Source organism: Cnephaeus nilssonii, assembly GCF_951640355.1.
Source record: "Cnephaeus nilssonii genome assembly, chromosome: 18".
NCBI classification, from domain to species: Eukaryota; Metazoa; Chordata; class Mammalia; order Chiroptera; family Vespertilionidae; genus Cnephaeus; species Cnephaeus nilssonii.
Window position 1 is genome coordinate 24,091,162 of NC_137089.1, and position 72,089 is coordinate 24,163,250.

Genomic DNA, 72,089 nt, shown 5'->3' on the forward strand with positions numbered 1-72,089 from the left:
TGAAACTTATTGTAGAACCCTGCCCTTGCTTTTTGTTCTCTCAAACCTCTGGATTGTCCAAGCAGCCCATGTTTAATGGAGCTCAGAGTTGGGGATGTGCCAAGATCTCTGTCACAAAGGGGAGGATCTCACTCAGCACCTAGATTCAGGCTGATTGGAAGCCACTCTCAAGAAGCACTGTTGAAAGGATGCAAACATATACAGTCCTGAGGGACCAGGTGAAGCAAGTTTTCAGTCATTTCTTTAAATAAACTTTGACTTCTCTCCTCTCTCTTCCTTTTCCTGGAAGCCCTGTAATGGGTATATTGGTCCTCTTTACGGTGTCCCATAGGCCTTTAAATCATTTTTACTCCTTTCATTCAATGAATTCTACTGCCTTGTCCTTGAGTGTGCTCTTTCCCTAGGCCTAGTTTGTGAGCCCCTTTATTGGATTTTTCAGTACTGTATTGTATTCTCCTGTTCTGTGATTTAACTTTTTTTCCCTAATTCTTTATTGGAAACTAGAGGCCTGATGCACAAAATTCGTGCAAGGGGCTCAGCCCCTGCAACTGCAGCAGCTGCCTTGGCCCTCGCAGCCCTGGCTTCGTCTGGAAGGTCATCCTGAAGGATGTCCGGTCTAATTAGCATATTATGCTTTTATTATTATAGATTCTCACTTCGTTCATGCATTGTTTTCCTGACATCAGTGAGCACTTTATATTATTTTGAATTCTATTAGGTAAATCACTCTTTCATTAAGATCTGTTTCTGGATGTTTACCTTGTTCTTTAGTGTATAACTTATTCCTGTTTATTTTGACTTTCTGTGTTAGTTTCTTGCATTAGATGAAACAGCCATTGTCTCCCAGTCTTGACAGAGGGGTCTCATGTAGCTGAATCATTCGCATCAATAAGCTTGGCCCAAGGTCCTGGTGTCTCTAAAACCTGTGTGACTGTCCAAGCTGCCTTGTTTTCAGTGCCGCCAGTAGTTGAAGGTGTGCCCAGGTCTGTGAGTGAGTGTCCTAAAAGGAGGATCACAGGGCCTGATTCAGGCTTGCTGAATTCATCCTCAGGGAGCAGCTGGAAAAGGATGAATTTAGGCCTTTCAAGACAGGAGGGAGGTAGGGATTTTGTCTGCTTCCTCTGATATGGGCCTGGGTCTATAGCAGTGGTGTGTGTGTGTGTGTGTACTCGCATGCGCACTCCTGAGCCTGTTAACCTGTTATTTGCTACAGTTCTGTGGGACTTCTGAATGCAAGCCCTCTTGCCTGTCAGTCATGTGACCTGGGAGCCCTTCCCTTAAGCAACAGATATAAGAGCTGGATCTCAGATTTGTAGCCAAGCTCTTCAGGGGGATATTGGATACTTGGCACAAGCTAGAGGGGGAGGGCTGGAGTTCCCTCCCCAAGGGGCTGGGTGTGGGCTTTATGGCGGGAGTGACAGCCTTTTGTGTTTTGATGTATTTTCTTATTCTCCCAATGTGTAGGAGCCACGCAGCTAGTCTCTGGATTTCTTTCAAAGGAAATTGCTCCATGTATAGCTCCATTTGGGGTGTCCGTGGGAAGTGGGAGTCCAGGAGCCTTCTGTCATCATCTTTGCAGCCCAGGTGGAAGGAAGATTAGGTACTGACAGGGAGGGAATGTTCAGATTCATGTTCACAACTACTTTTAGTCTCTATGCTATTTTGCACCCCACTGTCAAATTCATATTCTGAAAACTCCCATTTTCTAATATGAATCCCTTGCTTTACACATTTTACACTAGCCACCACTTAACAAGTGCCACTGTTTTAGGCACTATTTCATGTAATCTTTACAAGACTGCAAGTTCTGTACCAATAGCTCCAATTTATGGTTGAGTAAATGGAGTTGCAAGGCAACTCTGGTCCATTTAACTGCAAATATATTTACTTCTCACTTGACCTGTCTTTCTCACATCAGATACTGGTGGTAGACTGTTAGGAATCACTTCAAAACACACAGTAAATAAGATACCACAGTGGTTGGGAGATCCATTACTTCCTAAACCCTCCCACCCATGCATCCACTCACCTATTTTGTTCTGGAGAAACATCCGCACATATTTCTTAAACCTTCCTGGGTGATTTTAAAGGGCAGCAAGGTTGAGAACCTCTGCTGTACGTGACCTAGCCTGTCATCTCCCATTTTATTCTATTCAGTGTCTGGTCTTGCCTTATCTTGAATATGTCAGGCCTACACATATGTCCCCGTTTTTGCCATACCCATTTCTTCTGAAACACTCTCCCTTTGTACATCCTTGTTCAACATTCAAGTCTGCACAGAACTTCACCTTCTAAGTGAGGCTTACTCTGACCACCCTATTAGTACTGGAAGCTATCATTCAATTTTGACTTATGCTTATTGTTCAGAGAGTTTACATTCTATAGCTTGGAGACTAATGAAGGCAGAGAACCTGGCTTGTTTTTGTGCATCCTGAGACTCTAAGCACCTTGCACAGGTTTAGGAGTATTCTCTTAAGATTGTGTGACCTTTAGTGCAACACTAGTCACCTATGGCGAATGAACATTTGAAATGTGGCTAGCCTAAATTGGAGTTGTAAGACACTGGAGATGTGGCAAGTGACGGAGCTACTCACCAAGATGAGGCATTAGGGGGTCTGAAGGAATAACCAGAATTATTTTAGATGGACTGAGGTGCCATGTCATCTCTCCATGTGGAGACATACCCTGGGATTAGAAAGGTTAAGAACTTGACCTGAAAAAAAGTAATCACTGTCATACAAAGGTTAGCTGCTTTTAAAATTCTTTTCATTAGCTCATAGGATTTCACAACTCTTGGAAACAGGTGTGACCTGATTTTCATTTTATCTTAGAAGTAGGCCCAGATAGAGAATAAAGTTTGAATTTGAGGCTTCAAAATCAAATTAAGATGAGAAGCCATTTCCAGACCTCTGGCCCATTGCTCCTTCTACTGCACCCTTTGGTAGTTGTTTGTTTAAGGACGTCCAGACAGGCTTCTGCTCTCCAAGTATCTGTCTAGGCTTTTAAGTCCTAAATCAAACACTTACGGTTCTGCTGTATCTAAAATGAAACCCATTTCACTTTACTTACTATGCTGAGCCATCCTCCAAATCTTAGCAAAAGCCTTTTATCTGAGAATCCTTTCTGGACTACTCTCAGGAACTTTGGCATACTGTGTTCTAGGCTTCTAACCTTTCCAGATTAGATTTTAATTCTTCAGGGCTCACCACCTATGGCAAAAGAATAGCAGTAAACTAAAATCTTTGGATTTGAAGATAATTGGTACTTAGTAAACACTTTTTCCTGTTACAAACAGCATCCAAGTCTTAGTTGTCTCAAAGCTCACAGTGGGGAATGAGGCAAGTCCTAAGCTTGAATGTAAATTTGGGTTTATTCCAGGTTACTGAGTGCCCTGGCTTTCAGTAAGTAGGCTTTAAGATGAACTCAGGAAATCCCCAGAACATGTTTCTCAGCTAAGTTTGTTTAGGACCCCAAGTATATACACCTATAGACATGTCATAATTTCTACGTAATTAGGGGTTAACAGGAATATATCTGTGCCCCAAAGATTCTTCAGCAGCAGCCATTGGTGTCAGGTCTTCTGTTAAACTACTCTACTCTTTCATATTTAGTCTAAGACATGTTGAAAAATCCATTTACTAATTGCATGGATAATTATGCCTTACCTTCTGTTGGCCTTGTCTAGAATAAGTAATTTCTTTCAGCAGTGTTTTCCATGGGAACACCACCAACTGTATAACCAATACCTCAAAAATTTACAGCTTATAACACAACTTTTATTAGAAAAGTTATACATAACATAGCATCAACTATTTTCAAGAACAATATTAAACCCAATAAAGCAACAAAAACCAGACTAACAAAATGTGTAACAAGAAACTAATGACCTTTCTATAATCAAACATTCAATTATCTACAATGTCTTTTTACAAAGGGAGAAAAACCAATGGTTTACAGGCACATTATATTGAAAATAAAGCTGCAATAGCAATTTTATACAATTACCATTCTCAAGAAAATGAATCATCAAAACAGTGATTACACGTTCACAAATTTAAAACCTTTCACTTAGTTTTTAAATTACTGGGTATACACTGAAGTCTGAGTTTCAAAAGTGATTTTTTTTCCCACAAAAGTGCCACCACTTAAGCTAGAACTCTCAGTGTAATTTTCCCCTAAAAGTTAAGACATTTTGATAATGATAAGTCACATAATTTCTGGTGCTATCTGGTCTGTTAATTATAAAACCTTTATTGGATGTTTTCACTTAAATTATAGGAAACTGGATACAGGATTTCTGTTGCAAAGCTATTAAAGTTCCAAACACAGAGTGTACAGCGTTGGAAAAAGAGGTCAGTAATAAAACTTATAATAAATATCAGAGAAGCCATTAGTTTTTACAGCATTGTCTGCTGAAAGGTTAAGTCAACCAGTATATGATTTCCCATCAGTCTTGTCCTTTCAGTTGGTATAGCAATTTCTATTTTCATGATCTGAATACTTCAATATACCTAAACATCTTTTTAAAACTTTGATTTTTAGCTCCTGGAAAATTATAAATGTTTAAATTCATTCTACTCTAAAAGTCTATTTCTGCTCATTTTAGAGCCTCACTAAAACAACCGATTTCAGGATAGTAAGGTTCATTAAAATGATTCATGGAATGCTTTTAAAATAGTTCTATCCTTTTGTAACTGAAGGGGATGAGTTACAACACAATTTCACACACCCCCTTGGTCATAATGGAATTACACTTTACATATCTTGAGGACAATCTGTTTTGGGCACCATCCCAAAGAACAGTGGTTACCAAGAAGATTGCCAGTGTTACTGATGGGAAAAGACAATTTCTAAGATTCACACCCTAGTTCAGACATTTTTCCTGACAAGTTGTCCTTTCCAATGCAGTAATGGAGAACAAAGATAAAAATCCTGACTTTTGACCGCTATTCAACATTATTGCATGCGCCAATATTGCACACATATATTCTGAACTGTTTAATCTTGGGTGCTTGTTTTCTACATCAGAACACAATCCATACAAGCAGTTTCCCTTAAAGATGAAACTGATAAATTTAAAATACTGGAAAAAATGAAAAAAAATGCAGAGACTTTGTACAGACAAAAATCTGAATTAAAGGGTTTTGTGTGCCCTACACATGGGGGCAATTTTTACACACTAGTGAAATGAACACTAGCTACAATGCTTCTAAGCTGCTCAAATAATGTGAAACCTTGGTCCAGGTGTTGCGATGATGTCACTGTATGGTTCTTCCTGTGTCAGCTCAATAGCTTGCTGCTTTTTAAGAACCAAGAAACTGTAGAATTTTGCTGCAGCTTGCTTTCTGTTTGTGTTTCGACATAACTCAAGCAAACTGATAGATTCAGCTCCAGTTTTAGCAAGAGCTCGCTGAAAAAAAAAAAAGGAATTAAAAAGAAAGTAATTTGTATAATAACATGCTATTTGGGGATACTGAAAAAAGTATACTGTAATACTGTATATTCTGTTGGAGGCTGGGAGAAGACTAAATAGTAAGAGTGATTCTCACATCAATCAAGAAGGTAAAAAGAAAGTTGATCATGGTATATCTAAAATCATAAATCCAAGAAATATTAAAATTACTCATTTTCTTTGGACATCTAATGTGATACAATAATAAAATCTAACACTTCTATTTCAACTGATTCCAACTATCCTTTGAATTGAATTTATTTTGGGAAACCATGAGCAACTTCCCTGGTATGTCATAGATGCTTAAGATATTTGGTATTTTAAGGCCCAAGGGAAGTGACATCTGACATTACAACAATTTGACAAACTGAATTATTCAGAGATTAAATTTGCTCAACCAGAAATAAGATGACACACAAAGGCGTACCATAAATCACCATCACAATTCTGCTTTGTAAGAAAGATTAATCATAGAAAAGTAACAGTTTAAAATATGTAACAGGTATTCTGGTTATAGCATGTAACTTTTTTTTTTAGGGAGTAATGGCACAAGTCTTTCCTGAGGATTCTATGACTGCCCCGGCATACCTGAAGACCATGAAGCATCTGCTGAGTTCTTTTGTTCCATCTTCTTTCTTCTTGATCCTGATCACCCCCCGAAGCATCTTCATCCTGAATGAAGATGACCCCACAAGTAAGCTGATAAAAATCTGCTGCAAAATGAAATTTCTATATTTCCTAAATTAAACTATTCTGACTAAAAGAAAAATTATATTTGATCCTGCTGAAAAATCAAATCTAGTGTGAAGTTTGTCTTTCTTAAATTACAAAAGAAAGTCTTCTCTGTACCTGCAAGCAAACATTTGGCTGAATATGAGATTTTGTACTGGTCTAGAAAGATGTGCTCTATACAGCATGGTCCATGGACTATTGCTGGTTAGGTTATTTGGCCCCTGTTAAGATAAGGAAGGAACTTATGCTGAGATATAGATCAACTATGCCACTCACGTATTCACTTGAGATCAACAGCGTATTATGTTATATTTTTTGGAGCGTGATATTCTAGGTGATTTATAATCTGGCAGACTCCTAATCTCATTGTGGACCAGTACCAGAGAAGAGGCCACAAACTAGCAAAGATGAATAAGTAGTACTTAGTGGGCTATGACACATCATATATATTTTACTTGAGCCACTTAGCTCCCAGGATAGACTAGAACTATCACCACGTCCCAAAGAGTCAGAAGTGAACAGCTTTACACGTAACAGGAAGCACAATGACTTTATCTCAGACTTAGCATTGACAATGTAGTGCTCATATTAAATCTTAAGCACTAAGTGCTAATGAAATGTATCCAATCCATTAACTTTTAGCCTTGGAAGAAATTTAAAAGCTTCAATGCCACCTGGAAGGCATTTAAAATAAAGGTCTAAATAAAGTTCTTGAGGTTCTTGATGGTCAAATATTTTAACAGCCAAAGCAGAGCCCAGGAAAAAGAAATCCATTCCTAAAGCATCTCTATACTTAAGAGTCATTCTAGCCTTCACTCAATCTAAAGTCACATCCTACTCCAGTCTAATAAAAACAAAACACACATGAAAAATGTTTATCTGATTTCCAGGCCATAGGTAACAATAATAGAAAGAACTGACTATTGACCGTAAGACAATAAAAGCAGCTATAAGCAATTTAGTTGTGAAGCAAAAACAAACAAACAACCCAGTGAAGGGCAGTCCCATGTCCTTCAAAAGCCAATGAGTTATAGCAGAGCATACAATTTGATGTTTTTAATGATGAGCTAGATCACTAAACATTTGGTTTAAAATTTGCTTATGTTTAAACATGTTTTCATCACTCTGATGCTCAACATCAATGAACTTAATCTCTAATATGAAAATTAAAAAAGCTGGTAGGAAGATTTTTGCTAAAGGTGGAATGGGATTTTTTCAAAATATTACCTCCTCCTCTTCCTCTTCTTCTTTCTCCTTCTCTTTCTCCTTTTCTTTTTCCGGGAGAAGCTCTAACTCTGGAATTAATTGACAGATATTTGGAGGCTCTTCTGGGGGCAGTTCTACAGGAGGTATTTCCATCTGCTCTACTTGCTGAGGCTTAAAACAATAAAAATAAGGCAATTTAAGATGCACATTTTAAGGGTGGCTTCTTTTAAATTTGGTCAAGTCTTCAAAATGTAAAGACTAGGGCAATATTGCATACTTCCTCACAACCAAAAATTGATTATACAGGGTGGGAGCAAAAGCAAGCTTGCAGTTATTAATATAAGAATACAAAAATAAACTTTTCACACACAAGTAAAGCTTCAACATTAAAGTATTGTAGTTTACAAAAGAAATAGATCCTTTATCTTATTATACTAAAATAATATACTAGAATAAAAGTGTTTTTACACTTTTTAGGAGTAAAAAACTTCCACAAGTCTATGGTTTTTCTTATTTGCAAATTTCTCACATAAATGGTAAACATCCTCAAAAATTTCTATAGTAACATTTTAGGGAAAAAACACACAAAACAGAACTTAATTCAGGGCAGTACAGAAACCCTTCAATTAGCCTGCTACTATCATCATTACTGCTCACAATTGCTTTAAGGCTATCCAACTAACTTGGGCACTAAAAAAAGCCTTGAAGCTCTTAGAGCAGCAAATAGAAGAGAGATAATTTTGGAGGTCCATCTCTTTTAAATTTCCTTCCTCTCAGGCTTTAATATAGAAAACAACAAAAAAGTCTGTAACCAAAGGAATGTCAAGGAACAATTACCAGGAGAGGTACTAGAATAATCGACTCACTTAGCTGTTCCTATTCCTGAGCTCAGAGAAAAATGCTCTTTTTAGACAACTTCTTACCACCAGAGGGCAGAGAACTAGTTCTTAAAACTGGCAGAGTATCTTGCCAATGTCTCTTGATGGAGGCTGAACCAGATTTATTTATTCTATGGACTTAAGGTTGAAAAGTCTTAAACCTGACCTTACTTCCTTTAGTTTTCTTATCCTTAGTGACCCTAATGGTAGCTAGTCTGAATGAAGTAGCCAGATGTTACTTTGCTTTTTTTCAGCAATTTGAAAGTATACTCTGATTATTTAATATTTAATGGGTCATTTAATGATAGTCTAAAATTACCTACTATTGGAGATATGTAAGAATATTTGTTAAAGATTAAACCAGAATCTGAAACAGAATAGTGTCCAGGAATGAACCCATACATACCCAGTCAATTAATTTACAACAAAAGAGCCAAGAATATACAATGGGCAAAGGACAGGCCTTACTGTAATCATTTAATAACATTTACATGTATCAATTCATTGTTTTTCACCTTAAACTAATACAATGTTAATTATTTCTCAGTAAAACTGGAGAAAGTTTGATCTTGCTCAAAGCAAAATAGAGAGGTCAGACACCTGAGACTGGATAAATGACAGTCTGTTCACACTTGGCCTGGAATGTACAAGAATCTACTAGCTTATTTTCAAGTACAAAAATCCTATCTAGCAGAAAGTTTGTTTTATTTTACTCACAAAATATTTAATACATGTAGAATTTAACAGGTTCAATATACTGCTTTTCTTGTTTTATCTAGAATTATCAGGTTCACCCTGGACTAATATTTGAGAAAGAAAAATAAAACCAGAACCAAGGTCAGGGTCAAGGGTGGTCACTTTAGGCCACGCTGAAGCAAGACTATCCAAGAAGAGTCAGAAAGACTGAAAATCCCTAGAGCATCTTCTCTCACTTAAGGCACATTGTGCTCATACCCTTGGCTGCCATTCTTCCTCTTTGGACCCAGGCGCCTTTGCATTTTCTGCCTAAACCAAGACACTTTAAAAGGGCTGCCTCAATAACACTCGCTAGTACTAGGGATTTAAAATGAGAATACCCCCATACATACAAACATTGTGATGGAGAGATGTGCTTACTTACAGGGATCACAGGCTCTGGGTCAATTTGTCCTGCTTTTCGCTTAACTCCCTGAGGTGGTGGTGGGGGCATGGCTGACTCGTCCAAATTTGTTCTGCTGGTCTCCATCACTGACTCCTGGAGGCGGCTTGGCTCTTCCAAAATGGGCTCATCTGCAATTGGCCATATGGAAAGACTAAGGTCATACAGTCTTGATCCATTTACTTTTAATACTAAGATGTAGGTACTTGCTCTAATGGAGATGCCATATAAAATTTCCTTCACAAAGATTACTCAATTTGTAATACACTTAAAGGTGGAAAAGCACCTTAAGTCCCACCTCCAGTCCAATGCAAGATAATCCTTTAGCAGACTATCACACAGCCAATCATGAAAACAGAAAGCTTCATATCTAACAAAGCAATCACAATATAGCAAGGCCTGTCTTTCCCTGTCCAAAAACGTTAAGTATATTATCTTGTTCATATAAATGTCATTAGGGAACTATCACAAAAGAACAGACCGATAACATCACGTTGCTGCTGTTGCTGTTGCTGTTCCTCTCTGGGAACCTCGGGATTTTCAAATTCTTTGAGGAATTCATCCAAATTATCAGCCTCTCCTCCTTTCCTCCTTTTTCTAAGATCTTCTGGAACTAGAGGTGTAAGACAGCGTGTAAAGAGCTATAAAAAAATTAAGGGAAAAAAGCCACTCAATTATAAAATAAGTCACATTATTAACGAAAAAGCCACCGACATTTCTATTTTCCCTAAGTTTTAATATAGTTGTAATTAGTGTATATATAGTTAGCATAATTTCTACTTAATGTTATAACTAGTCATAGTTCATTCCATCTTAAAATGACTTTAAATACAGGCTTTAAAATTATAACAAATTTTTAAAAACTTCAAAGTGAGTGAAAATTTTAAATCCACTTGTCTTGTAACTGAGATAAAATGTAAGTTTCCATTTATTTGCCTAAAGTTTATTTTCATATTGATACTTAATACTCAATCCAACTGGAATGATATCAAACAGCTTTAAATAGTGCTTTATCACCTATCATTTTAACAAAATATTCCATTGAGGAGATATATGTATCTCACACTTCAAACATTTTTCAATATATTTTCTTTTAAAAATATTAACTGTAAGCAACAATGTAATTAACATCTTCAAAGAAATGGCTTTTCCATATTTTGAATTACTTCCTTAGAAAAAACTCCTGTAAGAAGACCAAGTTAAAAAATATAAATTTTCCAGATGAATATTTTATAGGACCATGCTTTCAATAAAAAGCAGTTTTACCATTGTCTTGCTGCTTTGAAACACTTTAAGTTTAGAATACAAAGAATAAAGTAAAATCAGTTGGTTCTATGCATATTTCAACCTTACGAAGAATAACAACCTATCAACATTGCTCTGTCACTCTTTAGATGCCCCAGAATCTTCTTTTGGAGTACTTTGGAACCTAAAGTGAGCAGAGAGGGCCTCTTTTCATAAAGCCAGTAGAAAAAGTATAACTATTACATGGTTTTAGCCTGAAAGCAACATCTAAAGATTGCAGATTTGAAGCACAGTGCACAATAAAGCAACAGAACTAATAGTTTATCAGAGGAGATTGAAGAACTATTAAAAAGGCCAGTAGCTTTTCTGTATCGGGAATATTCATTCTACATCTTTTAGAAATGCAAGTGTCACTCATCACCATCTTTCAGATCAAGGTAAGTTCAGTATATTGTGATTTAAAAAAGAAGCAACTGTATAATTGAAAAATACTTGATCAAAAATTATTCAAACAAAGGTTTTGAAAGTATTTTAAAAATAGTCAAAATGTATATGAAATAATAAATTCTGCAAACTGTATTACCTTCAGTAGTCTGTTATTCCATAAAGGCTGGGCAGGTAAAGAGAAGAGTTTTTCCACTCCCCCTGTCTCTTTCCACATCATCAGTTTCTTGGTGGGTGGTGCCAGATCCAAAGTTGTAACAATGTCAGAATAATCACTAAGTTGGGCCCTAATGGTCTTACTATCCAACTCTTTGACACTGTCAACAATTAACTTCCTCTTTCTCTTGGCTTTTGTTTCTTTGACTGAAATGAAAAAGAAAAGAAAATCATTTTCCCACGAGGGCAGCAAAAAAACACATAGTGCCCAGACTGGGTCTCATTGTATCCCTTGCTTTTCTACAAACCCACTAGGAAAGTTAAACCTCATGAGGGCAGAATCTCTCTCTTTTAAAGGTTTTTAAATTTGTTTTTAGAAAGGAATGGGAGGGTGGGTAAAATGTTGAGGTGAGAAGGAAATAGCAATCTGCTGCTTCCTACACTGCATACCAGGGACCAAGCCAGCAACCTGGGTAACACCAGCCAGGGCCAGAATCTCTCTTAAATTAGGTTTCCCAAGCACCATGCAGAAAAGAGGCTGGCATGCAATAGGCGCTTAATTTTCTGAATAAATAAATATGGATTTAGTACAAAATGAGTAAATTCAAGAGCCAATACATTTATCCATGTAACTTTATACAGTAAACATAGAACATATCACACTTAGGCTCAAGTTCTAAGCTGCCTTATTAGTTGAGTGAAAGTTGAATTCAAGTTAAGAGAAGCTGACTTCGTCTTGCTTACCTCTTCATTTTCTTATTTGCAATATGGCCAACCACTTATAAAGGTTGTGAAATACTTAAGACTGTTGGACATAGATTGAGTCCTTCATAAATGGTTGCAATTACTAGGATTTTTATTGGAAAAGTTACAATTCATATATGGCAGTTGCACAAGCAGCCTGATGAAGTGAAACAAGCCCAAACCCAGTCAGATGCACCTGCAACTCCATCACAGGCATGTATATTCATTTCTAAACCTTACTAGAACTGTAGATATAGCATTACCTCAATTTTTGAATAACAACAAAAAACAGCTCATGGGATTAAGTAAATTCCTTAAGATTTTATCCTGTCATACATGTTATATCCCATAGGTTTTGTTTTTTTAAAATCCTCACTTGAGGACATATTTTTATTGATTAGGGAGAGGAAGAGAGAGAAACACGATGAGAAACAGATTGGTTGCCTCCTGTATACAGCCTGACCAGCAATCAAATTCATGACCCTTCAGTGCATAGGATGATGCTTTAATCAACTGAGCCACACCAGCCAGAGCCCCCACAGATTTTTATATACAATTATTTATGTGGTTTAAAATTCAGAAGATGTTATAGAGGGACAAGCCTTTGTCTAAACTGTCCTCCAGCTACTCAGCGTTCCTTTCCCTAAAAGTCAAAATTCAAGTTCTTAAAACAGCTGGCAAAGCCTATTTTAAACACTGCAGTTTACCTCCTTTACTTCACTTAATTTTCTCTGTAATATCTGTCACTAATATAGTACATTTTAATTTATTCATGTTCTCCTAATTAGTGTTCCATGAAGATAAAGATTTGTTTCATTGTTACATTTTTAGTTCCCACACAGTCAGGTACTTAAAAAGTGCTCATCATAAACCAGCCGCCCAAGTAGAAAAACCAAAAGGTTAAACTTGTTCTATTTAAAAGTAACAACTTGCCGAAACCGGTTTGGCTCAGTGGATAGAGCGTCAGCCTGCGGACTGAAAGGTCCCAGGTTCGATTCCGGTCAAGGGCATGTACCTTGGTTGCGGGCACATCCCCAGTAGGGGGTGTGCAAGAGGCAGCTGATCGATGTTTCTCTATCATCGATGTTTCTAACTCTCTATCCCTCTCTCTTCCTCTCTGTAATAAAATCAATAAAAAATATATTTAAAAAAAAAAAAAAAAGTAACAACTTATCTTGAATATACTGTAACTGATTTCAAGTATTCTATCCCATTGTACCCATAAACTACCTACAAATTTTAAAGTTTCACACCCAAATTATGTATCTCAAACTGCTTCTTTCATTCAGAAACAGCAGGCACCCCCCCAATTAATGTTTTGTTATGCTTCTTATATAATAACTAGAGGCCCGATGCACTAAAATCGTGCAAAGGGCTCGGCCCCCCACCCGCAGTGGCGGCTGCCTCTGCCTTGGCCCTCGCAGCCCCAGCTTCATCCGGAAGGACAACTGGTCTAATTAGCATATTATGCTTTTATTATATAGGATTATATAGGATATTCTTATATAATAAGAACACTGCTTTTAGAACCTCTGTTGGTTCACATTTAACCCTTTGCACTCGCTTGCTTTTTTCTCGATTCCTGCTACCAATGCTAACCGTGTCAAGTGACTCGACATCCAAGTGCAAAAGGTTAAATAAGAAAAAAAAAAGTATTTTTAGGTTTTCCTAGATTGTAGCCCAACTGTATAGAACTTTGGAAAATAACTGATTAGCCAGTCCTGTATTTTACTGTAAAACACCTTCTAATGTTTCCTGTTACACATGTGACCTGTTAGCATTTTGAGAATCCAGAAAGACTACATATTAGCAGAAAACTTGTTCTGTACTTTATGTTTCACAGCAACTTGCAAAAATATTCTTTCAGATACTCAAATTATATTTGAATTAAATAAAGGTTCTGATAGATGACTGTGACAAAGAAGAAAGAAGACTAGTTACCTAAAATGAGAGCAGGAATTTAGTGGACAACAGCCAGAACTAGGATCTTATGTTCTAATAAATTTTATAAGGCAAATGTGTGCTCACCAGTGATATCGATAGGTTCCAAAGCAAAGGCTTCTTCCTCATTCGGAACAAGTGTTGTTTGATCAGTCATAGTTGGCATTGGTTCGACAGGATCCACTGAATCAGGACTATCAGGCCCACCACCCACTATAAAAACAGAAATTTGGTCACAAAAGGTTTGGTTATTTAACATATACCCTACAGATGGGGAAAGAATGCCTCTGAAAAACTGGAAAAAAGGAAAACAACAAAAAGCAACCCATTGTTACCAAGAAAAAAGTTTTCTAGATCTGAGGAAGTCCCTCCAAACCAAACCCTGTGATTTATTATAATTATGATGATGATGATGATGTCACATTTGCTTATTGAAGTCTTGCTTATCTTTGGCCAAAAAAAAGGGTCGGGGGAACAGGGTTAGACATCTAAGAGACCCAGATCAATCAAAAGCACTGTTTTTAAGATTTACAAGTTTGTTCATTAAAAGCTTGAACATTTCAGTGTGTGGTCTTTATGTTAAGTATCTCTCTGGATATCATACAATCATGCCCAGGTCACTAAACATGAAATGCTTACTTGACACATTATCATCCTCATCCATATCATCATGTGCAGGCTGTTCTGGCAACATAACCCCCGTCTCCGAAAGGGCAGGAGGATCATCAAAGATACCGCCATCATTATTACTAATGAGTTTGTCATCTGAAATAGGGAATATAATTTAAATTTTATTCAAAAAAATGCTAAAAGAATATTCAATCACTGGGAAAATACAATTATGTTAAAATGGATTAAATTTAAAAACTTAAATCTGTATTCAATTTGCATCTCTTTCTCTTCAGGGTAGTGTATGAAAGTATAAAACACTTAGTATATAAAAATATTTCTCACTCCTTATATTCTCTAGTTCTTATCTCTATTTAAAATATATTTACTTAACACAGGTATCAAACACAAATAGAGCAGTTTTAAGAACTAGTAAAATTTAAACTGAACATTTACTGAGCCAATGGTCAGAATTCACACATGTATACCTAGAGTTACTCAAGACACAGAATTAGCAATAGCTCTAACATAAAGAAATTATATTAGAATAAACACTCTGACCTACCCAATATGCCACCATCATTTCCTTCTCCGAAGTTGTCATCCTTGTATTGGTCTTCATACTCTAAATGGTTAATTTTCTCATTCAGATTGCTGGTGCTCTGCTCAGGCTCTAACAGGAGGTTAGAAGCACTAGTGCTTACTAACATGTCATCGTCCTCAAAAGCACTGCCTTCTCGCATTATCTCTCGGTCATCCATTCCAAAGTCACCTGAATAAATTTTAGTTAGTCATTAACTGAAAAAAGTGAGAAACATGACTGATACAAAATAAAAAAGGTTAGTGATTTATGATAATGATGATGTCACATTTGCTTATTGAAGTCTTGCTTATCTTTGAATGTTAAAGTTTAAATCTTTAACATCTGTATTTCATAAGCTGAATCTGGGGCAAGATTGGCAAATTCAAAGTTAAAATACAAATTTAGGTTATCCTAAATATGTTAAGTAAATCTAAACAGGTATGCCTGTTAAGTGGCATTAACATTCATAGACAAACTTTGTTGTAATAGGTTTTCATCAAGAAAAGAATTTAGGCCTGACTGGTTTGGCTCAATGGATAAGAGTGTCAGCCTGCGGACTGATGGGTCCCGGGTTTGATTCCGGTCAAGGGCATGTACCTTGGTTGCGGGCACATCCACAACGGGGGATGCGCAGGAGGCAGCTAATCGATGTTTCTCTCTCATCGATGTTTCTAGCTCTCTATCCCTCTCCCTTCCTCTCTGTAAAAAAATCAATAAAATATATTTTAAAAAAATAAATAAAAGAATTTGGCTTGCTACAAGTTTTGAATAGTGAACTTCAATAGAATGCACAATGCAACTGGTTCCAACATAAATAGTTTAAAAGTGCGCATTACTTCAACATTGAGACTTTTCATACAAATCAATATACAGGTTTTATCATTGTGTATGAGAAATAGGAGTAGGCAAAGAATGAATTCTAAGTTTGGTGCATAAATGGAAATAATGCTTAATATACTGGAACGAAGGCAAATTTTTTTCCTAATAAAAACACGTGAGATGAAATTTTAAGTCATTCTGTCGCTGTGAATGTAATAAATGCCTGGTTTTCTTTTTTAAATTGCTAGCAGTACCAAACATAATTGTAATATTATAGCTAGTGACTAGTGATTTCTCTATTACCAAAATCATTTTCTTGTAGGATACTGATGTTCCCAACTTCTTCTCTCATGGTTATCTCTTCCACTCTACTCTGGTTCAGGCTGAACTGCTGGGCCACATCAATGTCACTGTAAAAAAATTTCAAATACACTTTAGTCAAGTCTTATCATAACATACAGTAATACATGGAGGCCAAGAATCTGAATGATTTACAAATTAAAGTTTCCTGGCTTTTCCGAGACCTGTTTCTTCTTCTAACAAGTAACCTTTCATATTGTTTTAAGGTATTAAACAAATAATTTAAAAAAAACACCACAAAACTCACATAATGTTAAACACCAGTCAGCAGTATAATTGGCCATATTCAGAATGTAAATAGTTCAAAACACATAATTGGGTTAGTTTAGTAATTAAATGGCAAGGAAAAATGAGAGAGAGATGCAGAGCTGGTGTAAATTCTTGAGAGACTATGAGACACATCAACCAAGTAAAGTATGCAGACTGTGTACAGACCTAACTCAAACAAGCTAGAAGAAAAAAGGCCCTGTGTGTCAACTGGGACATCTGAACGCTGATTGGACATACAGTAAGGAATTACTTTAAGTTTTCTAACATATGATGTTGATATGGATAGGTTTTAACCCTTTGCACTCACTTGCTTTTTTCTTGATTCCTTTATTCTACTCAGGATTTAATTTTTTAAATACCCCAGATTTTACAAAGCGCAGCAGAATAAAAAACTGGAGTTTCATACAAACTTATTTATTTGGATTTTTTTATATTTCAAATTATTGATACATTCAAAGAGTAATTTTAATCTCGACATCCAAGTGCAAAAGGTTAAAAATTCCTTATTTCCAAAGAGAAACATACTGAGTTATTTACAGTATTTAATAAGATATGTGTTATTTGCTTTAAGATAATTCAGTGGGGACTGGAGGGTGAGTTGGAGAAATACATATGAAATAAAAGTGGCAATATCAATAATTAAAACTGGATAATCAGTACATGTAGTTCACAATACTAGCCTGCCTACTTTTAGTTATGCTAAGAAATTTCCATGATAAAACATAAAAAACAATCTATATATATGAAAGCCAAGTGACTGGAATGCCAGAATGAACGGCTGCTTTGATGCACACTGCGGCCCTGATCATCCCTCTCATCCCCAATCGGGGGTGGGGCCGACTGGCCAACCGCCCACAGCATCCCCCCCTACCCCATCAGCCCAGCCCAATCGGCCCTAATGGGAGTGGGTTGGCTGGACCCCACCCATGTATGAATTTGTGCACTGGGCCTCTAGTACAAGAGGAAACAAACAGTAAAGCAGGTAGATAATGATAGTGCCTTCCTAGCACTAATTAACTAAGAAATAAAAATAGCTCCAATTTAATTAGAAGTCATAGATCATTTTAAAAAGCAGAGAAATTTGTCAAAAGATAAATGGGACTTGGTATAGAGGGTTTCTTGGTTGTCAACTGTAGTAATCAATCACTTGGAAACTTCCAGTCACACTCTGTGTCATGGTTGTGATAGCTGGATTTTGAGGACTTAAGGAGGGGAGCAGTATACTACAGTATTCTGCTATAATGGTCATCTCTGTACAACTTTCTCCTCTTAAATGTGCTGTGACAATGACCATTTCATGCTCTTCATAGAAAGTTATCCCCTATGTTTATTAAACTAATACAAAAATTATGGCTGAGTATAGCTCGGCAAAACAAACCAAAACTTACTAGATGATTTTAATATATTCCCCTGAAGAAAAATCATGAAGCAATAGTTCAAGTTTGCTGGTATCATGATGTCAAGCACATACCTAGACAACTGTTCTGTTTATATAAGCTCTGGCCTAAGCACATGAGAATTCTCTTATCTTACCTGTGTTAAAGTTGGTATCTTCTACACTATTTTCTTATAGAAGCACTTTTAGGTTATATTTAGAAATACATAAACATACTTCCATTTAGGCTACCCTATCCTTAATGAAAGAGTATATATTTTAGCTAAATGTTAATTCAATGTCAAAACATTCCCAAGGAAAACTGTTCATTTAGAAGCCAATAACATTTTTCTTGTAGACCAAGTCAACAATTAAAAAAAAAAAAAAAGACATACTCTAAGTCAGGCAATGGCTGATCAAAGTCATGAAATTCTTCAGGTAAAGTAATGGCATTGTAGGCGGCTTCTCGATTTTCCTCAGGCAGGTCAACAACACCTGGAAAAGAAATGGGAAGCTTCAAAGTCTGGCTACACAAGATTATCCAGGGATCCAAGAAAGGTACAGTGGGTATAACTTCCCAAGGTTGTACTCTAGAAGGTAGATAACATGCAAAGTACCTTGAAGCACAGTACTTTTGTTTTTCTATAATCATTCGCCATACTACTCCCTTTACAAAAAAAGTCAAAGCACTATTATGCATGAAGCTAATAAGTCTTTAAAAGAACATATCAACAAATAGTTTTTAAGATAAGCATAAAATGTATGAGGAAGACAAGGAATTACTGCAAACCAGTCAGTCCCCCAAATGTTAAGAGGAGTTGGTGTTTTAAGGAAAATGAGATAAAAGATTTAAGTTTTTAAAATATTTTCCAAGCTGTCTGTAATAAATATACATTGCTTTCAAGACAAAAATAACAAAAAATCATGTTATTTAAACAAAATGCCCTTAGTAGCTATGTGTTAGAAATCATCCAAGTATCACAGCCTCTGCCCTAAATATTTACTTTTCAAATAAAATCTCAGATCTTAAACATTTCACTATTCACACAGTAAAATAAATTCAAGTACCAGAACATAACCTTAGTAGAAAATACCGTATAAGGCATCTCTTTCATACATTCAGATTACTTTAATTAGAATAAAATTTCACCAATGCTTTAAAAATTATTTGGGAAAAATTAAAATCCTCAATTTTCTTTTCTGAGCTCTATATGTTAAAAAAATATATAAATAAATAACTGGTAGCCCTGCCCGGGTAGCTCAGCTGGCTGAAGCATCGTCCTGTACTCCAAAATAAATAACTGGTTTTCAACAGTTTAACCTCTGATGACTGAGTTCTACACAAGTTGCTGCAAAGGGGCTAAAAGAAAAAGGCAGCTCCAAAGGAAGAACAAAGAAGGGGTGACTGTCATAATCACATCGGTAGAACAAAAGTGAAGTGGGTTTCCTCTCTCAAACCACTGTCTCTCCCAGCCTTGCTATACTGTGAAGGGCCCTTTGTGTTGAAATTAAAATAAAACAGGACATGCTGAGATAGACAATTTTTTAGCATTTTTTCACACCAAACATGAGAAAGCCCAATATTTAAAAAGAAAAAAAGTCAACAATACCTGGCCGAAAAGCCATCTTTATCTTAATGAATGCTTCATTACAGTCTGCAAGGAGATATTTGGCTTTTCTGTGATAGATTCGAACTACTCCCAGTAAGAGATGTCCTGATGTTCGGAGTGCCATCTTCACCTGTGAATAAAACATTAATACTAATCTAATTTATAAAGTTAATTTTCTGGTTTTATAGGTAATCATACCTTAAAGCTTGTATTTTGTTCAATTTGTAGGCAGTTTTTACTTTATCTCTTTATATTTTTTATCATCATTTATTTGAAGTTACCTCAATCACCTCTATTTTATTTTTCACTGCTTTTACCTGTAAATTCCCCAAGTACCCCAAAGGATAGACTGGCAGTAATTCATGAATTTAACACAGACATGAAGGTACCTATGAAGCAGGCATTAAATTACGGTGTTCCATGGATTGTTGCCATGAGCACTTTAAGGAGCATGTGGTACTTTTGACTGCCAATCCAGACCCATTGCTCCTTGCTGGCTCACTGAACTCATTTTGTTTGGGAAGTAAATGTCCCCAGCCTCGAAGGATGATTGCTCCATTCTTCTCTGCTAATGCCTGCTCTTGCATTAGCAACCCAGTTCAGCCAGATTAATAAGTATAAAGTATATCAGAGAGATTCTAAGAAAGATTTTCCCATTATGTTAGAACACCCCCCTCTTCTTTCTTCCTTTCCTGCACTAATGTAAATAGGTAGGATTTGGAGCTGCATGCAGTCACCCTGTACTAGCGAGGCCAAAAGTATGAGGATACGAAGCCAACAAACTCAGAATGATAAGTCCTTGGATGACATCATTGAATTGCTGAACCAATCCTGTACCTTCCTATTTCTAAACTTCTAATTAAGTAAGACTGTTCACTTCCTTATTGTTTAAGCCACTTTTCACTGAGGTTTTTTTTAGTACCTGACTGGCAAGCATACTGATAAAGGATAATGGTACCTATCTTTTATTTCACACAGCCTATTTTTTTTCAAGGTAGATCTTGATCAATGCTTACGTGGGATGAGGTGCAGTGGTTGGGGAAGAATGAGAGAAGTAAACACCCAATGAAAATGGAAGGATTCAAAATTCCTCTAGCTATACTAAAAAAAATTTTTTGAGGGAATAAGACAACATGAACTTAAACTTCCCCATATCATTTTCATAATCATATCATAAATCCTTAGCAAATTCTAAGGTTGCAAAGAATGCAATTAAACATTTGCTTAAATTATAATAAGGAAATTATGTTACTTATAAAACATGTTATTTTTAAATATATTTTTATTGATTTCAGAGAGGAAGGGAGAGGGATAGATGGACACATCAATGATGAGAAAGCATAATCAATTGGCTGCCTCCTGCACACCCCCACTGGGGATCGAGCCCACAACCCGAGCATGTGCCCCTGACCGGAGTCGAACCCGGGACCCTTCAGTCCGCAGGCCAACGCTCTTTCCACTGAGCCACACCAGCCAGGGCTAAAACATGTTATTATTTTTAAGTTATATATACCCTCTCTATAGGATCTAGAATTCTATTTATAATGACTTGCAGGCTATTTACGGCCACTTGACATGAGTTACAGCAAAAATTATGAAGTTTACTGCTATAAATTCTTAGGTGTCTAAAATTATAATTCTACCTAATAAAATAGTAATATGTAAATTACCATCACTCCGCTACACCCACGATTGGGCCAGCGGGAGGTGCAGGGGGCGGGACTCGGGGTGGCCGGGGTAGCCGATTGGGCCAGCGTCTGTGCCATGGCTGTGCCGCGGCACAGAAGGGGCCTCTGGGGCAGCGAGCTCACGTCCCGCCATGGACCATCAAAAGCGGGGGAGCTGGGTGCCTGTCTGCTCCGGCACCAGAAGCCTCCGCCGAGCTGCTTCCGAAAGGCCTGTGCACCAGCATGGGAGCTGGGTGCCTGTCTGCTCCGGTACCAGGCCTTTCAGAAGCCTCCGAAGCCTCCGCCGAGCCGGAGGCTTCCGAAAGGCCTGGTGCACCAGCGGACAGGCACCCAGCTCCCCCGCGATCAAAAGTGAAAGCGTGTAGGGGACCCTACACGTGCATGATTCAATCATGCACTGGGCCTCTAGTAAATGTGATAAAAATCCAGGACTTATTGCTCCTAATGGAAAGCAAAAATATTTTATAATGTGGTCTTAGAAAATTTAAAATTAATATTGACTGCCACCTTCACCTAAAGGAAGACAGAAAAACCCCAAAACCTTTGCTTGCCATTATCTTGTCCAGAATTAAGAACCTTTACAAGTGGTGTTTGGATAAAGGCTTTCTTTTTGGATAGTTTGGTTCAGAGTTTAGCTGCTAGCTCATGCTGAGTGCAGGTATAATAAAGAACATGGGCTCTATCTATATCCAGGGAAAGCTCTGCAGAAGTTGCCAGTGGCTGTTCCAACCACAGGGAAGGGAAGAGACATCACGGAGGTGCAACTGAGCCATATGTCTGACACTTGCTCTAAGTAACCAGCATTTACAACTACACACCAAGAGCAAACATTATAAATTGAGACCACCACTTTACCCTGGGAAATATCTTTATATTCTATCACAATAAAGCAAAACCAATCAAATAAAAATCCACTTAGAAGTGGTTCTTAAAAGTGGGTTCATTCTTTCACATATACTCTGAAATCTTTTACATTATTCTTGAACCTTATGTATGTATGCCTTTCTTTTTCGGCTGTTGGTGCATACTATTTGTAGTGTCCCTTAACGTGGTAAAAAGCACTCTGCACATACTATGAAGAAATTTGTAGTCCTTTTAAGCCAAATCACCCTCAATATTTGCTTATGCATGTTAATTACCCACAAATATCAATTTAAAGAAAAGAGCTAAATTTCTCCTTTTCCATAAATTTACCTCAGTAAAGCATACCTATAAAAAAGTAAAAATCATGCTCCCATACAATTTGACTGGCAGTGTGAACTGGTACAATCTCCACGAAGAACCAATTGTTAATGCCTATCAGAAATCTAAAATGTAAGTTTATCACCTGGCCTTTCAATTACATTCCTAAACATTAATCTTAAGGAAAGACTTATAGATGTGAACAAAGATTTAGGAAGCAATGTTTAATAAATGGTTTTTTAAAAAGAGAAAAACAAAGATAACCTGTAATTCTACCACCTAGAGAAATCTTTACTAGGATTTTGGTATGCCTTCTAGGCTTTTATGTATGCATATACTCATCATTTTTCTGCTTTAAAAAATTTTTTAAAAAATATACTTTTATTGATTTCAGAGAGGAAATGAGTGGGAGAAAGAAACAGCAATGATGAGAATCATTGATCATCTGCCTTCTGCATGCCCCCACTGGGGATTGAACCCACAACCCAGGCATGTGCCCCGACTGGGAATAAAACCATGACCTCCTGGTTCATAGGTCGATGCTCAACCACTAAGCCTCGCCAACTGGGCAACATGATAATTTTTAATGGCTGCATTGCATTAAGACCAGAGGAATTAAAATTCAAAAATTCAGAAAGAAACATGGATAATTTTAAAAGACTGTTAAAATAAGTTATATACAATCAAAACAATGAATTATAAGCCCATAATTCTTTATCTGGAATCTTAGGGGCCAGATGTGTTTTGGAATTCAGAGCTTTTGAATATTATAAAGGTAAGGCAGTGCATATGGTGCACACTAAAACATCCCAGGAGCATAGAGCAGCCTCCCACAATCATACACGTTGGTATTTCTATAGTGAATTTATGAATATTAAAATTACCTTGCTTCAATTTTGGTCAAGTCTGTTTCTGTTTTTCTGTATTTAAGTTCTGTGGATGGAGACTATGACACTGCAATACAACCATTAAAAATGACAGTAGAGCTAGGAACACAGCTTTCCTGAATGCAGTCTTATTACAAAACATATTAATATATGCAGTATTTGTTTACATGCATAAAAAGGGAGAAAAATTATGTGTAAAATACATGCACAAGCGAAAGTCTAGACGTCAAAATACTAACAGTTTCTCTAGGTGGTAGGACTATTAGGTTACTTATTCTCTGTCAAGTTTTCATTCTAATAAAGTTCTGAAATTAGTATTGTCTTGGACATAACATGACAGAAATGCATTTAAAGCCAATAAATTCTACTAGCTATAACTCTAAAACTAGCAAAAAATTCCACATGCGGACACTTTATATAATTTACTCTCATTGCAAATACAAACGCTCATTTGCTCATCTAAAACATACACTTTCCCACACAACTTTTCTGAACAAGTCCCTGCAACAGCCACACTTTAATCCTCTGAGAACACCTCACTCTTATTTAACACATTATGCCAGCATGTCCAAACTGCCAATTCTAAGAAGAGAAGCTCCCAATGCTGGTCCAGACAGCTGTGATTTGGAATGTTTTCACAACAGGATCATTAGTGCATGTATGTATAAATACAAGAAATAAGAAAGGACCTTTAGAACACAGATGTTATTATAGAAAATATTTACATAAAATATTTAAGGACTTCCCTTAGTTCGAGATTATTCTTCGTACATTTTCAAACATCTTTTCTTTTTATGTTTTTATTGATTTCAGAGAGAGGAAGTGAGAGGGAAAGATAGAAACATCAATAACGAGAGACAATTATCAATTTGCTGCCTCCTACACACTCCCTACTGGGGATCAAGCCCGCAACCTGGGCATAGGCAGTGACCAGGAATTGAACTGTGACCTCCTGGTTCATGGGTCAAGGCACAACCACTGAGCAACACCGGCCGGGCATCCTTCGTACACTTTTGAAGTCTATTCGTCAATGAAATGCTAATGGTGAATTGTATATCTTGTGTTTTAAAGGTCCTTTTTAACAACACTAAAACCTCATATTACTCTAAGTCAGTGGTCGGCAAACCGCGGCTCGCGAGCCGCGGTTTGCCCTTCTGTTGACTAATGAGTTTGCTGACCACTGACCTAGACTCTCAATTCCAATAATTACAGGCTGTTGTTGTTCCTTGTGATTAAGCCCCTATCCCAGTGGTTAGCAAACTCATTAGTCAACAGAGCGGCAAACCGCGGCTCGTGAGCTGCATGTGGCTCGCGAGCCGCAGTTTGCCGACTGCTGCTAAGTTACACTATTTGTGAAATCCAAGGGTGTGAACTACTGTTTCAGAGGATGTCAATAAAAGCTCCTCCAGGAACAGAGCAGTACATAAGGCAGATAAGGTCAGGACATTCATGAGGCTTCCATTCTAGTGAGAGATAGACAGGAATTTAATAAGAGAAGATCACAACAAGTACAAAAGTCCTGAGATGGGGATGAAGCTTAGGTGGAGCAAGTGGTATAGATACTATCTGCTAGGTCAGTGGTCGGCAAACTGCGGCTCGCGAGCCGCGGTTTGCCACTCTGTTGACTGAGTTTGCCAACCACTGTGCTAGGTGGATAAGACAGATCTGCCCCTTGAAACCTTTTCTAAGTAATGGATTCTTATTTTGAATATTATGTAAATTCCTAAATGAGGAGCACCCACACACATAATTTAGTATAAAAACTTCTAGAAAGCCAAATATATAATATTAGGGTATTGCCTGACTTCATGCTTATCTACCGGCAAATAAAAATACCTGCATCAGAATATCAAACTGGAACTCTGGATAATCTATGGATTCTCTTTGGCTCCAATATACACAGATGCCTTACTTTAAGTTATTTTATAGAATTCTATTTACACATCAATGATCGACAAAAGGAATAAAAATATCAACATCAAACATACCTTAGGTGAGATGATACTCTCCACACTGCTTTCTAAATTACACTCAAACACATGGGCTTTGGTTAGCTTCTTATCCCAATGGGCCGCTAGCCAAATTTTGGCCAGCGGCCCTCTTTTACTGAGGACAAAATGTGCGTAGAACATTGTTCTGGTTGATTATGAAACAGGAGAAAATCTGAAAAGGAAAAAAAGTTAATATAAATACCCTAAAGAATTGAAATATTTATCACGACATATAAGAAGTCTAAAAATAAAAGTTTATTTTTTCTTTAGTATGAGAACTATGAAAGGATTGAATTTAGGATGCATCAAACACACACACACACACACACACACACACACACACACACACACACGCGCACAACCTATTGCTTTAAGAGGGTAGAAAAAGACCCCAAAATAATAAAGCTGAAAGGAAAGGGACAAAAGAGTCAAATTACACTCATGCCCTGCAGTCATCTTAAAGGTCCAGCTTTCTTTTGATGTGAAACTGTCATCAGAAAACTGTCATTTTTGAAGTTCCTTCAAGTGTTAACTTCACTCCTATCCTGATTATTGACTGTGGAGAGTCTGCTTCTGACCAAAACCTGGAGAATATATTCTTCATGGCAAGAAAAAGAATGTCCAAGGAGAAAAACACTCAGGCACAAATATTTTTTTAAAATATATTTTATTGATTTTTTACAGAGAGGAAGAGAGAGGGATAGAGAGTTAGAAACATCGATGAGAGAGAAACATCGATCAGCTGCCTCCTGCACACCCCCTACTGGGGATGTGCCCGCAACCAAGGTACGTGCCCTTGACCGGAATCGAACCTGGGACCTTTCAGTCCGCAGGCCGATGCTCTATCCACTGAGCCAAACCGGTTTCGGCTCAGGCACAAATATTAATCACTGAGAAAATTTTCATTGTTGGAACCCCATTAAAAAAGATTCTCAGCTTTATACAATAATTTGTATCTCATGATGAGCACTGTGCTAAGCATTTTATATTCCACCAAACAAAGACAAGTAGGTTGGCCCTCTGGTGAGTGGTTTAGAACAGCTAAAGCTTAAAAAAGTAAAGTATTATATCTATAGTTTTCTAAACTCAAGAACTTTAACTGAAATAGTCTTAGCAGAAATACACGTACTATGTTATTCACATTTCTTTCAGCAAGCTAATGTATTAATATAGAAGAGAAAAAGGTAGCCTGAATATTCCAGCGTGGAGTGTATCAACTGTGTAAATCAGTATTTCCTTTATATTATCTATTTTCCCCCATTCAGTGATTTATAAAAGTCTATTTGCCAAATGAATTTTTATTTTTCTAAAATGTCCACAAACAGAATAAGAAACATAAGTGATACTTTTGCAGAAATAAACTCAAGCACAATCACAACGCATGAAAAGTACTTCAAAACCAGGACACTGACATTGGTACAGCGTGTGCAATACATCTTTGCCACATGTGTGGATTTATGTAACCATCACCTGAGCATAAGATACAAAGTTATTTCATCATCACAGAGCTCTCTCTGACACTATCCCTTGCCACCCCATTCCTTGCTTGGTACCATTCCTAAGCCCTGACAACCACCATTCTCTTTTTCATCACTAATTCTGTCATTTTGAAAATGTTGCAGAAATTGAATTGTATAGTATGTGACTTTTTGAATGGCTTTTAGTAGTATGTTCCTTTTTATTGCTGAGTAGCATTCCATGGGATGGATATACTACAACTTATTTAGCAATTCATCTCTTGAAGGACATTTTGGTTGTCTCCAGTTTTCAGCTATTGAAAATAAAACTGCTATAAATATTTGTGTATATAGACCCTTTGTGAGCATAAGTTTTCATTTCTCTGAGACAAATGTCCTGAAGTGTGATTTCTGTATAGCATGGGTAAGTGTATGTCTATTTTTTAAAGAAACGTCAATACAACTCCTAGCAAAATCTTACTGAGATTTTTGTTATTGGTACTGACAAGAATTTTTTCTAAAATTATATGGAAAGGCAAAAGAACTAGAATAGCTAAAACTATATACCAATTTCAAGACTTATTATATAGTCAACACTACAAGGCAGAGAGAAAGACAGATTAATGGAATAAAACAGAGAATCCAGAAATAGATCCATAAAAATAAGCCCAACTGATTTTTCACAAAAATGCAGAAGCAATTCAAAGGAGGAAGAATAGTCTTTGCAACAAATGCTGCTTGAGTGATTGGATATTGTCCACAGGCAATCTCCCCTCCTCCCCCCTCCAAAAAAAAAAACCTTGACCCAAACCTCACATTACATTAACAATTAATTTAAAACAAATCACAGACTTATGCAAAACTATAACTTAAAAAAAAAAACACAAAAACACTACAGGGAAAACCTTCGGTACCTAAAACTTGGTTAAGATTTTTTAGATGACACCAAAAACATATCCCATAAGAGAAAAAAAATCTGATAAACGGTCTTTAATCAAATAAAAAATTTTGCTCTACAAAGGAGTTCACTAAGGATGCAAAAATAAGATACAGTGAGAAAAATATATTTGCAAACCCCATATAAGACAGGGACCAGGATCTAGAATATACAAAAACCTCTCAAAACCAGACTTAAAAAATCTAATTAGAAAATGAGCAAAAGAAATTTCATAGAAGAGGGTATACTGATGGCAAATAAGAACAACAAAAGATGCTCAACACCAATATTAATAGATTTCAATGCACACCTATTACAAGAGCAAAAATAAAAATTAATGTTAACACCAGTGCTGATGAGGATACAGAGAAGAACCTCTTATTCACTGCTAGTGTAATGTAAAATTTCTTTTGAATTAGCTTAAAAAAGATCCAGAGAAAGTTAACTCTAATTTTCTTGTTTTTACAGAGACTAAATTTTAAAATAACTTTGCTTACTGTACTTCCAATTAAAAATTGCACCAATTCTTTCCAATGATTTACAGAAAGTACACATTAGTTAAATGCCTCACAGGCAAGAGATTTCATGCCTGTCAACAATGTTTGGGAGGGTGGAGGAGCAAGAGTAATTTACTAGTAGTAAGGTTTGCCTCATCTCCATTTTCCATCATAGCAAAGGGTTCTGAAATTCTCCTTTGAACAGATGCTCTCAGGAGATCATTAATTCACACTTGGAAATTTTTCTCAAAAGAAAAAAATAAAACAGGTTTCATCAATTGCCTATGTAGTGAACTCTATTTAAAATGTAGAGTTAAGAAAAGAACTAAGGAATAAGAATTCAGATCAAACACTCTAAGGTAGAAGCACTAATAATACCTCAAGTGTATGTTATACCCCACTTAGCAATTTGTCATAATCAAAGACAGCTTCCTATGTTGCAAATTAATGCTTCTACTTGAAGCCTTAAGGTTTGTTAGCACAAAAATTAAGCTCCCTGCACAGCATTTTGTAGCAATCCAATATGGCAGGGTGTTCTTAGAAAGTCACTATCACACAAGTCCCATGTTCACTACACAAGACAGTTGTGCTCCAAATAAAAACTCTAATATTTAGCTCCTAGAACACTGCCGGCCGAATGACAACTACTAAATATGTGCTTAATGAATAAGGAAATGAGATACACCAAGTGATCTAATAGTTGACATATGTAAATAATTCTGGAGATTTCAGAAATTAAAACTACTGGCACTTCTCAACAGCTGTCAGTAGTTCATGGCCAGCACTTCAGCTGCTAGTTAGAGTACCATGCCTAAAATATCCCAGCTATGCAGAGGCAGAGATTCCTAAATAGATGCTTTCTTGGCATGGGATTTTTTTTTTTTTTGGGGGGGGGGGGGGAGGTGAAGGAGTAACTAAAGCAGAGTGGCACTAAAGCTATTTTGGGAAACAATTAGTAAGAGGAAAGCACCCTAATAACTAAAGGAAGCCTGAGATATGTGGTGGATCAACTATTGGCTTATATCTAAAAAAGGAGAAAGTGTAATCATTGTTGCCTTTTAAACCATTTCCCTTCTTAATAATACCAAACTTTAACCAATCTTAAAACAAAAAAGTTGATTAATCTCTGCAAGTTTTGAAGATGGAAGAGTCTAAATTTTGCCAACCCTTTACAAAAGATCTTAGCAAAAAGCCAACATCCCAGAGCATAGTTCAGAAACTTATTTCTCAAATTCTTCCTAAAGCAGCAAACGACATTTTTCAATTGATCCTAAAAAATAAATTTAAGTCTGGTGTGAAATGGCAGAAAGATTGATAGTTTAGAACACATTCAGGAATGCAAAAACCCCAGCATTTTCTAAAAGATCTTTTCAAAAAGCCAAAATCAAATTACAGGTCATGTAAATACAATGATGTTACAATATTTCATTCATCTGTTAGAAGCAAGGCGTCAGGACGGTGGTTTGTATAAATTCATATGGCCTCTCTGAAAGGCAATTTTGCAACATCTTATGAAAATTCAAACACTCATACTTTCTAATCAGAAATTGTACTGCCAGCAATAGTGCCAAAGATATACATAGAGATGTGTAGCATTAATAAGGAATTTTTCAAATTTTAGTAAAGCTCTAAGTATTTTATGTATCTATCCTCTTTACAACAACCCTATAAAATAAATTTATACTGGCCCATTTTGCAGTCCATAAAACAAAGAAAAGGAGATGATAATAAGTAATGTGCCAAAGGTCACTAATGTTTAATGTAAGCAGGACTTGAACTTCAGAACCCACATCTCTAACTGTAACACTACGTTGCCTTGCCAGCATGACTTTTAACAGCAAAAGATTAGAAATACAGTAACCTGCCTGGGCAGTAATAACAGACTTCCAACAAATGAATACAGCCTTAAATAATGATAATACATGTATTAAAAAGAGGGCTCTCTATGTAAATTACCTGCACTTGCATAAACCGGACATATCTGTTGTGCAAATGAAAGTGATGACACTGGTCACCTTTGGAAAGTGGGTCTGCAGGGAAAGCGAGGCCGACCCTTTTGTACTATTTTTAAACCTTGGAACATACACATACATCACCTTTTCAAAGTAAAATTACATTGGGAAACAAGACCACTCCGTTAACTAGCAAGTTAAGCTGCTTATCTGTGTAGTTCACTTTCCTTAACTATAAAAACCTGGAAGGTTGAAATTTAGTGGTTTACTACCTGTGGAAAATGTCAATACCTAAGGTAAGAATGGAACTCTCTCTTTGGGGTGTAGGAGAGGCTAGTGGAGTGTTTCAGGGACAGAAGGTATTTCCAATCTGCACACTATAGAGCATTCTTTGAGCAAGAGTTTTACAATCAGTTCTCGGTTCAAATTCAGCTCCCTCCTTAGTTGTTTTATAATGAATGGTTAGAATCTCAGCTTTCTCATCTATAAAGTGGGAATAATATTTACCAAACTGGATTATGAGCATACTGCATAAGTATGAGACAGCACCACTGTCAATGAAAATAATTTCCAAAAAAAAATATCACACAACATATACCAATCAGCATGATCATGCCTAACAATTTTGACATTACATTTAAACAAAATATGTACTTCTCAAGAAATAGATGTTTCTCTTTTGTACCAAACTACAAAGATAAAATTTCTCATAAGTAGGAATTTATCAGGAAAGAAATTCTCAACTTCAAGAATACTTTAAACATATACTACACTCTAAGTGGAGAACCTAATTCTAGAGTATGTGAATGTGTTGCCTTTATAAACACACACACAAAAAAGGCAAATAAAGGTCAGACTCTCCCAATGTAATTAATTCTGACTTGTGTACAAAAAAAAAGCACTGTTAGTTATGCACTTCCTGTCATCTCCGCTATCTACAACTGTTAAGTAAATCAATCAATGGACATGGCGCATGCCTCATCAATGTCTTGCTTCAGAAACAATTGTTAGTTGCCTCCAACATTAAACAAAGACACTTAATGACTCTACAACTTAGGAAAGATTCCCCAGCCTGTCACCAAAATTCCGGCAGACTCCCACAGCTCACTGGCATTTACATTCATTAAAAAAAAACAACAACACAAACACACAACAGGAACGTTTTTCCCCCCTGAAATTGAGTACTTATTCCAAACGGTGTAACGGGAGCAAATACGAACTTTCGCTTGTAAAGAGAAGCCGATACACACAACCCTTTACCAGAAACCCTTAAAAACACAAGCGCGTTGCTGCACGCTGAAGGCGGCCTAAGAAATCCTAAGGTGGCCAGACAAGACAGACCCTCCAGCATCTCCCCCTTCCCAATTTGAAGGCCCCCGAGTCTGGCAGCACAACCCGACAGCGACCCAGTATCACAGACATTCGCAGAGCCCTTCTCAGCTGGGAAAATGACACCCAGCATTTGTGAGAAGCACACACCTCTCCAGGGCGTCTCTCCCCCATCCCACAGCCTTCACCATTAGAAAAGTCGGAGGGGGGGGCGGGGGGAAGAGGACCAATTCTGCCGAGTTCCTAGGTCGCGTTTTCTATTGGTCTGCCCAGTACTAATTTCCCAGCGTTACATTTTTCGTGTAAAAAAGGGAGGGGGGGGGAATGGAAGCAGCTGCAGCCTCCCGCCGCCCTCCGGCCCCGCCGCGCCCGCACGTCTGCGACCCCCGCACCCCAGCTCGCCGCCCGCAGCCGCCCCTCGGCGCTGACACCGCGGGCGCCGGGCCCGCCGCCGCCCGGATCCCGCGTCCTCCCCGCCAGCCATTTTCACCCGAGGAGTAGGCGGCCCGGTCCCTAGAGCGGGCTCGTTCAAACTCTCCCTCCGCGCCTCTAGGTTTCCTCGGGGCGGTGCTGCTCCCCAAGGAACCTGCAGAGTAACGGCTTTGGTGGTCGTGGAACGGACCGGAACTAATGGTTACCGAGCGGGCGACGATGCGGGCCTGGGCTGTGCGGGTCCCCGTCCAGGGCGGGCCGGGGCGCAGGGGCCTGGGCGGGCGGCGCCGCCTCCGCTCGGGGGCTCCCTGGGTGGCTGCCCGACCAGCATCCCGCGGCGCGGCGAGTGCCGCCTTCTCCCGCCCCCCCAGCCCCAGGGTCCAGCTCCCCAACGGCGAGACGGCGGCGAAGGGGTGGGGGGGAGGGAGCCGGAGGGGAAGAAGGGGTCGGCGAGGATCTCACCTTGCTCTCCGCCGGGAGTCGGGCGGGCTGGGTGGCCTGGGGAGGGGAAAAGGGTCGGGGAAGGGGTGGGGAAAGGGGGGTGCCCCTGTGAGGTCTAGCTTCGCAGCCGCCCCCGCCGCCGCCGCAGCCGCCGCCTCCTTTCCGATTCACTCAAACAAACAAGATGGCTGCCGTTACGCCGCGGCTCTTCCTGCCGCCCAAATTCTCGGTTCAAATCGGCAGGATGTTTACGGTCAAAAAGGGTTCCTGTGCGCCTGCGCAGCTGACGTCAGACCCCGACGGAGCGACGCAGGCGCAATGACCGTTTCCTTTTCTTTAGAACCCGCCTCCCGCTGGTACAGCCTCTGACTGCGCAGGCGCAAAGGTGATTCTCTCTGGCTAGAGGGTCTCGGAGGGTGGCTGCCCTGGAAAGCGGCGCACGCGCAGTTGCTTGCAAATAAAGTCATTCATTTGGCTTTATTCTTGCGGTTGTTTTTAAAGGAAAGAACGGACGTTGTGCCGTTTTGTGTGCCACTCACACAAAAATTCATTTTAATGGTTCCGTAACGCCGAAGGTAACATAAAACCCTTAAACAAGTTCCATAAAATGTAGGGGTTCATTCAGTCAGTCAACCTATGTTTATACATGGTCATCTCTCAACTGCATCATGTGAGAGCGAGGGTCTGGAATACGATGCTGAATACAACGGAGATAGCAGCTGCCTTCAGGAAGCCTGGGGACTCCCTCCCTCCCCTTCTATACAATCTTCCATAGCTTTAGGGTATTACCCCCAATGCCTAAGATAACACAGCGATCTAGCCTCTGCCTTCTGCTCCAGCTTCCTCTCTTGCCAACCGTGCTTCAGTCACCCTGCCTTTTATTTAAAAAATATATATTTGTATTGATTTCAAAAAAACGAAGGGAGTGGGAGAGATAGAAACATCAGTGATGAGAGAGAATCACTGATCGGCTGCCTCCTGCATGCCCCACACTGGGGATCAAGCCCCCAACCTGGCATGAGCCCCAACTGGGAATCTAACCCTGACCTCTTGATTCACCGGTCAACGCTCAACCACTGGGCAACCCTGCCTTTTAAACTGTCAAAGGTACCATGATCACTTGCTGTTCCCTGTGCTTAGAACAGTCTTGCATTTCCATCCCCTCCTCGTAATCTCCCACATCTTAGTTCAAAAGTCACTGTTTTTTTAATTCAAATATTTATTACATTTCAAAAATGTCTCTGGACTTGAAACAGCTACATGCGTAATTAAATTGAAAGGGCATTCTAATTAGTAACACCCACAGTATGTCCTTTTTCTTTATTTTTATCTTTATTGATTAAGGTATTACATATGTGTCCTTATCCCCCTATTGCCTCCCCACCTCCGCTTGTGCCCTCACTCCTTAGTGTCTGTGTCCATTGGTTAGGCTTATATGCATTCATACAAGTCCTTTGGTTGATCTCTCCTCCTTAACCCAACCCTCCCCTGCCTTCCCTCTGAGGTTTGTCTGTCTGATCCATGCTTCTCTGTCTCATCGATGCTTCTCTGTCTCTGGATCTGTCTTTCTTCATCAGTTTATGTTGTTCATTATATTCCACAAGTGAGTGGGATCAGGTGATATTTATCTTTCTCTGACTGACTTATTTCACTTAGTACAATGCTCTCCAGGTCCATCCATAAGTCTTCCCTAATCCTCTGTGTTACTTAGGGTAACACTATTACTCTAAAAAATGGTTCCCCCTCTACACATAAATTCCAGGACTTAACGGAATGGCCCCCTCAATTACTGCCTGTATGACAATAAGTAGCTTTAGCTTCAGGTTTCTCCCCTGAGGGTGGTTGTGAACATTCAGGAATTAATACATGTGGAGGCTTTTGGAATGGCTAATGGCAATTTGCATATAATCTAACTTATCTTTATTACTATTTTCATTGTCATTGTCACCATTATCCTCCTCTATAAATTTCTGTTCTCAGAGAACAGCACTCAGAACTAGACAAAATGCTCCTAACCACAGAAGAGAGTTAAGGGGTCACCTTTTTGACGTGGACACCTATACTTGTAATCCAGCCCAATCATGTGTTAGTTTTTATTTTTAACTGCCTGTTTTGTAATTTCTTAAAAGATGGAGGAATAATTTACTTATCTGTCATAGTTTCTGAGTGCAGACACAGAAACTATGTGTGGGAAAGAAATATGCTGGGAAACAGACATTTAAGCACATAGATTCCTCCGTGTGAATATGCTCTTTGGGTTCAAATTCATCTCTTCTTCCTCCCTGATGTTTTACCACATGTACTTTACCTAACATTTCTGGGCTTTGACTTTTTTTTAATCTATAAAACCAGGGATAATACTTTTCATAATTGTTGAAAGAATGAAATGAGATCATATACACAAAGCACTTAGCATAGTGATTGGAACTGAGTACTCAATAAATTGTGACTGTTAGTCTGGTTCCTTCTACCTTCTGAGTAATGAAATATTTGCAACAAGGTATGGCAGATATTTATTAGATATTCAACTTTTAAGAACATCAGCAAATACCGTATTTTCTGGCGTATAAGACGACTGGGCGTATAAGATTTTCCTGGGTTAAAAAGTCATCTTATATGCTGGAAAATACGGTACCTGGACATTCCAAATACTCCTCTTAACTATACTTTGCTCTATTTCCATTTTGTAATCCTTCCTTGAAAAAGTTTTCCTCTCTTTCTGTCTGTCTGTCTCTCTATCTCCTTACCTTTCTATCTCTATCTCTCTTTTTCCAATACTGAACTCCCAAGGAACTATCGCTTCTTTTCTCCCGAATCATTTATTCTTTTTTTCCCTTTTTTAAAAAAATATATTTTATTGATTTTTTACAGAGAGGAAGGGAGAGGGATAGAGAGCCAGAAACATCAATGAGAGAGAAACATCGATCAGCTGCCTCCTGCACACCCCCCACCGGGGATGTGCCCGCAACCAAGGTACATGCCCCTGACCGGAATCGAACCTGGGACCCTTCAGTCCACAGGCCAGTGCTCTATCCACTGAGCCAAACCGGTTACGGCTGAACCATTTATTCTTAACCAATAGATCTCCACCTAAGCCCACCTTCCCTTTCATACATTAAAAAAAATTATCTTTATTGTTGAAAGCATTATACAGATGTCCCCTTTTCCTTACCATTGCATTTTTATGTAATTTCTTCACATACAACTTTAGTCCCCTCAATCTGCTGGATTTGGTTCTTTTGAACAAGGTATATATTCCGCTCTGGCTTAAAGTCCCATCCTGTCAACATAGTCATTCATCCCCTTGTACAAAAATGTTGAGTGAAGGTTTCTTGCTACAGAATTTAGCTGCAGTCAATATGGCCCTTACCTGGAAATACTTATTTAATAAATGTGCATTTGTAAGTTTTAATAATCTTGAATCTGTTTGATTGAAACCATGGCAGGACAAACTCCAATTACAAATTTAATCTTCCTTCAGTTGAAAATGGTCTACTTTTCTGATTACTAACTTGATGACCAGTGTGATTTAGTTCAATCAATGTCTGAAACTTGATACTGCAACTGTCTTAAGTATAGAACAAAACAGAGTTTTTGTGAGATAAAAACTTCCAGAAAGGGATGACCAATGAATAGCAGCAGAGTTGTTTAAGACTTACACAATTTTATAGACTTTCTCCTCTAAATTGCCAAATCTTTAAAACAGAACGTAAACATATATATAGCAAGTAGGAGGGATTAGGTTGAGAGAGAAATCAGGAAAACAGGTTTTTTGGTTTTTTTTAAGGAATATTTCAATGTTAGTAATGTTGAGAATTAAGTATGTTATACCAGAATAAAAAATTATTTAAATAAAGAAACATCAAAGTATAAAATATTTGTTGCATGAGGTTTCAAAAGTTGATTTTAAAAAGTCCAAAAAGAGTGAATAGCCTGTTTAAGATTTGGGGTTAAGCAGGGAAAAAGAGACAGTGATTGAAAAAAAAAAAAAAAACAGGTTATGGCTTCTCTCCTAATGACAACAGTCTTTTTGTCCCTAAAAGGGATAGTGATATTTTTGTAAAAAAAAGGAAATGAATTTTAAGAATAACAATCATAATACAAATGTTATAATTAGACACAGAAATGATAAAAGGAATTAAGGACAACACATCAATATTGAAATATCAATTCTTAATACAGAGGGTTTTATAAGCCATGGAAATGGTAGATTTCATACACAGACAAATGCACATGTGGTCTGAGTCAGGACTGTGCTCCTGAGAGAGGTTGCAAACATCCCTGTCAGGGCTACATTATGGGTCAGCAAACAAAGATCACCAGGCCCAGAAGCAGGCCCACAGATGTTGCAGTTGTCTGGGCCACATCGGACTATGAGTTTAAGAACGGAGGTGGATGTCTTGGCCACCATAAATAATGCTGCAGTGAACACAGGGGTACTCTTCACAAATAAAGACAGGGTGTCCCAGAAAATGTATGCACACTTTAACAGCTGATAGCTCAATTTTGAAAATGAAATGTATTTTAATGAACACTGCCTTTATAATTATTCAAAGTGTTTGTATATACTTTTTGGGACACCCTATATTTAAATTTTTTTTTTTTTAGTAGACATGGAAACAACTGAAGTGTGCTTTGATAAATGATTGGATACAGAAGATGGGGTACATACACTACAATGGAATACTACTCAGCCATCAGAAAAGATGAAATGCTGCCATTTGCAACAACATGGATGGGTCTTGAGAATATCATGCTAAGCAAAATAATTCAGATGAAAAAATAAGCCAAGAACCTTAGGATTTTATGCATATGTGGGATATAGAACCGAAAGCAACAAACAAGACAAGCAAGCAAACAAAAACTTACAGACACAGGCAGTATGGTGGTTATTAGAGGGAAAGGGGACTGCGGGGGTCGGGGGAGGATGTAGTAAAGGGTAAATGGAGTAAAACATATGGTGATGAAAGAAGATTTGACTTTTGGGCGTGGACACACAATACAATATACAGGTGATACATTATAGAATCATATACCTAAAACCTATATCATTGCCCTAACTGGTTTGGCTCAGTGGGTAGAGCATCGGCCTGCAGACTGAAGGGTCCCAGTTTCGATTCCGGTCAAGGGCATGTACCTTGGTTGTGTGCACATCCCCAGTAGGGTGTGTGCAGGAGACAGCTGATCGATGTTTCTCTCTCATCGATGTTTCTAACTCTCTATCCCTCTCCCTTCCTCTCTGTAAAAAATCAATAAAATATATTAAAAAACAAAAATAAAACCTGTATCATTTTATTAATCAATGTCACTCCAATGAATTTAATAAATTAAACAAAAGAACTGATGTTGAGACCAGGGAAGCTTCCGAGGCAGAAGCTGGTTTAGGGTCTATGTTAATCACTTGGACTTTTCTCAGAAAATGTCTTATGCTAACAACATTGCAATGCTGGAAGCAGCTTTAACTCTTTAGCTGGAAGTTTTTGTCACTGACTATTCTGATGCCTTTCCTCTGTTTTTAAGCCCACCATCTCTTCTGTAATAATGATGTGTCTTTGAGAATAATGGGTGCTTACCGAGAAGCAGGTGGATGGTGTTTCCTCTGAACCCCTCTAGCCATTCCAGAATGCAGGCATGTTGTTATCAGATGGTATGCACTATTCCCTTCATTCTGCAAAAATGCTTTCAAAAATATTAGGGCAAACTGGGGGAAAACAAAGGTGGGGTTAATCTCTTAAAACCTATGCACCAAAAAAATGGTAACAATCCTAATTTAAAAGAAAACCTCGCAGTATGGTAAAGACAGTCTATTCAATAAATGGCGGTGGGAAAATTGGACAGGTACATGCAAAAAAATAAATGAAACTAGACCACCTTCTTACATCATATACAGTAATAAACTAAAAACGGATTACAGACTTAAGTGTAAGACCTGAAACATCAAACTCCTAGAAGTAAAACATAGGCAGTAAAATCTAGGACATTTCTCTTAGCAATATATTTTTTTAACATATCTCCTCGAGCAAGGGAAACAAAAGAAAAAACAAACAAACAAACAAAAAGTTTCTGCATAGCAAGGGAACCCATCAACAAAATGAAAAGACAAGGTCACATTAAGCTGCGCGTGGCTTCAGGGGCATCTTTGGGAATCAGCAACATGGCAGAAGACATCAAGACCAAAATCAAGAACTACGGGACTGCTCCTTTTGGCAGCCGCTTCCCCAACCAGAACCAGATCAGGAACTATTGGCAGAACTACCTGGACTCCCACTGCTGTGAGCGGGCAATGACTGCTAAAGGGGGTGATGCCTCCGTGTGTGAATGGTACCGCGTGTGTACAAGTCCCTGTGCCCCATATCCTGGGTTTTGGCCTGGGGTGACCGCTGGGCAGAAGGCACGTTTCCTGGGAAGGTCTGAACTGAATGCACCCCTGTCCTCTGTCATCCATCCTTCTCCCAGGGAGGTGAGGGGGGCCTGGGTATGTCCCACCCTAGAATCCTGAATTATGGCTTAACTAACAATAAATACTTGTTAGAAAAATATCAAAAAAGAAAAAAAAGAAAAGAAAAGACAACCTACTGAATGGGAGAACATAGTCACCAATGAATGATACCTCTGATAAGAAGTTAGTATTCAAAATTTATAAAGAACTCAGATAACTCAACACCAGAAAAACTAACAATTCAATTAAAAAGTGGGCAGAAGACCGGAATAAACACTTCTCCAAAGAGAAACTACAGATGGCCAATTGACATAGGAAAAGTTGCTCAGCATCACTAATCGTCAGAGAAATGCAAATCAAAATCACAATGAGATACTACCTCACACCTGTCAGGAAACTATCATCAATAAACAACAAGTGTTGGCAAGGATGTGGAGAAAAGGGAACCTTACTGCACTGTTGTTGGAAATGCAGATTGGTGCAACCACTATGGAAAACAGTGAGCAGGTTCCTCAAAAAATTAAAAGGAACTGCCTTATGACCCAGTGATTCCATTTCTGGGTATATATCTGAAGAAACCCAAAACAGTAATTTGAAAGAATATATGCACTCCCATGGTCATTACAGCATTATTTACAATCACAGAAATATGTAAGTAAAGCAAGTGTCCATCAATATAAGTGGATAAAAATTATATATATGATGGAATACTATTAGGCAATAAAAAAGAATGAAATCTTACCATTTGTAACAGCATGGATGGACCTAGGGGGTATTATGCTAAGTGAAATAATTCAGACAGAAAAAGACAAATACATATGATATCACTGATATGTGCAATCTAAAGAACAAAAAAACTGAACAAACAAAATAGAAACAGACTTATAGATACAGAGAACAAACTTATGGAGACCAGAGGGGAGGGGTAAAAAAAAAAAGGTCATGGGATTACAAAGCCCTAATTTGGCCTTGGTTGGTGTGGCTCAGTTGGTTGGGCATTGTCCAGATCCATATTATATGTTATTAGTACTATCTTCAAAATTTTCAAAAAACTTTCCTTCCACTCTACATCTTCTTGCAGCTATTGCACCATTTCTCAGTTCCCCATACAGCAAAACTCTTAAAAGAACTGTTCACGTTTTCCAACTCCAATTCCTTCCCTCTCAAAATCAATCTTTTTACTGTGATAAAATATATATAATACAAAGTTCACCACTGTGTCATTTTAGTGTACAATTCAGCAGGGTTTAGCACATTCACAATATTGTGCAAATGTCACTACTAAATCTAGAACATTCTCATCACCCCAAAAGTGAACCCCATACCCGTTCAACAAGCACTCCCTATCCCTTCCCTCCAGTCCCTGAAAATGACTAATCTATAGATTTTCCTACTTGGGATAGTATATGCAAATCTAATTATATAATATGTGACCCTTTTTGCCTGATTCTTTAACTTAGCATAATGTTTTCTAGCTTCGTTTACATTATAGTATGTATCTGAACTTCATTCCTTTTTTATGGCTGAATACTACTCCACTGTGTGGCTATGCCACATTTTGCTCATCTATTCATCAGTTGATGGGCATTTGGGTTGTATCTACCTTTTGACTATTGTGAATAGTGTTGCTATGAACATTTGCATACAAGCATTTGTTTGAACACCTGCTTTAGCTCTTTTGGGTTTATACCTAAGAATGGGTTTGCTGAATCATATGTTAATTATTGACGAGCAGAGCAGCCAAACGCTTTCCCTAGTGCCTGCACTATTTTACATTCCTACAGCAATGTATCAGCATTCCAATTTCTCTGAATCCTCCCTAACACAAGTTATTTTCTGTGTGTGTGGTTTTTTAAAATTCTATCCATCCCAGGAGGTGTGAGGTTGTATCTCATGTGGTGTTGATTTGCATTTCTTTAATGACAAATGACATTGAGTATCTTTTCATGTGCTTTGTGGCCATGTATATATCTTCTTTGGAAAATGTCCATTCCAATACTTTGTCCATTTTAATTGGCTTGTTTGACTTTTGTTGTTGAATTGTATGTATGTTTAATATATTCTGGATATTAGATCCTTATCAGATATATAATTTGCAAATATTTTCTCTATTATGGGTCATTCTTGACAAAGGATAGCACAGAACCTAAAAATCTCAAATGTTCTGATAGTCAATTTTGTGAATTGAAAGAAGTGTAGTTTTTAAAAATATATATATTTTATTGATGTTTTACAGAGAGGAAGGGAGATGGACAGAGAGCCAGAAACATCGACGAGAGAGAAACATCTATCAGTTGCCTCCTGCACACTCCCCGCTGGGGATGTGCCCGCAACCAAGGCACATGCTCCTGACTAGGAATCGAACCTGGGACCCTTCAGTCCGCAGGCTGACGCTCTATCCACTGAGCCAAACCAGGCAGGGCAGTGTAGTGTTTTTTTGTTTGTTTGTTTGTTTTTTAAAGTAGTTTGCCTATAGGTTCATTATTAGTAGAAATAAAAATTATTTCAAAGCCTTGAGTTACAGGTACTAGCAGAGGCCATTTCTAATACCAGACACTTCACCAAACACTGAATTATTTAGGTGTGCTAAATAATTAGTTCTCAGACTGATATTCAAAATATTTTCTTGGAAACACAATTATAATAAACTAGTGACCTGGTGCACGGATTCGTGCACATTGAAAGAAAATTAATTAGAAGGTGGCTGGTGGGACAGGACTGGGTGAGATGGGCTGGACACACCCTGGAGCCTACCTCCTGCGGTCCCTCCTCGGCATCTGGGGAGTGAGCAGGGTCCTTCTGGCAGGTGGGTCCCTTGGCCTGGCCTGCGGGATCAGGCTGAAACTGGATCTCTGACATCCCCCGGGGGGTCCCGGTGTGCGAGAGGGCACTCTGCAAAGTTGCTGTTATACAGGGTGTGGAGCATAAATGCGAGTGTGTAGTAAACTAGATTCGGGGCCAACAGTGCCCCAGCAACAACATAACCCATGGCCGAAGGTGGAATGGTGTGGCCCTGTGAAAAATGGGGCCCCCTCCTCTCTGGTTTCGGTGTGCGTCACCCCAGAACCGCCACTGCCAAGTCACTGCAGCTTGGCAGCTCCTGCATTGAGCATCTGCCCCCTGGTGGTCAGTGTGTGTCATAGCAACCAGTCTGATGGGTGGACACTTAACATATTAGCCTTTTGTATATATAGATGTTAATGGGTTTAAGAAAGGCCACCACAACAAAAATTCAATGACTGACTTTTTCCTGATTCGTGAGCCTTTGCATAATAATACATAATTGATTAACATTAATGTACTGAATCACCAGGCTTACAAATTTGGCTTTACATGCCTGACATTACAACTGATAGGTTGATTTGTTTTAAAAGTCAGTAAACTGATATTTGTGTAAAATGAAGCTACCCCATGCAGAATTCCTGACTGACCTAGAGATGATGTGTCACGCAGGGTCTAGCCAGGAGACAGAAACCACCAAGTAATTTGAGCAGAACATTTCAATATAAAGAATTAGTATCTAATAATGACCTAACAGCAGGGATTAACTACCAAGGCATAAATTATTAACAGGTTAACTAACAACAGGGGGTTACAACTTAGCAATAAAGAGAACTAACTTTACAGCTGAGGCTAATAGCCATGGAAAGAAAGGGCTTGGAAAAAGGACAACATGGACATCCAAACCCTATTAGAGAGGGTCTGGCTGTGCCTATTTAATGGCAGAGAAATTTGCTGAAGGGCCTCCAGCCAGGGTTGGCTGGAAACCACCTGTTGGGGCCCCAGTGGAACTAACTGAGAATCAGCCCTTTGAGAGCCTCTGAGGTGCTCGTGAGACTCTGCAGGGGTGCTGGCAAAACTTGCTGGAGCATGAGTGCCCCTGGGTGCCCATCCATATGCTGCTTGTGTCAAGGGCTGCCAGAGCAAAAACCACACAAAAGAACTAGGAAGAGCAGCCCCTTTCTCTGGCAATGTCCCTTCTGCGCCCCCTACTGACAAAGTCTAACATTGCGCCAGCTGCCAAATGTTTTCTTAGTCCTGCTCCTGAAGCAAGCCAAAGAAAGGTGGATTTGGACCTGAGAGACAATACATTGATAATTTGAGAGAAGAATCCAGGGAAAAGATGACTGATGAGGAATCACTTCAGAGATGGTGATTTATGCAATGCATAATAGTAGTGCGATTAATTTGAAAATTAAACGCTTAGTAATGGCTGACCAAAGAAATCCATAATAAATTAAAAAATAGATATGTTGAGGATTATCTGAATTTGTGAGCCAAAAAGTTCCCCATACAGGAAATTCTCTCTTGGAGCTCACCCATAGACAAAGCAGGTGCTATACAATTAAGGACGAGACGATGTCACTCGTCTTCTAGATACTAGTAGAGTGTTCCATTAAGTCAGTGGTCGGCAAACTCATTAGTCAACAGAGCTAAATATCAACAGTACAACGATTGAAATTTCTTTTGAGAGCCGAAAACCGACTTCTGCGCATGGGCCACGAAGTTTCAATCTCACTGTACGTGTGCGCCCGCACGTGGTATTCTGTGGAAGAGCCACCCTCAAGGGGCCAAAGAGCCGCATGTGGCTCGCGAGCCGCAGTTTGCTGACCACTGCATTAAGTGAAGAATTGCAAATATCAGCAAACAGGTGATTTTGTTTGTTTGTCATTTGGGCTGGAAACGCTGTGGTGAAGGAGTCTTGAAATCAGACTGGGCCTATTTTTGAGAACCCAGAAAAAAGATAAATTTTTTCTTTTTAGGGGTATGTCAATTAAGAATGTTTTTTTTCCTGCAAGTAATAAATGACCTCCCCCCCTTCTTTGAATAATAAATAACAGTGGTTTCAGGAATAAACAATAAAACATTTGATTATCTCACATAACAAACTATCTGGAGGAAGCAGCTCCTTACAGCCTCGAAGACCCACATCTGTGACCTCTGTCTGCTCTGTCCTTAGAATACTGGCTGTTGCTTCCCGGTTGGAACAAGGTGCCTGTTGGATAGGCACTGCTTCACCATTTAAGACAAGAAGGAAGAAAGCAGTTGCTATGTGCACCTGTGCTCAGCAGACATCACCGGCATCCAACTGTTGGTCAAATATTTATTGACCCCTCATGTGTGTGGCAATGTATCAGGCTGTGGAATGTAATGACTAATCAAAAAAGTGCACATTTCAGGCCCTTTGGTAAATCCTGCAAGATCCAAATATGTGAATTCTCCTTCCCAGGGTTTCCTTTTTCACCGACACACGCCTGGCTCTGCACAGAGCAGGGTCTTTTCCCAACCCCTGACCACTCACAGCAGTTCCTCTGATCTGAGCTTCCTGGTATATTCTGGGAATTACCTATTTACATATATGTGCTATATATTTAGGGCAACATCGTGTGCAATGGTGTTTTGAGAAAGAATTCTCTAATATGAAATCCTTTTAGAAATATAATTTCTATTGATGGTAGCAAATATTTTATTTTTCATCTCTCCCCTTCTCTCCTTCCCCCCCCCCCCCCGCCCCCGTTCTCTCCTCTCTCTTTTAAACCTAATAAACTATTACATTAAATATAATATGAACCTGACAATTTTAGGGGCGTTCGCTTTGTTGTTAGGATCTAATTTCCATGTGAGCAGAAGGCAATTTAGTGTTGAGTTTGGTGACCAAGAGAGAGTCTCTCTTTTCTTTTAATAACTATGACAATTTCTCGTTATCTAACTTGCAACTTTTAAAGGGACAGTTCCTTCTGTACTTATTTTGGACCAATTCTTAAAAATTCATGAAATAACTTTAATTTAAAAACCCCACTGTGTGTAAAAATACAATATAATTAACTGACACATTATTTGATAACCTTATATTACTAACTTTCTAATACCCCTGAAAAAAAAAAGTGTTAGCCCTTTTTATCCTTTGATTCCTTCTACTTCCTTTGCTTTACAAATTATGGAATCTTCTCTCACCAGAATTGTCTCTTCAGAGGAGTAGCTTGTCCCTGGCTTGTTTGTACAATCCTATCGAATAAAGAGGGAATATGCTAATTAACTGCCCCGCCCTCAAAGATGACAGCACCCACAGCCCATAAGGAGGGAATATGCTAATTGACTGCCCTGCCCTCAAAGATGGTGGTGCCCACAGCCACAAGATGGCGGCACCTAGTCCCCTCAGCCCTGCTGGGGCAGCAGGCATGCCCCCAGGCAGGCCTGGCTGCTCCGCCCGCCTGCCTCCGGAGTCCCCCAGTCCCCTCAGCCCCTCCAGCTGCCCAGGGCTGGCCCGAGGCACAGGCAAGCCTTGGATGGTGGCTGCCCGAGGCTCAGGTATCCAGAGCCGGCCGAGGCTTGCGCTGCCAGCAGTGGCAGCAGCAGAGGTGTGATGGGACATTGCCTTCCCCTGATCGCTGGGTTGCCTCCCACACCTAAGGGCTCCTGGACTGTGAGAGGGAGCAGGCCAGGCTGAGGGACCCCCCTCCAGTGCATGAATTTTCATGCACCGGGCCTCTAGTGTTATATAAATAATGGAAAGGATTTTCTCCACTATATGTTTTATTTTATTTTTTTTCTGAGCCGGTTTTCTCTTCGGAAAATGTTTTCAGATTTAAAAGCAAACTCCACATTATACAAGAAATAACTAGATGCAGAAAGAGTGTAGCTGCTTCAACAGAATGTGCAAAAGACAGCCAAGTCCTCGACCTCTGACTGTCCCAAATCACACAGTCACCAACGGAGTAATCCCAAAAGGAAAACAAACCATTTTTAGCTGACAGAAGATGTGAATCCACTATATGCACTGTAAACCCACAGCGGATGTTTTATAACCAGATGATTTTTGTGACTTAATTTGAGCTTCCCAGTACAACAAAAGAAAGTTCCACAAAAATATCATAGAGGATACATTCGGCAAAATGATGAAATCTTGAGATGCAAGAGTTTCTTACCTCGCAGGAGCAGTTTGAACAGGCATGGAGAGCAGGTGCAAATTATTCCAGGCAGAGGGCTGGGTTGGAAAGAATACAGTTATTCATCATTTCTACAAATCCATGTTTTGAGGGCTTAGGAGGAGGAATTTTTGGGACTGAGTGGGTTTGTCTGAATCATTGGAAGAGGAATCTAGAATTGTTCATTTTGTTTGTGGGATCATACAAACAGGCTTGACTCATTGCTGTCACTTAGCGTTCCTGTTAGATGCTCAGTTTTCCTGTTGTAAAATGAGGATATAATCTACCTATCTTTTATATAGATAGATAGATTATAAGTCACTGTCTGACCATTTGACCATTCATTAGGTAGCTATGACGCGCAATGACCACCATGGGGCAGATGCTCTGACCAGTAGAGGAGGGAGCCCGATTCCTCGTGGAATCAGCCATGGGTTAGGTTGCTGCTGGAGGGAGGGCGGGAAGAGATTAACCAAAGATCTTATATACATATTAGAGGCCAGGTGCGTGGATTTGTGCACTGGTGAGGTCCCTTGGCCTGGCCTGTGGGGACTGGGCTGAAACAGACTCTCTGACATCCCCCGAGGGGTCCCGGATTGTGAGAAGGTGCAGGCCAGGCCGAGGGACCCCACAGGTGCACGGGCCTCTAGTATTAGTATAAATAGAAATAGCATAATATATACATAATATTAGTGAGGGCTCTGCTTTAGATAATGGAAAACATTTGGATAATGTAAGATGAACGAGATAGATTGTGGAGAGCGGCGGGCTCTCACTGAGGTTCCAGGAGTGACTCCCAGGATACAAACTGAGAACCACCCTCTGGTGAAAGGGCTTCCTCTGCAATTTCCTGGACGCTGGGGAGTCGGAAGGCCTTGTGGGCACATGGCTCCAGAACCACACCACCTTGGCTACGGACTGGAGTTAGACGCTCCACCAGCATTAGAGCTCCAGAGTCAGGTCTCGCCTACCAAATCCCCTCCAGCAAAACCGATGCTACCAGCATCCCCCTATTTCCTTCCTTGTGTTTATTGAGTCCTTACTACAATGAACACGTAAAACATACGATACATTAGAAGGTGGTAAGTGCAATGGAGAGAAGACGTGCAGGGAATGGGAGTAGAGAGCATTGAGCCGGGGAGGGAAGGCTCCCTGAGGAAGTGATTTCCTGTGAAGATCTGAAGGAAGTGAGAGGATGAGCCATGTGGGTCTTCAGGGAAGGAGTGCCCAAGACAGGGAACAGAAAGTGTCAAGGGCCTGGGACAGGCGCTTCCCTGGAGACGTGAAGGAACAGCAAGAAGATGAGTGTGGATGGAGTAGGTGCGTGAGGAGATGAGACCTCTTGTACCAAAGTAGAAATTTCTTCAGAGATTTCTTAAGTAATTCTGTGTTTGACTTGCTACATTGTTTGTGTGTTTTAAACTAGAATATATGAAGATATGGGTAGAATTCAAACTAATACATGTTTTGTTTTTTTTTTTGCAATGAAAGAACAGCTTTAAGAGGACCGATATATTTGAAGCTACTTGCTTTCAAATAATGTTCTGTGCTAACAAAGATGTCCTATCTACTTTGGTGTGTGTGTGTTTTTTTTTCTTTTCCTTTTCAGATTTTATCATCATGAAAAATTGAAGGATACAGCTCTGTCTTTGATCAAACATTTTTGTGTCAAGAATTAATGAGTTACGGGACTGAATTCTGCCTTTTGCAGGGTTCTCACAACAGGCTTCATCTTTATTCTGGTGCAGAGATGACATCTGAAGAAGATCTGCGTAGAAGCTGTCAGATGCATCCCTGAAATGTGTCTTCAGGGTAGAGAATAACAAGAGGGCTGGCTTTAGTGCACAACTTCTTTTCAGTGAGAAAATAAACTCATTTCTGTTCAAAACAGCGGCTTACATTTATCTTCCTTTAACAAAACACTCCACACTCCAAGGAATACACATATTCTGAGAATACTAGATTTTGTCTAAGACAAAAGTGATCTTCTTGTAAAAAACCATTGCTTTGTCATGATAATCATAGATCAGTCTAGGAATTAAAGGAACAGGTGAGAGGTGGGCTGAAGAGAAAACTACACAGAAGACCTCGAAGAGAGAGAAGGCATCAGAGCAGGGTCTCTCAACCTCGGCATACTGCCTTTTGGGGCTGGACAATGCTTTGTTGTAAGGTGGTGGGAGGCCCCCTTCCGCACCCCATCGTGCCTGTTCCCATCCTCATGGCTTTGCTGTACATGACCAGGAATAATAGTCATCAACGGTCACTTTCAAGCTAAGACTTCCTCCAGGATGTAACACTGATGTTTTGTTTCTTGCTGGGTTCAAAGGCATGTGGATTATTTTGCATCTGATCTTGTGTGTTTTTTTCTAACCGAATACTACCCCTAATAATAGCAATTGATATTTATACAGTGCTTTGTCAGCCACTGTTCTAAGCACTTTTTTGCATTTTAAGATTTGATTTGTTTAGAGCAGTTTGAGGTTCACAGCAAAATTAAGAGGAAGTTACAGAGATTTCTTGAATACCTCCTGCTCCCACACATGTATAGACTCCCCCATTATCAACATTCCCCACTAGAGTGATACATTTGTTACCACAGATGAACCTACACTGACACATCTTTATCACCCAGAGTCCACAGTTTACATTCTGGTTCACTCTTCGTGTTGTATATTCTATGGGTTTTGACAAATGTATAACGGCATGTATCCATTATTATGATATCATACAGAGTATTTTCACTGTCCTAAAAATACTCTGTGCTCTTCTTATTCAACCCTCCCTCATTTTAACCTCTGGCAACCACTGATCTTTTTTCCCATAGTTAAAAATTTTTCAATTACAGTTGACATACAATATTTCATTAATTTCAGGTATACAACACAGTGATTAGAAATTTATATAACTTACAAAGTGATTACCCCAATAAATGTAGTACCCACCTCACACAATACACATTTATTACAATACTAGGAGCCCAGCGTGTGATTAGAAATCACATGGTGCCACCCACCCTTGAGTCGCCGGTCCAGCCCTGCCTCCCTCCCCGGGCCCCGCAGCAGCTGAGACTGCTGCCAGTCCGGCCCTGCCTCCCTCTCCGGCCCTTGAAGTAGTGGAGGCTGCTGCTGATCAGGCCCTCCCCCAGTGCAGGTGCGCAAAGGCCCCTGCCGCCCCGCCCCTGCCGCTGCGCTCGCAACCTCCTCCTGTCCCGTCGACCTGTTATGGCGTTCTGGTTAATTAGCATATTTCTCTAATATATATATATATATATATATATATATATATATATATATATATACACACATACATTTTTTAATAGTTTGTTTTCTTATTGTTGAGTTTTAAGAGTTCTTTCTATATTTTGGATAACAGTCCTTTATCAGATATATCTTTTGCAAGTATTTTCTTTTAATTTGTGGTTTGCCTTTTTTATTTCTTGATGATGTCTTTCACTGAATAGAAATTTTTAATTTTCATAAAGTCCACCTTATCACTTATTTCTTTCATAGACTGGGCCTTTGGTGTCGTATCTAAAAAGTCATCACCAAACTCAAAGCCATCTAGATTTCCTCCTTTCTTCTAGGAGTTTTATAGTGTCCTGTTTTATATTTAGGTTCCATTTTGAGTTTGTTTTTTTTGTGAAGAGTGTAAGTTCTGTGAGTCTAGATTCATATTTTTCTACATGTAAATGTCTAATTCCAGTACCGTTTGTTGAAAATCAAAGCACTTTTTATTTGTTAATTTATTTAATCCTATGAAAACCTTATGGTTAAGTATAATCGTAATCCTCATTTTACAGACAAGGAAAATGACAGCAGAGAGGTTTAGTAACTTATCCAAGATCACTAGCTTCATAGTTTTTTTTTCTATATTCTACTTTTAACCCATACCAAGCTTATTATCAATCAAAGCTCCTCAGATTTAAAAATTAATACTATTATACCCACTGCTGCTAAGTCACTTCTTTCTTTATTTGTGCACTTATTTCCTATATTTATCCTTAGTTGATTTTTTATTGGTACATTTTGGTTCATCTAATTTATATAATTTTTTTAAGTTTTGATTTTGTTAATAGTGTGATCTGGATATATATATATATATATATATATATATATATATATATATATATATATATTCAAGTCATTGACAAGCAACAAGGAAACAAATAAGAAGCACGGACTCAACTTTAGCATTAACATACACTTTTATAACTTACAAAAGACAAATTCCTATATCAGAATGCCAATGAATTGATTAGTAATAAGATCTAACTGCCATGACTAATGTGACCATCATGTCCATCAGCTGAAATTCTCCTTCCTGTTGTCAAGATACCTGGGACTTCAACTCAATAATTAGAAAGTTGCTAAGAGGGTCATCAGCATCATGGTGGAGTGAAAAGACTTCCTGGTTTCTCCTCTTAAAGTTACAACAAATTGAACAACTATAATTCAACAAATTATTCCCTGCTCAACACACAAACATGCCTGAGAGATTTATGCATTGAGATTTCTGAAGGTGGGCACATCAGAATGAGCTGGGGAGGCAGGATGGGGCGGGGCTGGGGAGGACAGAGACGGGAGCTGCAGACACAGTGCAGCACTCTGTGCAGCATCAGTCATGGCCCCAACTGATGCCCTGGTTGTGGACATGTCAGGCTGCAGCCCACACTCAGCAACCTGGAGGCTAAAGCGGCATTCCGGCCTCAGTGGCTGAAGCAGCATTCCCACCTCAGTGGCTGGTACCCATTGCAGCTAAACCCAGTGATAGGGTGAAGATGTGGAACAGAGGTGTGGCAGCTGTGGCTTAGCAGCCGCCATTATCAAGAAGAAAAGAAAGCCATAGATGTGGGAACTACCTTCACCAACCCCTCCCCCACAATCACAGTGAAACTGGGTAGAGGCAGCTGGGACACCTCAGGTAATGCATTACCCTGGCAATGTATCCTGAACAATAGACGAGACGATTAAAGAGAAGGGGTTCTAATATAACTGTGTTTTTTTAAAAAATCCTCACTAGAGGATAATTTTCCATTGCTTTTTAGAGAGAGTGGAAGGGAGGGGGAGAGACACAGAGTGAGAAACATCGATGTGAGAGAGACACATCAACTGGTTGCCTCCTCCATGTGTCCCAACCAGAGCCGGGGATCGAACCTGCAACCAAGGTATGCGTCCTTCATTGGCCTGTCACTCTAACCACTGACCCAAACCAGCCAGGGCCAGAGCAGACTTTTAAAAATAGGCAACTGGCCCTAGCCGGTTTGGCTCAGTGGATAGAGCGTCGGCCTGTGAACTGAAAAGTCCCAGGTTCGATTCCGGTCAAGGGCACGTGCCTGGGTTGTGGGCTCGATCCCCAGTGGGGGACTTGCAGGAGGCAGCCGATCCATGATTCTCTCATCATGGATGTTTCTCTCTCTCTCCCCCTCTTCCTTCCTCTCTGAAATCAATAAAAAAATATATTTTTAAAAAATAGGCAACTGGATTTACTTCCTGCAATCTCAGGAACTCTAAAACTGAGCCCTCTTAAACTGGGTCTGGAAGGGTTGAGAGTTGTGAGGTGGACAAGAGAGGTGGGTTCAGTTCAGGTAAAGGGAAGGGAACCTGTACAAACATGTAGCCAGTGTCACAGACAGCCGTGCTCATCATGTGGTCAATTTCCATCTGGGGGCCTTACGATCTCTGGCTTCACTTGACTTGCTAATACTGAAAGGGTGTGAGTCTCTCAGATGAACTGTCAGTTGTCAAAATGGCTGAGACCCAGCTGCACAACAGAGGAGTTTCCTGCATGGACCTCTGTTCTCCAACCACTAGAATGCCATGGACAAAAAAACAAAACAAAACTGCGAAGTGAGGCAGACAGTGTTTTCAATGTAGACTTTGGAGGCAGACTGCCTGACTTCACATTTCTAGCCCCACCATCTCCTACATGTTTAATCATGAGCAGATTACTTGCCTCCTCTGGGCTTCAGTTTCCTCATCTGTACAATGGGGACGGTACAGTGACTCCTCAGAGGGTGCTTGTGAACACTGCCAAGTGCGGGGCAAGAAAGGTTCCTGTGGCTGCACCTCCAAGCCTTGTCCTCCCATAGAGTTTATGTCAGTCATCCTGTCTCTTAGTGGGTGCCATGCTCAGGAATGGAAGAAAATAGTGTTACTTACTGGACTCTTTAAAACCTCACTCACTTAAAGGGGTACCTTGTAGGGTAGAAAAGATGTAATAGTTTGATTTCCTCATTAGATATTTTTCTTCTTTGAAGATGACATGTTAGCTGATACGCACATTGTGATTGGCTTGATAGCTGTATTTCTTATTGCAAATTAACAGGTGGCTCTGTTGATTGATCCAATGAGAAAGCAAAATTGTGGCTCATATTATATGGAATTCGCTGAAATTCAAATACATTTCCTCTACTATAGTGTCTTTCTCTCTCTACATAAAGCTTATTAATTAAGTGTGAACCTTTCTTCCAGTGCCAGCATTATAAAGAGGCTGTATCGTATATTTTTAAAATTTCCCTAGAATGGGAACGTTTCTATTTAAATGGCAAAGTTAAAAGCCAAAGGTATTCTTATAGGAGTTATTTTAATTATTAAGTACCTCTCAGTAGATATTTATGATTCTTGGACTATGCAATAAAATTTTGTCTTGCTAAATAACTACTTGAGATTATGAATCTAGCAGAAATAATTTATTATACTAATTAAGAGACATTGTAGTGACATGTTTAATAGTAATAGGAATCAAACAGTATTATCAATGATGGGGTGAATAGTTAATATAATGCTATTCTTGACTAAATTTTTTTCTTGATTCACTTTCTAAAAATAACTCAATATATTTCATTTCTCTGATACTTTTATTACAGTTCTCTATGAATATCACTTAGCCTAGGTAGGATATTTCATTAATTAAGCATAAATTGTACTATGTCAAGGCAGGAAATAATAATGGAAGTATTAACAGATCTGAGAATAAATGATAAAAATTAATCTAACCAAGATGCCAATCATAAAAATAAATTACATGGGTTGAGGAAAAATGTGAACGTCAAATAAAAAAGAGGAACTGCCTTCTAAATCTAAGGCAAGGTGAATAGGCAGAGTTGAGTTCCAGATAAAGAAAGACTTCAATTCATAACTATAATTAGACTTAACTTCAAGCCAGCAAATTTAAATTCTTTCTTACCCTGAGCTGCAGCTAACACGTCTCCATTTGAAGAATGACAATAGAAGATCAGCTGAATTGTCATGAAGCTCCTCTTTGAATGGAATACCATCCATCTGAAGAGAAAGAAGACAAATTAAGTTATTGGGAATCAGATATTTTAAAATGGTTAATATTTGACTCTGAAGTTGATCTTATGTAGACTCCCCTCCCTGTGACTCTTGACCAAACATAACTTGTTTGCAGGTGCCCTGCCTTCTGGGCTGTTGGGTGCCACTCATCTCTATATTGCCAGCACCAGCCAAGAGGCCTCACACATTGTAGGTAGGCAATACATGTCTGTTGAAAAAAGAACTAGTTAAATGATAGAAGCTTTTAAAGGCAGGGTGTACCTGGGTTTAATTCCTAGTATGTTCTCCACATAGTACCTTCCTCCCCCCGTCCCCTCGCCTTTTGTTTAAACAAGTATTTAGATGATTTTATTATTATGGGGAATGGAGATATACAGATTAAGCAATTCCTGCCTTTGTTTATGTTTTCTCCAACAACAACGATAAACATGGCTTGAGCAGTTATTACCTGTCTGGCGTTGTGCTAAGAGCTTGGCCTATACTCATGTCATTCAGTTCTTCTTAAAGCTTATGACAGAGTATTATTATTCACTTAAAAAATAGACTTCGGGTTTTAGATCAGTTTTAGGTTCACAGCAAACCAAGCGGAAAGTACAGAAAGTTCCCACATATTCCCTACCCTACCTGTGCACAGCCTCCTCCACTATCAATACCTTGTCCCAGTGTGGTACATGTGTTACAAGTGATGAGCCTACACTGGCACATCATTACACACACACACACACACACACACACACACACACACACACACACACGTATACATACATTCACATACTCTTCCCTAGCTTTAAGACTTGGAAAAACTATATAATAAGTCTTGTTTTCCTAGTTATAAAATGCAAATAATCTTTCTTTCTCAGAGCAAAGAACAGGGTTTACTTCCTGCAGTCTCAGGAACTCTAAAATCCTGCTATGTGCAAAGGTTGGTGTAAGACTTTTCTAGAATAATTCCAGGAGCCAGATGGGAGGGCTCTGGCAGCGAATGCACTTGAATACTCTGGGGCTAGTGGGAGGGAAGTGAAATGACAAGTTTCCAAGGCACATTCTTAAAAGCAAACAGAAAAGCTGACTCCCACCAAAAGGGAAGAACAAAAGGAAGACTGATCTCTTCCTAAAAAAGAACAAAGGGGTGGCATGAGGGGGGGGGGGGGGGGAACAAACAAACAAAAAGAAAATAATTAAATCACTAAATTAATTAGTGTTTTACTGAGAAAATATGAATGATCGATCATGTTATATTCAAAGATGGTATCTTGACCAGAAATCGAATTTCTAGAAATTTATCCTAGGGAATGAAGTGGAGGTGGGTATAAAGATGTGCACATGATGCCAACACGCTCACAATGTGCCAAGTGTTCTGCTACGTGGTTGATGTCTCAATTAGCCATCACACTCTGCTGAAGTTGGTGACTACAATCCTCATTTCATGAGGGAAACTAAGGCTCAGAGAAGGAAGTGGCTCCAAGTCATACATTGATGAAATGTCTAGATCAACCCAAAATCTGATGATTCTCTGCTGAATCTCTCTCCCCCTGCCCCCCAAAATATCAGTCTTTTGGGTTCCACCTTCATGTGTGTTGTCTGTATGTCTTTCAAAGTAGTTTTGGGAGATCATGGTTTCGATGTTATATTGCCCCCCAAACCAGTTTGAGTACTTTTCACCTACAATTCTCTCAGAGAGGCTGGCTCTCTGTTTTATGCATAGTCACCAACACTTTGCTGTAAAGGCCAACACAACAATGTTCTGAAAGCAGGACCATGAGAGCTGAGTCTAACAGGCTTCAGGGTTTGTCGTGGAGGGAGGGACTAGTGACCCAAAGGGACTCTTGACCTCAAATACTTGACCGATGGCACTGGATTCCTAGTCTTGTCCTATTCCTACATGTCTGGCATCCAAGAGCAGTGAGTCTTGTAACCTACTTCTTATCAATCACTTATAGGAAACATCACTCATTACCCCAATGAAAATTATTATTATTTTTGAGGTATCCCAAGACTTTAAATTTATTTTGAAATTAAATTTAATTAAAATGATTTTTTTTTTGTTGTTACCGTAGTCCCCACCCAAGTGTATTTTTCCATTGATTTTTTAGAAAGAGTGAAAGGGGTGGAAGCATGGGGGGTGGGGGTGGGGGAAGAAAGATCCATGTGAGAGAGACACATGTCGATTGGTTGCCTCCTGCACGTGCACCAACTGGAGCTGGGGATCGAACCTGCAACCCAGGTATGTGCCCTTGACTGGGAATGAACTCGCATCCTCTCAGTGCTCCGGCTGATGCGCTAACCACTGAGCATACCGACTGGGACTTTTTTGATTTTTTAAATTGAATTTATTGGGGTGACATTGGTTGATAAAAGTATATGGGTTTCAGGTGTACAATTCTATAATATACCATATGTATATTATATTGTGTTTTCACCACCCAAAGTCAAGTTTCCTTCCATCACCATTTACCCCCTTTATCCCCTTCTACCTGCCCCCGCCCCCTCTTCCCTCTGGTCATCATTATACTGTTGTCTGTGTCTATAAGTTTTGGGTGCACCACTCAAAGTCAAATTTCCTTCCCTTCAGCTTTTTCACCCAGCCTCCCAACCCCCTTCCCTCTGACAGCTGTCAGTCTGTTCTCTGTATCTATCAGTCTGTTTCTATTTTGTCTGTTAGTTTATTTTGTTCATTAGATTCCACATATAAGTAAAATTATATGGTACTTGTCTTTCTCTGACTTGTTTTTAATATCACTTATGCTAATTAACATACCCTCTGGTGTAGATATCAATAAGCATATTTCAAGGACACATTAATCAACTCTTAATCACCTGTTGCAACTAATGAAAAATTATTACACTAATGAAAAATTATTTTTAATACTGCTTATGTTAATTAATACACCCTCTAGCATAGCTATCAATAAGAATACTTTAGCACCATATAATCTACTCTTAAAATGTTGATTCCTTTTAGAAGATTTCAAGTGATAATTAATTGTCCCAAGGATGTGGACTAAGGAAAATTTGTATTATGCTCCCTAGTGCAAGTCTACACATACCCACACCCCTCCACACACACATATACACACACATACATACACACACGTGCACACACAACTGCTTATATTGATGCAATTTAAAGTAACTTGTCATGTAGATCACAGAACAGCCTCAGCAAATAGGAAGAACCAGGATTTTCATTTCAGAATTACTTATAATAACATTTATTTAAATGTTTATGAAGAATAGCTTGGTTTAAGAAAAATCTTGATACATCCTTGGCTTTCTCAAATGCAGCACTTTAATATTTGGGGCTGAAGAATTCTTTGTTGTGGAAGATTGTCTTGGGCCTTGTAGGATGTTTAGCAGCATTATTGGCCTCTATTCATTAGATATCAGTAGTACTCTATTTCCCATAGCTGTGTCAATCAAAAATGTCTCTAGACATTGCCAAATGTCCACGAGGGGTGAAATCACACTTAGGTGAGAACCACGGGTCAGCAGGATGAAATACTATACTATGGAACTATTAAAATATGTTTTAAAGATTATTAATGACCTAGAAAAAGGGTATTTTAAATATATTTTATTGATTTTTTTACAGAGAGGAAGGGAGAGGGATAGAGAGTTAGAAACATCGATGGGAGAGAAACATCTATCAGCTGCCTCCTGCACACCTCCTACTGGGGATGTGCCCGCAACCAAGGTACATGCCCTTGACGGGAATCGAACCTGAGACCTTTCAGTTCGCAGGCCAATGCTCTATCCACTGAGCCAAACCAGTTAGGGCAAAAGGATATTTTAAATAAAAAGATCAAGATATAAAATAAAAGGAAAGCCTGATTTATGAAATATAAAGATGGCGATATGCATTGAAGTATAACAACAGCTCACCTGTTTTGAATGCTTACTTTGTACCGAACATTAAGCTTTCACATGGTTTATCAAATTAATTTTCAGACAAAGCTTAGGGGGTTGGTACTATTGTCAACCTCATCTGACAAACAAGGAAACAGAAGCTCAGAGAGATTAAGACATTTTGAAAGATAATACCATTGTATTAACAGAAGTCATGTCTGAGTATTGAAATTTTTCTGGTATTTATTTATCTCTATATTCACCAAGCTTTTATCAATAAACATTTACTCCCTTTAATCAGAAAACAAAAAAAAAGACATTATGGAATTATAAACCTTTCTTTTAGAGAATAAAATATATTTTTGAGTGCTTTCTGTTTTCTTTCAATACCTATATTCTTAGCCTTGCTCCTATGCCTTCTTAGCAACATTTTCTACCTAATTATTTGAAACCTGTAATGAAGAATCTTCCCCTTATTCTAGCTCAGATGTATATTTAATGCTTCAACTTAAAGCCCTGAATCATTGAAATAAAAGCCTGATGAATTCTTTCTAGAGAAATAAGGTACCCAGAACCTTCAAACATTTAAAAATATGTATATTGTTATTGATTTCAGAGAGGAAGGGAGAGGGAGAGAGAGAGATAGAAACATCAGTGATGTGAGTGAATCATTGATTGGATGCCTCCTGCACACCCCCCACTGGAGATTGAGCCCGCAATCTGGGCATGTGCCCTGACCAGGAATCAAACTATGATATCCTGGTTCATAGGCCGATGCTCAACCACTGAGCCATGCCAGCCTAGTTTTTGTGTATTTTTTAAATAAAAATTACCATATCATATTTGATTCTAAGCTTCAAAGTCAAGCTCCAAATTATGGAACATTCAGTTCTACTTTGCAGTCCCCACAACATGCTCACCAGGAAGCTATTCCTCAAAATACGGCACATCAAACAAACACATAGTTTTAACATGTCCAATAATCTCCTCACTCAATCTCTTTTCTTTGGAGTAAGTCTATAAGAAACACAAGTTAGGTATATAACTCTAACCAAATATACCTTAAAGCAGAAAATATTATAGCATGTTTGAGCAACATGAGAATCAGTGAGGTCTTCTTGAGTTGGTTTCTGTCTCTAAAACAAACCTTTGTCAGTAGCCAGAAAAATTATGTGGTGACTGCAACTGGGAGGCTCAGATAATCTTTGCTCACCACTTGTTCCTTTTTTCCTTACCCCCATTCCTTTTTCTGGCTAGATGGGAGAAATTTAGAGCCATCTTGGTGTATGTGATGGGAATGGGAAGATAATTTGGGGAGTGAGGAAGGAGTATTAGCTCAGAATACTCAAGTGTATTGAAATGTATCTTTTACAGAAATAAAGAAAGATAGAATCAAAATGCTCCTCAAGTGTGTGTGCTTTTCATTTGTTTGAAATTATGGCTAGTGGACGGGAGAAAATTAACCAAAGACCTTGTATGCATATATGCATAACTCATGACCACAGACAATAGGGTGGTGAAGGCCTGGGGTGGGGGGGTGGGAGTGGGTTGGAGGGGGGGTCAATGAGGGAAAGAGGGAGACATATGTAATACTTTCAACAATAAAGAATTATTTTTAAAAAAGAAATTATTGGCTAAAAGATGTTAAGTTAAAAATTAGCAAAGTGAACAATTGTTCAATCTATATTCAATCAGTATGAATTCACTAATGCATTTTGCTAGTAAAATTATTGGAAAACATAAATATTCATGCAATTTGTATTAGCTCTCACAATGTTAGCTTATCTAATAATTATTTTGTATGCTCATATTTCGCCCTTCACAAAATACGTAGTGAATGGTATTGTTGGTGCAAGATGGGTAGTCAATAAATTATAGATACTATTTCAAAGTTTTTTGGGAAGAGATTAGTAAGAGTATGGTACTATGGAATCCTTAAATTAATTGCCCATTATCTGTATAATGACTTGGGTTTGGGGGAAAAAGACATCCACATATTCAGTTCTATTACCAAACTGGGCCAGATGGTAAGTCCTGTTCATCACAACACAACTAACAGGTGGCTAAGCAGGGACTCCAACCTATGTCTCCAAAATCAACTCTTTTACGTGTTATGCCAGGGCTGATGCAAGTTGGTGGGATTGGACCAATGTGGTCAGTGATAGAAGAAGATGGCAGGGCAGATTTACTACCACAAAGGGAAAGAGAGATCAGGGAACTCACTCAGATTTAAAACTGGCCCTGGGACATTAAAGGTCAACAGTCAAGGGGGAGGGGGGAAAGATACAGGAAATCATGCACATAAAAGAAAAACAGCCCAGGAATCTAGAAAGAGTAGGTAGCGCCTTAATTTTAGGGAACCAGTTAACCAAATTACTAAAGCCCTAAAGGTGAAATATCAGTGTCTATAGAACAAGGGAGGCGGGAGGTGAGGGACACAGCTATGACTGATCCTGAAGTTCAGTGGGATGTGATGAGGAGCTGAATTGTGGGAGCAGTGGACTTTGAAAGGAGGGCTCGGGCTGGATGAAGAGGCAGTGGCTAGGATAGAAGCAACTGGTTCAGAGCTTTGCTACCAGAATTCCTGGTGCAAGTCCCAGCTTTGTCCCCTGCCAGATTGATAACCTAAGGCAACTTACTTAACCAGCCCAAGCCTCAGTTTTCCTTTCGCTACAATGAACATAGCCTACATTATGAGAATCATTGAGAGGGTAAATGTGAAGAGCTTAGCACAGTGCCTGGCACATAAGAAAAGTTCAGTACAGGATAATACTGCTGAAAAAGAGGAGAAGGAGCAGCATCGTGGGGAGGGTTTGATCCAGGATGGTTTGGATCATGGTAGCACCACTCAGAATAATTGAAAACCCAGAGAGAGGGCTTGGCTGCATCAGAAGGGAGATAGTAAAAGTAGCTGATAATGATGACCTAGCATATGAAATAGTCAAAGTAAGTTTTTAAGGTTGCACGTTAGGTTGCTGCCCAATTGTCTTGGGGAGAGGTTACAGTTTCTTTAATTTTTCTGGGCAGCGGGGGGCTCCCAGGTACTGGAAAGCACCGAGCGAGTGTCCTTTACTTTTTTTGCTCAGTTAACTTCTTGTTGCCAAAAGTGAGCTAGCTTCATCTAATGCTATAGTTAAAAAAGAAGTTGTATATTCCTAGAGTCATAAGAGTACAATTTTCTTTATTAGGTACTTGAAATCCATTGAACCTCATAGAGCTGGTGTGATCTAAGTCTTTAGTTTAATATCCATCCATTCTTCCCACAGAATGTATGGAACAGTGGGCTAGACCTCATACATAAGACAAGGTGCCCGCATCAGGGTCTCACAGATTAAAGGGAATCACAACTAGAGTGTAGCATAAAATGGAGTAAGAGTTGGAATTATGGACACAGCAGTGGAGCCACACAATGAAGGGATGCTTTATTCCTGCCTAGAGAATTTGGGGAAGACTCATCAGAAAAGCTGGGCAAGGTGAGAAGGACATGTCATGCATAAAAAAAGCACATGTGTAAAGGTATGAAAGAATAAAAATGTTCCAGGAGCAGCAAATGTAATTTGTAGGAAAGAAACAAACCAAGAAAAGCACAGTCAAAATCCAAGTGAGTCAAGCGCCAACGTCTTTAGGTTTCGGGTACCTTCTCCCCTTACTTCACTGTTCTGCTTTCCTCTGTAGGGTTATAGAGCTTAATGAGTCACTAAGTTACTGACTCTGCAATTTCTAGATGTGGTATTTCACCCAATGTTTCCTTTAGTTCCTAATTCATTTTCTTCTTCCTTCAAAGAATCACATCTCAGAAGTCATTTTCCTCCTCCTTCTAATTTTGATTTCTTATTTTTTAAGATTTTTCCTATAATTATAAACAAGAGGTTTTTGGGGAGGTATCACACTATCTGGTTGCAAATTGTACTACAAAGCTACAATAATCAAACCAGTATGTTATTGGCATAAAAAGGATATATAGATCAATGGAATAAAATATAGAGCCCAGAAATAAATCCTCTATTATATGTCAATTAACCTACAATGAAGGAGGCAAGGATAACAATGCGGTAAAGGCAATAAGTGGTATTGGGCAAAACTGGACAGATACATGCAAAAAAAAAGTTGGACCACTTTCTTACACCGTCTGGAAAAATAAACTCAAAATGGATTAAAGACTGTGCACCCTGAGAAAAAAGACACCTAATAGGAAGGGCTCCAGGTGGTTAACTGCACTCAAAATTTTGTGTGGGTCTGTTACACAAACTACACTTCAGGGAGAAGCCTGCACTGAACTGCATGCCTCTGCACTGAACTACCTGCCTGCACTGTGTTTCTACTATTCTGAGCCAGCCCTTATATAGAAGTTCCTGGAATCCTATTTCAACCAACAGGATGGAAACTTTCCCCATCCAATCAAGATGCACAGCTCCAACCAACCTGAACAGCTCCAGCTCTATTCTGACCAATTAGGGTAGTCATTGCCTTTTGGACCAATCAAACTGTGAGGATTTGGAGTCCTCGTTTGCATGAGGACAGACCAATCAGGGATCAGGGGAAGGGACTTCTGTCCCTATAAGCCAGCTCCCCCCAGGCTCTGAGAGCACACGTTCCTTTCCCACCAGACTGAAGACTGTGTTGAAACACTGGAGATGTTTTGCTAGAGCAGAGCAGACCAGGCCAGGCCAGAGCAAACTGGCATAGAACAGAACAGACCAAAGCACAGCAGAACAGACAGTGCAGCACAAAGCAGACTGGAGCAGAGCAGACCTGTCTAGCTGGAGAGGGTCTGGCCCCAGGGCCAACTCAAAGCCCTACTGTTTTCACAGACACACTGTATCACAATTGAACTGTTGCACAGCTGTGCTGTTTTCACAGCCATGCTGTATAACAATTGAGCTGTTCTGCACTGAATAAAGTTTCCTTCTTCACTGCACCCCAAATTGGGGATTCCTTGTTGGCATTGAATTGGCGCCAACACCCATCAGTAGACAGACTTATGTGTAAGACCTGAATCCATAGAACTCCTAGAAGAAAATAGGAAGCAAACTCTTTGACATTTGTCTTAGAATATCTTTTTTGGATATGTCTCTTCTGGCAAGGGAAACAAAAGAAAAAATAAACAAACGGGATAGCATCAAACTAAAAAGTTTTTGCATGGTGAAGGAAACCAAAATAAAATGAAAAGACAGCTATTGAATGGGAGAAGAAATTTGCCAATGATACATCTTATAAGTGATTAATATCCAAAATATGTAAAGAACTCATAGAACTTAACACCAAAAACAAACCAACCAACCAACAAACAAAAAACCCCCCCAAACAATTACATTAAAAACTGGGCAGAGGACCTGAATAGACATTTCCCCGAAAAGGACATACATATGGCTAACAGACATATGAAAAGATGCTCAACATCATAATCATCAGGGAAATGCAAATGAAAACCACAGTGAGATTATCACCTCACACCTGTCATCAACAAATAAGTCGTGGTGAGGAAGTGGAGAAAAGGGAACCCTCGTACACTGTTGGTCGGGTTGTAGATTGATGCAGCCACTATAGAAAACAGTATGGAGATTCCTTAAAAAATTCAAAATAGAGCTGCTGTATGATCCAGCAATTTCTCTTTTGGGTATTTATCTGAAGAAAACAAAAACACTAGTTCAAAAATATATATGCACTCGTATGTTCATTACAGCACTACTTATAATAGCCAAGATATGGAAGTAACCTAGCTGCCCATCAATAGACAATTAGATAAAGAAGATGTGGTATATATACAGGGTGGGGCAAAAGTAGATTTGCAGTTGTTCGTATTAAAAATAATATAATTAATAAATAATAATACAAAAATAAACTCTGTTTTTGTACTCACAACTGTACACCTACCTTTGCCCCACCCTGTACAATGGAATATTAACTAGGCATGAAAAAGAATGAAATCATGTCATTTGTGACAATATGGACCTAGAAGGTATTATGTTTAATGAAATAAGTCCGGCAAAGACAAATACTATATCATTTCACTTACATGTGAAATCTAACAAAATACAACAAATGAATAAACAAGACAAACAGAAATAGGTCCATAGATACAGAGAACAAGCTGATGGCTGCCAAGGAGATGGATGAAGAAAACATGTATGCATAACTGGTATACACACCTAAATGAGGTACACATAAATCATCATGCAAGCATACCTCTCTGCTCTTTCTTTTATTTAAGAATATAGTTTTCACCAAATAGCACATTCAGATCTACCTCATTATTTTATCAGCTTCACAATATTGCATAGTATGGACATTCTAGAGTTTATTTAACCAGTCCCAATTGCTCAATTATTTAAAAAAAAACTAGAGGCCCAGTGCACGGATTCGTGCATGGGTGGGGTCCCTTGGCCGGAGATGGGTGCCAATCAGGGCTGGCCGGCTGGGGGTAGGGACTGCAGGAGGTTGGCCAGTGGCTGGGGAAAGGGGCAATGGCTTAGAAGTGGCTCAGGGGAGGGACTGCAGTAGCAGTTGGCTGGTGGCTGGGGGGAGGGACTGTGGGAGGTTGGCCGGGTGCAGGAGGTTGGCTGTGGGAGCTCACTGATCACCAGGGGGCAGCTCCTTCATTGAGCGCCTGCCCCCAGGTGGTCAGTATGTATCATAGCTACTGGCCGGTTGTCCAGTCGTCTGGTCTTAAAGGTTGCTTAAACATACACACACACACACACACACACACACACACACACACACACACACACACTAGGGGCCCGGTGCACGAAATTCATGCACTGGGGGTTGGGGGTCCCTCAGCCCAACCTGCCCCCTCTCACATACTGGGAGCCCTCAGGGGATGTCCTACTGATGGCTTAGGCCCATGCCCCACGGGGAGCGGGCCTAAGCCGCAGTCTGGCCACCCTCTGTGGGAGGTGACCGGGCTGATCAGGGGAAGGCACCAGCCCCATCAACCCACTGCTGCAGCCACTGTCAGTCACCACAGCCACCAAGGTGTTTTCATCAACACGGACTCCAGTCCCTTCACCAAGAAAAAATGACAACTTTCTTTAGGCATTTTCAAGATGTGTCTTTCATAGGATATGCATTTCTTTATTTATTTTTTATCCTCACCTGAGGATATGTTTCCATTGACTTTTAGAGAATGTGGAAGAGAAAGGGAAAGACAGAGAGAAACATCAAAGTGAAAGGAACACTTTGGTTGCCTCCTGCATGAGCCCTGACCTGGGCCCCAGCCAGGGAGGAGCCTGCAACCTAGGTACATGCCCTTGATCAGAATCAAACCCAGACCCTGCTGTCTGCAGGCCGAGGCATTATCCACTGAGTCAAACTGACTAGGGCAGGATATGACATTTCTTAGCACTCCAGCAGCGGACCTTCATTTTTTTCTCCAGAAGTGTGGTGGAAAAACCCTAGATCACCTTTTTGGATTCTTATTACCCAAGTTACTAAGAATATTACCAATGGCATACAGGAAGCTTAGACAATGTGCAGTCAGAAAAGGTGTTTCCTCTATAGTTCACACCAATGGAGCGCTGGGCCCTGCCCAGGCCTAAAGCCTTAGGCCTGGGCAGGCCCCTCCAGCTCCCTCTGATCACCGGCTCAGCCCCTGCCCAGGCCTGCCCAGACCAAAAGCCTCTTGGGCAGGAGCAGACCCCCAGCTTCCTTCGATCAATCGCAGGGGGTCCGCTCCTGCCCAGGCCGAAAGCAGACCCCCAGCTCCCTGCCCAGGTGATTGATGGCAGGGGGTCCGCTCTTGCACCAGGGCGAAGCAACCCCCAGCTCCCTGCGATTGATTGCAGGGTGTCTGCTGCGGCACTAGGCCAAAAGCCTCAACCGGAGGCTTTCGGCCTGGGGCTGGAGCGGACACCCAGCTCCCTGCGATCAATTGCAGGGGGTCTGCTGGTACACCAGGCCGAAGCAATCCCCAGCTCCCTGTGATCAATCGCAGGGGGTCTGTTCCAGCACCAGCTCCCTGTGATCTGTCGCAGGGTGTCCACTCAGGGCGTCTATGTATGCAAATTAACCACCATCTTGGTTGGGTTAATTTGCATACTCGCCCTGATTGGCTGGTGGGCATGGCGAAGGTGCGGTCAATTTGCATATTACTCTTTCATTAGGTAATATATATATATATATATATATATATATATATATATATATATAAAATGTGAATTGTATGTCATGTGTACTTCACAAAAAATAGAAAATCAAAACAAAAACAGACTAAAACACAGCCCATGTCCATGCTTCTAAATGGCAGTTAAAATTTTTACCATGATAGATACTATAAAAAGCAAACAAACAAACAAACAACAAAGAAAATATGGTCAAATGTGAGACACAGCATGTGGCTCAGTTTACCAACTCCACATAGATTAGAAGGAAAAAAAGAGGTTTCTGACAAGTAGGTATCTTTATAGTTTTAGTTTACCCTAAAATAGCAAGCAAGTAAAATCCCCTAGATACTACTCACTTTTCATCACCTTGGCTCACACTTAGCGCTTACCTATCCTAAACAATGTGAGTATACCTGCAGTCAAATAAGTTCATAATTCAACCAGTTCTCTGTAAAACCTTAGAGTATAATCACCAGATTAATTTAAAGCAAGACAGATGTTGTTGTTTTATGAATGAAGTAGTTTCAGGAATGTATACGAATTTCCAGGATTAATATTTTTCGGAACTGGGAAATTCTTTTGCTCTCACTGAGTGTAGATTTGAAAGGGTGAAAGGAAGTAAACAGTTAGTAGGAACAATCAAACTAATGCAAGAAAGGCAAGAGGAACAAGAAAAAGTCAATACCATGTGCCTGGCAGATACAATAAGTACTCCGAAATACTTTTTGAATAAATGAATGTATCAATTAATTAATGAATCAACGAATAGTGGTGCTTTGCCCCTCACTTCCACATACATTAAAAGCAGGGTGAATTGGTGCACATGATTTTAGATGCCAGGCCGTTTCAATATTATACATAAATGAAATCTCTCTCTCCTTGATAGTCCTGCTGTTGTTGTTTTATAACAACAAACTGTAAGTTGCAGTACCACTTGTTTCCTCTTATCTGCATGTCCATCTAAATGATATGGCTCTTTGTCTGTTATATGTATCATCATTTCTCAAGTGTTTTTCTATTCTGTGTCTGCCAGAGGCTGTCAGTGTTGTTATGACTCTGTTAACTCTTCCTTTATACAGGGATCCCACAAAAGTAATATTGATGTGCGAATGATGTATAAGAGGCAATGCCCTCCGTTTCTCCATTCAATAGAAAGGAGGTAAAGGAATGAGTAATACAATTCTTTTAGAAATTTTTATTCTTTCTCTGATCAATTTGATTTAGGTCAGACAGAAGTTGTCTCCTGGTAGAAGAAATGGCACGTTTCTGCCCAGTGGAGGACGCCTGTGTGATCCCAATAAATCTCACTTGGTTCTGTCATCTATGAGCACTGCTTCAAGTTGCAGTTAAACATCACCTTGTTTTTCCTTACTAGCAATTTAATGTTACATTTTTAACATTTAATGTTACTCAATTTGAATTTAACTTTTAATGCTATATTGGTGAAAAGAAACATGCATTTTTGTTAAAGTCTTATGTATAATTCAATTTTCCATCTCAATCAGGATGGATTCTATAAAGAGTACAATAAAAAAAGAAAGAAGGCATATTTCTCTCTCTCTCTCTCTCTCTCTCTCTCTCTCTCTCTCTCTCTCTCTCTAGAACTTTAACAAGATAATCTCAGATCTTCGGGTCCTCCCCAACTCCTTCTGATAAAGGGGCACTTTGTATTCATGTGCAGACAAACATATAGACTGTATTTGGTATTCTCTAAAAAAGTCAACTTATATAGGTATTGTGGGTGTCTTGTTTGGATTAAACAATGGAACCATTGTATGCTTGGCATTAATGTAATGGGAGATTTCTAATTGCTTCTTGTATTCACCAGTAATTCACAAGGGATGCATTTACATATATTTTCTACCAAGCCCACAGCATTTGGGCTGAATTTTCCAAGTCAGATAAATCTCTCCTGTGGTTTACATCGGTGCCATGCCAAAGAGGAGTCCATGGAAAAGCAGTCTGGAGGCATCCAGCTGCCAAGTTTCTGGATCCTACCTAATGAAAAGATGGAAATGTGGGACCCATTCTGATGATTACAGGTTGATGAATAGCTTAAATATTTATATTTTATGTCTAGACTAGAGGCCCGGTGCACGAAATTCGTGCACTGGGGGAGGGTGTCCCTCAGCCCAACCTGCACAGTCTCCAATCTGGGACCCCTCGGGGGATGTCTGACTGCCTCTTTAGGCCCGACAGGGATCGGGCCTAAAGAGGCAGTCAGACATCCCTTTCACAATCTGGAACTGCTGGCTCCCAACTGCTCGCCTGCCTGCCTGATTGCCCTTAACCACTTCTGCCTGCCAGCCTGATCACCCCCTAACCCAGTGATGGGCAACCTTTTGAGCTTGGTGTGTCAAACTTCGCCAAAAAGCTGAGCATAACTCGGGTAGTGTGTCACTTTGAGGAAAAAACTAACTCCAAGACTCTAGTCGCAAATGTTTCATCCTCAGGAGCAGCAAATGTTTCATCCTCGGCATGCTGCCGCGTGTCATCAGAAATGGCTACGCGTGTCAGTGCTGACACGCGTGTCATAGGTTCGCCATCACTGCCCTAACCACTCCCCTGCCAGCCTGATCGACGCCTAACTGCTCCCCTGCCAGCCAGATCATCTCCAACTGGTCTCCCCTGACAGCCCGGTCACCCCCAAATGCCCTCCCCTGCATATTCTCTCTTTATTAGATAGGGTTTTTTCTTTAACATATTGGACAGCTCTAACTGGTTTGGCTCAGTGGATGGAGTGTTGGCCTGCAGACTCAGGGTCCCGGGTTCGATTCCAGTCAAGGGCATGTACCTTGGTTGGGGGCACATACTGCAGGAGGCAGCTGATCGATGTTTCTCTCTCATAGATGTTTCTAGCCTCTATCCTTTTCCCTTCCTCTCTGTAAAAAAATCAATAAAATTTATTTAAAAAAAACATATTGGACAGTGTACCTGCTGTGGTCTTGACAAAACAGTAAAAATGTAAACCCAAACTAAAAGAGTCATAAAATAAACTCCTTAAACAGGAATTTCATGAGACTTGGAAAGGTGATAACCTGTGGTTGTTTCTTCCTTTTTTTCTTCTCTTTCTTTTTCTTGATGTTTCACCTTTTGTCCTTTCTTACTTTTCTCCTTCTATTCCTTTTCTATCCTCTCTTTCTCTAAACTTTGCCTTTGGTTGAATCATCAGTACTTGACTCGCTCCCTGGGGGCGCGGGCGCCTCCCATCCAGACACCCCCGGCCGCCTCTCGGAGGGGATGGCAGCGTGGGGTTGAGGGTGCCTCCCATCCAGACACCCCAGGCTGCCTCTGGGAGGGGATGGCAGCGTGGGGTTGAGGGCGCCTCCCATCCAGACACCCCAGGCTGCCTCTGGGAGGGGATGGCAGCGTGGGGTCACGGGCGCCTCCCAGCCGGACACCCCGGGCTGCCTCTGGGAGGGGTTGGCGGCGTGGGGTCACGGGGGCCTCCCAGCCGGACACCCCGGGCTGCCTCTGGGAGGGGTTGGCGGCGTGGGGTCACGGGGCCTCCCAGCCGGACACCCCGGGCTGCCTCTGGGAGGGGATGGCAGTGTGGGGTCCTGGGCGCCTCCTATCCGGACACCCCGGGCTGCCTCTGGGAGGGGTTGGCGGCGTGGGGTCCTGGGCGCCTCCTATCCAGACACCCCGGGCTGCCTCTGGGAGGGGATGGCAGTGTGGGGTCGCGGGCACCTCCAATCCAGACACCCCGGGCTGCCTCTGGGAGGGGTTGGCGGCGTGGGGTCGCGGGTGCATCCCAGCCGGACACCCCGGGCTGCCTCTGGGAGGGGATGGCAGTGTGGGGTCCTGGGCGCCTCCTATCCAGACACCCCGGGCTGCCTCTGGGAGGGGATGGCGGCGTGGGAGCTCGGGCGCCTGCCATACAGACACCCCGTGCGGCCTCTGGGAGCGGTTGGCAGTGTGGGGTCGCGGATGCCTCCCAGCCGGACACCCCGGGCTGCCTCTGGGAGGGGATGGCGGCGTGGGGGCGCGGATGCCTCCCATCCAGACACCCCGGGCTGCCTCTGGGAGGGGTTGGCGGCGTGGGAGCTCGGGCGCCTGCCATACAGACACCCCGTGAGGCCTCTGGGAGCGGTTGGCAGTGTGGGGTCGCGGATGCCTCCCAGCCGGACACCCCGGGCTGCCTCTGGGAGGGGTTGGCGGTGTGGGGTCCTGGGCGCCTCCCAGCTGGACACCCCGGGCTGCCTCTGGGAGGGGTTGGCGGCGTGGGTTCACGGGCGCCTCCCAGCCGGACACCCCGGGCTGCCTCTGGGAGGGGTTGGCGGCGTGGGGTCCTGGGCGCCTCCTATCCAGACACCCCGGGCTGCCTCTGGGAGGGGATGGCGGCGTGGGGTCCTGGGCGCCTCCTATCCAGACACCCCGGGCTGCCTCTGGGAGGGGTTGGCGGTGTGGGTTCACGGGCGCCTCCCAGCTGGACACCCCGGGCTGCCTCTGGGAGGGGATGGCGGTGTGGGGTCCTGGGCGCCTCCTATCCAGACACCCCGGGCTGCCTCTCGGAGGGGTTGGCGGTGTGGGTTCACGGGCGCCTCCCAGCTGGACACCCCGGGCTGCCTCTGGGAGGGGTTGGCGGCGTGGGGTCCTGGGCGCCTCCTATCCAGACACCCCGGGCTGCCTCTGGGAGGGGATGGCGGCGTGGGGTCCTGGGCGCCTCCTATCCAGACACCCCGGGCTGCCTCTGGGAGGGGATGGCGGTGTGGGGGACAGACACCTCCCAGCCTGACACCGGGGGCTGCTTCTGGGAGGGGATGGTAGCATGGGGTCCCCAGCACCTCCCAGCCCGGTCACGCCCCCCCCCCCCCCGTGCCGATCGCCCCAGGCACCCCGGGGAGCGGCGGCATGGGCCCGGCCACGCCCCCCCGGGGTGCCGATCGCCCCAGGCACCCCGGGGAGCGGCGGCATGGGCCCGGCCACGCCCTCCGGGGTGCCGATCGCCCCAGGCACCCCGGGGAGCGGCGGCATGGGCCCGGCCACGCCCTCCGGGGTGCCGATCGCCCCAGGCACCCCGGGGAGTGGCGGCATGATCGCCCCAGGCACCCCGGGGAGTGGCGCCATGGGCCCGGCCACGCCCCCCGGGGTGCCGATCGCCCCAGGCACCCCGGGGAGCGGCGGCATGGGCCCGGCCACGCCCCCCCGGGGTGCCGATCGCCCCAGGCACCCCGGGGAGTGGCGGCATGATCGCCCCAGGCACCCCGGGGAGTGGCGCCATGGGCCCGGCCACGCCCCCCGGGGTGCCGATCGCCCCAGGCACCCCGGGGAGCGGCGCCATGGGCCCGGCCACGCCCCCCCGGGGTGCCGATCGCCCCAGGCACCCCGGGGAGCGGCGGCATGGGCCCGGCCACGCCCCCCCGGGGTGCCGATCGCCCCAGGCACCCCGGGGAGCGGCGGCATGGGCCCGGCCACGCCCTCCGGGGTGCCGATCGCCCCAGGCACCCCGGGGAGTGGCGGCATGATCGCCCCAGGCACCCCGGGGAGTGGCGCCATGGGCCCGGCCACGCCCCCCGGGGTGCCGATCGCCCCAGGCACCCCGGGGAGCGGCGGCATGGGCCCGGCCACGCCCCCCCGGGGTGCCGATCGCCCCAGGCACCCCGGGGAGCGGCGGCATGGGCCCGGCCACGCCCCCCCGGGGTGCCGATCGCCCCAGGCACCCCGGGGAGCGGCGGCATGGGCCCGGCCACGCCCCCCGGGGTGCCGATCGCCCCAGGCACCCCGAGGAGCGGCGGCATGGGCCCGGCCACGCCCTCCGGGGTGCCGATCGCCCCAGGCACCCCGGGGAGTGGCGGCATGATCGCCCCAGGCACCCCGGGGAGTGGCGCCATGGGCCCGGCCACGCCCCCCGGGGTGCCGATCGCCCCAGGCACCCCGGGGAGCGGCGGCATGGGCCCGGCCACGCCCCCCCGGGGTGCCGATCGCCCCAGGCACCCCGGGGAGCGGCGGCATGGGCCCGGCCACGCCCCCCCGGGGTGCCGATCGCCCCAGGCACCCCGGGGAGCGGCGGCATGGGCCCGGCCACGCCCCCCCGGGGTGCCGATCGCCCCAGGAACCCCGGGGAGCGGCGGCATGGGCCCGGCCACGCCCCCCCGGGGTGCCGATCGCCCCAGGCACCCCGGGGAGCGGCGGCATGGGCGCGGCCACTGGGCACCGTCATCTTAATTTTATCAACGGTTGACAGGCCACCCGGAGTCCCGCCCTCAGCCTCCGCTGGCCCAATCGGGGGCATAGCGGAGGTGCGGTCAATTTGCATGTTTCTCTATTATAAGGTAAGATATAAAACTTCACTAAGTTCCAAAGAAAAAGAAAAAACCGATGGAATGTCAAAACAAATGAGTCTGAGCTTTCAGACTCGATCTTGATGCAGTGCACTGATGTGTTCAGACTATTGCCCAAGTTTTCATTCGAAGTTGCCTGCTGTACCACTGAGGTGGAACGCTTGTCTAGAGAAATCCAGGGAGTTTGTTCTTCATCCCATTATTTTTATTGACTTCTGAGAGGAAGGGAGAGGGAGAGAAAGATAGAAACATCAATGATAAGAGAAAAATCACTGATCAGCTGCCTCCTGCATGCCCCCCTATTGGGGATTGAGTGCGCAACCAGAGCATGTGCCCTGACCAGGAATCAAACAGTAACCACCTGGTTCACAGGTCAACACTGATTCACTGAGCCACACTGGCTGGGCCCCATTATTTTTTATAACACAAGTAATGCAGCATATATTTGTTGTTAAAAATTGAAATAAAGATATACAAATGAAAGAATGAAAAACTCCTGCCTTCATTATCCTACTACGTACCCCTCCAAAAGTAATCACAGCTAATGATTTTGCATTTACTTACCTAACCTACTTTTTAAATACATATATGAACACATTTACCAAAAGTTTTTTTAAAAAAATATATGACACAGCTAACTTTTTTTCTCAATAGTACATTCTTACCATGATAGTACATAGATTTACCTTGTTAAAAAATATGGAATTATAAAAATACCATAATTTTCTAAATATGTCTACCTATTGTGTTAGGTAGGAATTACTTCTGGTTATTATTACCAAAGACTAAAAAACAAAACAAAAAAAAAACAGTGGCACAAAACAATAGAGATTTTATCT

The 72,089-nt window shown here is 41.0% G+C and overlaps 1 protein-coding gene and 1 pseudogene across 3 annotated transcripts; one reads left to right on the forward strand and one right to left on the reverse strand.

Moving 5' to 3' along the window:
* Positions 1-3,244: 3,244 nt before the first annotated feature.
* On the reverse strand, positions 3,245-32,568 carry RAD21 (RAD21 cohesin complex component). 2 transcript variants are annotated; one of them, XM_079796472.1, is made up of 14 exons: positions 32,121-32,277; positions 25,308-25,482; positions 19,563-19,692; positions 18,348-18,447; positions 16,251-16,357; positions 15,111-15,317; positions 14,576-14,701; positions 14,024-14,149; positions 11,235-11,458; positions 9,888-10,047; positions 9,389-9,537; positions 7,412-7,561; positions 6,041-6,124; positions 3,245-5,410 (listed from the first exon to the last, which is right to left on the reverse strand). In XM_079796472.1, exons 2-14 carry the CDS (start codon positions 25,449-25,451, stop codon positions 5,219-5,221), a joined length of 1,899 nt encoding a protein of 632 aa, XP_079652598.1. In that variant the 5' UTR covers positions 25,452-25,482; positions 32,121-32,277; the 3' UTR covers positions 3,245-5,218. The 2 variants fall into 2 exon arrangements, with proteins under 2 accessions (XP_079652598.1, XP_079652597.1); XM_079796471.1 differs by lacking the exon at positions 32,121-32,277 and adding an exon at positions 32,377-32,568 and having other exon boundaries at positions 3,246-5,410.
* Positions 32,569-38,509: 5,941 nt separating this feature from the next.
* LOC307114109 (cytochrome c oxidase subunit 6B1-like) lies at positions 38,510-38,769 on the forward strand (annotated as a pseudogene). The gene has a single exon. The product of its transcript is annotated as a cytochrome c oxidase subunit 6B1-like (transcript).
* The last annotated feature ends 33,320 nt before the right edge of the window (positions 38,770-72,089 follow it).

Coding starts and splice junctions, on each gene's coding strand:
- RAD21 (XM_079796472.1), bottom strand. CDS start 25,451: ATGTTCTACGCACATTTTGTCCTCAGTAAAAGAGGGCCGCTGGCCAAA. Junction 16,358..18,347: donor CAGCCATTGCCTGACTTAGA/GTATGTCTTTTT, acceptor ATTTTTTTACAG/TGACATTGATGTGGCCCAGC. Junction 14,150..14,575: donor TGAGGATGATAATGTGTCAA/GTAAGCATTTCA, acceptor CTGTTTTTATAG/TGGGTGGTGGGCCTGATAGT.